The following is a 70,188-nucleotide window of genomic DNA, read 5'->3' on the forward strand; positions in this document are numbered from 1 at the left end:
AACACCCTTGTTTATAGATTCTGGAGTTTGGCCTTTTTTTCAGTGTAGTCCTGTTTCTCTTACTGTGACTGGCTGGATTTGCTCTTTTCAGCCTCTGACATGGGAGCTGGCTCGGAGTTCATCTGCCTGGCTGTGTGTTTCCTGGACCCTTTTACAGTTGCTTTTTGCATCTCTGCTTCTGTCTCCTTGAACCCCAGTCGGCCTCAGCAGATGGCCGCTCACGCTGAGCCTGGTTCTGCTGGAGGTTTCTTCCTCTTAAAAGGAAGTTTTCCACTGTCGCATCAAGCCTGCTTGGTGTGAGGGATTGAATTTGAGTCAATGGGTGTGTTCGATTTCAGAGGCTGCTCAGGGAGACACAGAGGAGAGATGGAGATGTCAGGGGGACATGGGAATGGAAGGAGACATTTTGAAATGTTGTAAGAAATAAAAATGGAGGTGAGGGTTTAGAGGAAAAGAAAGCAATTGTGAGTTTTAAACATAAACATCGACGAGGTTCCTTTAAAGCAGGCAGGACTGTTTGGCTCCTTCCTGGTTCTGTTGATTAGAACCACGTGATCTAAGATCATCAGAACCAGGTTCTGATGATGTTTGGTGGGAAACTTGATGAGAAGATTCTGTTTTCCTCTCAAGCCCCTTTGGCTTCAGTCTGTGGACATGTGTGTTCCGGAAATAACTCCACCAGGAGGAGGAGGGGAGGAGGTCTGGACCTCTTTCTGACGGTCCGAACCGCAGCTGAAAACTTTTCAAAAGTTCAGAGGAAGAGTCCGCCTGTGAAACCTGAGCTGCTGCTCCTCCTGCTGCTGCTGGAGTCTAAGTGGAACCAGATGGTGAAGCCTGTTTTCTCCAGCCTCCAGCCTCCTCATTCTCACACCAAGCGCTCCTGTTTGCGGGATGGAGATGAAGAGGAGCGCGGTGAAGTGAAGCCGCTCCTCATGCGGCGCCTCCTCAGGATGCTGCTCCGGCGGCGCGCGTGCGCGGGTCCGCTGCTGCTGCTGCTCGCGCTGCTCTGCTTCTGCTACCAGACGCTGATGGTGGACCGGAACCAGAACCGGAGCGAGGCGGAGGAGGTTCCGACGGAGACCAGGAGGCTGGTCTCCGCTCTGGAGGCTCTGCAGGAGGAGACGCAGGTGAGGCTCACCTGAAGTGCGCCTGCGCGTTCATGAGCTGCGGGCTGAATCTGAAGGTAACGGTCTGACCCGCAGAGGCGGAGCTAGAAAGTCTTTATAAGGGGGGCCAGGCAATAAGCAATGCGCACTGAGGGGGGGGGCGAGAGTGGAGCCAGAACCTCAGGGTCAAGAATGATCCAACAGGAATATTAACAAGCAAAACATCCAGATTTTCTAAATAAAGACAAATTATACTTTCCTACAGCCTTTGCTAAACAAAGAAACTCATATATTTACACCCGTAATTTCTAAATAAAAGGTATAGTGGATAAAACTTTCATTTTTGGGTTCTGGGGCGTAAATCTGTTCCATTGTCATTACTTACCTACTTTGTATCAATAAAAATTTTGCATAAAATTGATATTTACATGTACTAATATCTACATAAATTTATTTTTTTATAAGTTTTAATTAAAATTGTTATTTATCTATGAATTTACTGGACTCCTAGATTACTTGCAGAGACATATGATTTTCTATTTACCCCATAAAACACTAAATCTAGCTCTGAAAAGAGCATGAATTCTGTATTTATCATCTTTGATGTTAGTTTATTAATGTGCAGAATTCACCACAACAAATTAAAATGTTTTGAATAATCCACTTTAGAGTATTACTGCTGCCACCATCTGTATTAGAGGGAAAACAATCATTGGCCACCCCTGTGGCCAATGATTGTGGCTATGGCCACCCCTGGCCTCCCATCTAGCTCCGCCCCTGCTGATCCGGTCTAGACAAGCTACTTTGGACCCATTGGATCAGTACTTTTTCCTCTTTTCCCTTCAAATGTTTCAGGGAGGTCAGGATTATAAAGAACAGAAATTTTCTGATTTTTATTCGAAATGTTCTTTTTTTAGCATCAATTGCAGATTTCATTGGTTCTGAGTTCTGCTGATGTTCTGACCTTTGACCCTTTCAAACTGGACTTAAATAATCAAAATAATAAGCTAATTATCAAAATAAAGACAACAAAAATCATGATAAAATATAAAAAAAGATGTTTAGCAGCTCTGCTTGTTTCTTTCCTAACAAACAGAACTTTTATCTGATCGGATCTCTGGTTCAGATCCAGAACTCTGAACCATTTAGATCCATTAACGACCCTCATCTGCAGACTTTCTGTTCCAACTTTAATGAGCTAACAGAGAACCTTCTGCTGCTGGCCTGAGGATCACATTCCTGAGAAGACTTCTGTTTGGCTGCAGCTCCAAGGCTCCTCCTGGCTCACGCTGGCAGTATTTTTAGGATCTGAGGGTTGGATTTTCCTGCAGGATGACCGACAGCTGAGCGGACCAACCCGGTCTGGAGGTTCTGTGTTATGGGTATTTTAAGTGTGTCCTCGGATAAAAATATTCCTGAGGATTGAGTTTCTGTCGGATAACAGAGTGTAAAACTGCCACCAGGCCGACTCTCAGAGGTTAAACTCCAGAACGCAACAACAAATACCTGAACCAGGGCCGGATTTACCATTAGGCAATACGAGGCAGTTGCCAAGGGCCCCAAGTTCCTGGGGGCCCCAATAAAACTCTGTTTATATGTATGGTTAATACAACTATTCCTTATTTGTGCACGTTAATTATGTTTTTGATAAAAAATACTATTGCTAAAATGCCATCAGAACGCTTATAATACTAAGTGCGTCTCAGCCCCCCCCTTCAGTGTCCACCATATTGGATCAGTCCATTTGCTGCACATGTTCAGAAAGGTCCAAACAGACAGCAGCAAACCATTTGAAAACAAACGATGCAAACACGGTGTTGCAAACTTAGAGTTTTTGTCGCTATATTTAGCCACTTTTCAGACCCCTCTAGCACTTTTATTACAAAAAAGCTCCTAGCGACTTTTTTCTGCTACTGGAACCTTTGGTGACAACATCTAAAAGCAGCGAACTCTGCTCTCCAGAGCAAGGAGATTGGTAACCCTGCCTCCTGCTGTCTTCTATCTTGTCTGCTGTCATGATTCATGCAGCTAGAACAGATAAGCAGATCTAATGCAACTGTTTTTGGCATTTACTTAATCATTTTTAGGTACTTTAACACAATTGTTTTATGTCCTACCCTGCTAACATGAAACATTTGTGTTAAAGTAACGAAATATGATTAAGTAAATGCTAAAAATTATTCCATTTTGCTTTTTTTTTCAGTGTAGCGTGTCTACAGTGAAAAGAGGGACTGGGTTATTTACTTTTGCCGTTTTGGAAACACAGGAAGGAGCTTAGTGCTTGGAAAAAATCTTTCATTCCTTTAGAGACAGCATGAAGCTGAGTACACAACATAGAGAGGAGAACAACAAGAAGAGAGGGACAAAATGCAGAATAAATTATAGAATAATCTATTCTATTAACATTTCTGGTTTATGTGTTGTCTTCTCAATTCAGAGGCCCCCTACCTGTCTTTGTCTAGGGCCCCAAATATCCTAAATCCGCCCCTGATCTTAACATAGTCCAAGATCTGCTGGAGAAATAAAGACCAGAAGATCTAGTGACTTCAAACTGGTTCCTGTCAGAAGGAACTCTGCTCTAGATTGGAACTTATGGAGCTCATGGTTCAGGATGATAAACCTGCAGATTCTAGTCTAGAGAACCCAGCAGGCAGATTGGAGATCTTTCCATTGTTGTTATAGAACTTAAGTAAATGTTAAAGTTCTGGATATGCTGGTTCTGTTGGCTGCTTCTAAGTCGTTTCTCTAGGGTTCTTTGAGGTGTTTCAATTTGCTTTTGAATATAAAAGATCCTCACAGATATTCTGTGGAGATGTTTCTGCTTTGACTAATTTCTAAGGGTTTTCCAAAGGCTCAGTTGGCTCTTTGAAGATGGTTTTGTTCTTTCCGATGCAAAGGCAACTTGAGTATTCATCCCAGCATCCAGGATCTTCTGTTTTTTTTTGTTTTTTTTACTCTAAACATGCTGGAATCTTTCAGGGGTAATCTCATAGCTGCTGGTGAAGATTCTCAGTCATCCAGGTCATGTAAAAAAAAGTAAAAACATGTAAAACAAGTAAAAAAAAAAACAATCCACTGGAGTTTGTTTTCAAGTTTGAAGAAGTTTTGCTTCCAATCCAGGAAGCTTTTTCAATTCAAAATGTTGGAAATAGAAATAGGCTAAGAAAAAGCCTTGTTTTGGCTTATTGGCTTATTGAACTTTGTATGTTTTCTAAGCCAAAACAAGACTTTGTTTTTGGTCCTCTCTATAAAACCTGAAACTCAACACTATTTCTGACATTTTGAACTGAAAAAGCTTCCTGGATGGGAAGTAAAACGTATTCAAACTAGGAAACAAAGTCCAGTGGATTGTTTTTTTTAAACTTTTTTTGGAATAATCTCATAGCTGTTTTGAATGTTGGAAGTTGTAAACCTTAGTGACTGATACTGATGTTTCAGGATGTCTAAGATCTTTGCAGGTAATTCTAGATCTTTTGGGAGTTTTCTAAAGTTTCATTGTTAATTAATGTTTTTTTAATGTTTATAAAGCTCTGGATCCTTTAATTGTTTCTGTTCTGAAGCTCTCAGCTGCTCCTCTGGTTTCTTCCAGTCTGTCACTGTTTCCTGCTGCGGATCCAAGTGTCTAATTTTAAATCCAGTCTCATCCCTGAGGAACCCTCTGTTTACTCACTGGGGTCACAGCAGACCAGTTTAGTTTACCTCCACAGCAATCCGTCCCATAACACTCCATGTCTGATTAGTGGTTTGTAACCCGTTAAACCAGTAGGAGGGATTTAAAAAAGCCGAACTGGTGTGAGAAAACCAGCTGGTTAGATTTACTACTGCAGCAGCTGAACTGGGTCCAACTGGTGTCAGCTGCAGAACAAACAGAAAAATCAGAACCGAAGCTCAGCACACGGAAACACACTGATCCTGATTGGATTCCTCTTAGTTTAGGAAAAAGAAGAACGTTTTAGTGAAAGAGGGGAAGAAGTAGAGCGTGTGGTCAGCTGCCTCTGTCATGTGACTGACTGGGTTCTGGTCACATGACTCTCACTGGGTTCTGGTCATGTAATTAGTCTGGAATGAGGCCTGTTGCTCTCTGACAGTCCTCATCTTCTTCTGGGTTTTCTCACCTGTGAGCATTTCTGAGCAGAACCACTAAGTGAAACGGATCAAATGTCAAAGGTTTCTGTTTTGGGGTGAGATCAGAACCTTTCTGGCCTCTGACTGAAAGAGGAGCAGCATCTATTCACTGCTGTCAGAGCAGAGCGTCACACGTAACAAAGGTCGGTTCTGACTGACCTCAGATCAGCTGACAGGCTGAAAATGAAGATCTGCTGGAGCGGGTTTAACGAATCAAATCTACATTTTCTAGACGGAGCAGAATTTAGTGGTTCTGCTCAGGATGTGAACCAAACCCAGGCTTCACAGAGGTTTGGGTTCTGAGAGAAAAACAGATTTTTTTTCCAGTAGTGCCTCCATGAAAGTTTGCTGTGTTCTAAACGGGTCAGTAAGCCACAAACCACTCTGTTGTTTCATTTTTGTTTCTGGAAGGATCAAAGTTTCATTATGGAAGAAACAGTAGAAATGTTTGGATTTGCTTAGTTTCTAAAGAGCCCAGAAGACACTGGTTCCACTGGAGTATTTCCATGGGTTGTAAAGGATCTACTGAGTTCTCCTAAAGTATCCGGAGAGTTCTCCTAAACTATTCAGAGAGTTCTCCTAAAGTATCCGGAGAGTTCTCCTAAACTATTCAGAGAGTTCTCCTAAAGTATCCAGGGAGTCCTGCTAAAGTATACACTGAGTTTTCCTAAAGTATTCAAAGAGTTTTCCTTAATTATCCAGTGAGTTTTCCTGAAGTATCCAATGTGTTCTTCTAAAGTATCCAAAGAGTTATCTTGAAGTACCCAGAGAGTTCTCCTAAAGCTCCCAGAGAGTCCTCCTAAAGCTCCCAGAGAGTTCTCCTAAAGTACCCACTGAGTTCTCCTAAAGTACCCACTGAGTTCTCCTAAAGTACCCACTGAGTTCTCGTAAAGTATCTACTGAATTATCCTAAAGTACCCAGAGAGTTCTCCTAAAGTATCTAGAGAGTTCTACTAAAGTATCAACTGAGTTCTCCTAAAGTACCCAGAGAGTTCTCCTAAAGCTCCCAGAGAGTCCTCCTAAAGCTCCCAGAGAGTTCTCCTAAAGTACCCACTGAGTTCTCCTAAAGTACCCACTGAGTTCTCGTAAAGTATCTACTGAATTATCCTAAAGTACCCAGAGAGTTCTCCTAAAGTATCTAGAGAGTTCTACTAAAGTATCAACTGAGTTCTCCTAAAGTACCCAGAGAGTTCTCCTAAAGCTCCCAGAGAGTCCTCCTAAAGCTCCCAGAGAGTTCTCCTAAAGTACCCACTGAGTTCTCCTAAAGTACCCACTGAGTTCTCGTAAAGTATCTACTGAATTATCCTAAAGTACCCAGAGAGTTCTCCTAAAGTATCAACTGAGTTCTCCTAAAGTACCCAGAGAGTTATCATAAAGTATCAACTGAGTTCTCCTAAAGCTCCCAGAAAGTTCTCCTAAAGTATCAACTGAGTTCTCCTAAAGTACCCAAAGAGTTCTCCTAAAGTATCAACTGAGTTCTCCTAAAGTACCCAGAGAGTTCTCCTAAAGCTCCCAGAGAGTCCTCCTAAAGTATCAACTGAGTTCTCCTAAAGTACCCAGAGAGTTCTCCTAAAGTATCAACTGAGTTCTCCTAAAGAATCAACTGAGTTCTCCTAAAGTATCAACTGAGTTCTCCTAAAGTACCCAGAGAGTTCTCCTAAAGTATCAACTGAGTTCTCCTAAAGTACCCAGAGAGTTCTCCTAAAGCTCCCAGAGAGTTCTCCTAAAGTATCAACTGAGTTCTCCTAAAGTACCCAGAGAGTTCTCCTAAAGCTCCCAGAGAGTTCTCCCAAAGTATCAACTGAGTTCTCCTAAAGTACCCAGAGAGTTCTCCTAAAGCTCCCAGAGAGTTCTCCTAAAGTATCAACTGAGTTCTCCTAAAGTACCCAGAGAGTTCTCCTAAAGCTCCCAGAGAGTTCTCCTAAAGTATCAACTGAGTTCTCCTAAAGTACCCAGAGAGTTCTCCTAAAGCTCCCAGAGAGTTCTCCTAAAGTATCAACTGAGTTCTCCTAAAGTACCCAGAGAGTTCTCCTAAAGCTCCCAGAGAGTTCTCCTAAAGTATCAACTGAGTTCTCCTAAAGTACCCAGAGAGTTCTCCTAAAGCTCCCAGAGAGTTCTCCTAAAGTATCAACTGAGTTCTCCTAAAGTACCCAGAGTTTTCTCCTAAAGCTCCCAGAGAGTTCTCCTAAAGTATCAACTGAGTTCTCCTAAAGTACCCAGAGAGTTCTCCTAAAGCTCCCAGAGAGTTCTCCTAAAGTATCAACTGAGTTCTCCTAAAGTACCCAGAGAGTTCTCCTAAAGCTCCCAGAGAGTTCTCCTAAAGTATCAACTGAGTTCTCCTAAAGTACCCAGAGAGTTCTCCTAAAGTATCAACTGAGTTCTCCTAAAGTACCCAGAGAGTTCTCCTAAAGCTCCCAGAGAGTTCTCCTAAAGTATCAACTGAGTTCTCCTAAAGTACCCAGAGTTTTCTCCTAAAGCTCCCAGAGAGTTCTCCTAAAGTATCAACTGAGTTCTCCTAAAGTACCCAGAGAGTTCTCCTAAAGCTCCCAGAGTTCTCCTAAAGTATCAACTGAGTTCTCCTAAAGTCCCCAGAGTGTTCTCCTAAAGCTCCCAGAGAGTTCTCCTAAAGTATCAACTGAGTTCTCCTAGAGTACCCAGAGAGTTCTCCTAAAGCTCCCAGAGAGTTCTCCTAAAGTATCAACTGAGTTCTCCTAAAGTACCCAGAGAGTTCTCCTAAAGCTCCCAGAGAGTTCTCCTAAAGTATCAACTGAGTTCTCCTAAAGTACCCAGAGAGTTCTCCTAAAGTATCAACTGAGTTCTCCTAAAGTACCCAGAGAGTTCTCCTAAAGCTCCCAGAGAGTTCTCCTAAAGTATCAACTGAGTTCTCCTAAAGTACCCAGAGTTTTCTCCTAAAGCTCCCAGAGAGTTCTCCTAAAGTATCAACTGAGTTCTCCTAAAGTACCCAGAGAGTTCTCCTAAAGCTCCCAGAGAGTTCTCCTAAAGTATCAACTGAGTTCTCCTAAAGTACCCAGAGAGTTCTCCTAAAGTATCAACTGAGTTCTCCTAAAGTACCCAGAGAGTTCTCCTAAAGCTCCCAGAGAGTTCTCCTAAAGTATCAACTGAGTTCTCCTAGAGTACCCAGAGAGTTCTCCTAAAGCTCCCAGAGAGTTCTCCTAAAGTATCAACTGAGTTCTCCTAAAGTACCCAGAGAGTTCTCCTAAAATATCAACTGAGTTCTCCTAATGCTCCCAGAGAGTCCTCATAAAGTATCAACTGAGTTCTCCTAAAGTACCCAGAGTGTTCTCCTAAAGTATCAACTGAGTTCTCCTAAAGTACCCAGAGAGTTCTCCTAAAGTATCAACTGAGTTCTCCTAAAGTATCAACTGAGTTCTCCTAAAGTACCCAGAGAGTTCTCCTAAAGTATCAACTGAGTTCTCCTAAAGTACCCGAAGAGTTCTCCTAAAGCTCCCAGAGAGTTCTCCTAAAGTATCAACTGAGTTCTCCTAAAGTACCCAGAGAGTTCTCCTAAAGTATCAACTGAGTTCTCCTAAAGTACCCAGAGAGTTCTCCTAAAGCTCCCAGAGAGTCCTCCTAAAGTATCAACTGAGTTCTCCTAAAGTACACAGAGAGTTCTCCTAAAGTATCAACTGAGTTCTCCTAAAGAATCAACTGAGTTCTCCTAAAGTATCAACTGAGTTCTCCTGAAGTACCCAGAGAGTTCTCCTAAAGTATCAACTGAGTTCTCCTAAAGTACCCAGAGAGTTCTCCTAAAGCTCCAAGAGAGTTCTCCTAAAGTATCAACTGAGTTCTCCTAAAGTACCCAGAGAGTTCTCCTAAAGCTCCCAGAGAGTTCTCCTAAAGTATCAACTGAGTTCTCCTAAAGTACCCAGAGAGTTCTCCTAAAGCTCCCAGAGAGTTCTCCTAAAGTATCAACTGAGTTCTCCTAAAGTACCCAGAGAGTTCTCCTAAAGCTCCCAGAGAGTTCTCCTAAAGTATCAACTGAGTTCTCCTAAAGTACCCAGAGAGTTCTCCTAAAGCTCCCAGAGAGTTCTCCTAAAGTATCAACTGAGTTCTCCTAAAGTACCCAGAGTTTTCTCCTAAAGCTCCCAGAGAGTTCTCCTAAAGTATCAACTGAGTTCTCCTAAAGTACCCAGAGAGTTCTCCTAAAGCCCCCAGAGAGTTCTCCTAAAGTATCAACTGAGTTCTCCTAAAGTACCCAGAGAGTTCTCCTAAAGCTCCCAGAGAGTTCTCCTAAAGTATCACCTGAGTTCTCCTAGAGTACCCAGAGAGTTCTCCTAAAGCTCCCAGAGAGTTCTCCTAAAGTATCAACTGAGTTCTCCTAAAGTACCCAGAGAGTTCTCCTAAAGTATCAACTGAGTTCTCCTAAAGTACCCAGAGAGTTCTCCTAAAGCTCCCAGAGAGTTCTCCTAAAGTATCAACTGAGTTCTCTTAAAGTACCCAGAGAGTTCTCCTAAAGCTCCCAGAGAGTTCTCCTAAAGTATCAACTGAGTTCTCCTAAAGTACCCAGAGAGTTCTCCTAAAGCTCCCAGAGAGTTCTCCTAAAGTATCAACTGAGTTCTCCTAGAGTACCCAGAGAGTTCTCCTAAAGCTCCCAGAGAGTTCTCCTAAAGTATCAACTGAGTTCTCCTAAAGTACCCAGAGAGTTCTCCTAAAGTATCAACCGAGTTCTCCTAAAGTACCCAGAGAGTTCTCCTAAAGCTCCCAGAGAGTTCTCCTAAAGTATCAACTGAGTTCTCCTAAAGTACCCAGAGTTTTCTCCTAAAGCTCCCAGAGAGTTCTCCTAAAGTATCAACTGAGTTCTCCTAAAGTACCCAGAGAGTTCTCCTAAAGCTCCCAGAGAGTTCTCCTAAAGTATCAACTGAGTTCTCCTAAAGTACCCAGAGAGTTCTCCTAAAGCTCCCAGAGAGTTCTCCTAAAGTATCAACTGAGTTCTCCTAGAGTACCCAGAGAGTTCTCCTAAAGCTCCCAGAGAGTTCTCCTAAAGTATCAACTGAGTTCTCCTAAAGTACCCAGAGAGTTCTCCTAAAGCTCCCAGAGAGTTCTCCTAAAGTATCAACTGAGTTCTCCTAAAGTACCCAGAGAGTTCTCCTAAAGCTCCCAGAGAGTTCTCCTAAAGTATCAACTGAGTTCTCCTAAAGTACCCAGAGAGTTCTCCTAAAGCTCCCAGAGAGTTCTCCTAAAGTATCAACTGAGTTCTCCTAAAGTACCCAGAGAGTTCTCCTAAAGTATCAACTGAGTTCTCCTAAAGAATCAACTGAGTTCTCCTAAAGTATCAACTGAGTTCTCCTAAAGTACCCAGAGAGTTCTCCTAAAGTATCAACTGAGTTCTCCTAAAGTACCCAGAGAGTTCTCCTAAAGTATCAACTGAGTTCTCCTAAAGCTCCCAGAGAGTCCTCCTAAAGTATCAACTGAGTTCTCCTAAAGTACCCAGAGAGTTCTCCTAAAGTATCAACTGAGTTCTCCTAAAGAATCAACTGAGTTCTCCTAAAGTATCAACTGAGTTCTCCTAAAGTACCCAGAGAGTTCTCCTAAAGTATCAACTGAGTTCTCCTAAAGTACCCAGAGAGTTCTCCTAAAGCTCCCAGAGAGTTCTCCTAAAGTATCAACTGAGTTCTCCTAAAGTACCCAGAGAGTTCTCCTAAAGCTCCCAGAGAGTTCTCCTAAAGTATCAACTGAGTTCTCCTAGAGTACCCAGAGAGTTCTCCTAAAGCTCCCAGAGAGTTCTCCTAAAGTATCAACTGAGTTCTCCTAAAGTACCCAGAGAGTTCTCCTAAAGTATCAACTGAGTTCTCCTAAAGTACCCAGAGAGTTCTCCTAAAGCTCCCAGAGAGTTCTCCTAAAGTATCAACTGAGTTCTCCTAAAGTACCCAGAGTTTTCTCCTAAAGCTCCCAGAGAGTTCTCCTAAAGTATCAACTGAGTTCTCCTAAAGTACCCAGAGAGTTCTCCTAAAGCTCCCAGAGAGTTCTCCTAAAGTATCAACTGAGTTCTCCTAAAGTACCCGGAGAGTTCTCCTAAAGCTCCCAGAGAGTTCTCCTAAAGTATCAACTGAGTTCTCCTAAAGTACCCAGAGAGTTCTCCTAAAGCTCCCAGAGAGTTCTCCTAAAGTATCAACTGAGTTCTCCTAGAGTACCCAGAGAGTTCTCCTAAAGCTCCCAGAGAGTTCTCCTAAAGTATCAACTGAGTTCTCCTAAAGTACCCAGAGAGTTCTCCTAAAATATCAACTGAGTTCTCCTAAAGCTCCCAGAGAGTTCTCCTAAAGTATCAACTGAGTTTTCCTAAAGTACCCAGAGAGTTCTCCTAAAGTATCAACTGAGTTCTCCTAAAGTACACAGAGAGTTCTCCTAAAATATCAACTGAGTTCTCCTAAAGCTCCCAGAGAGTCCTCATAAAGTATCAACTGAGTTCTCCTAAAGTACCCAGAGAGTTCTCCTAAAGTATCAACTGAGTTCTCCTAAAGTACCCAGAGAGTTCTCCTAAAGTATCAACTGAGTTCTCCTAAAGTACCCAGAGAGTTCTCCTAAAGTATCAACTGAGTTCTCCTAAAGTACCCAGAGAGTTCTCCTAAAGTATCAACTGAGTTCTCCTAAAGTAACCAGAGAGTTCTCCTAAAGTATCAACTGAGTTCCCGTAAAGTGTCTACTGAATTATCCTAAAGTATCCTCTGAGTTATCCTAAAGTATTTACTGAACTATCCTTAGGTGTCCAGTGACTTCTCTTAAAGTATCCATAGAGTTCTTCTAAAGTATTTACTGAAATATCCTAAAGTATTCTCTGAGTTCTCCTAAAGTATATATTTAATTATCCTAAAGTATCCTCTGAGTTCTGCTAAAGCGGAGGTCTTCAACAGGGGGTTCGTGACCCCTAGGGGGTCCACGGAGGTACTGCATGGGGGTCACGGAAGTTTTGGTTGATTAAACTTTTTTTTTATATTCCCCCCTGCAATTTTTCCACTAATTGAAATGTCTTTACATCCACATAACATGAATTCAAAACACTGTAGTAAACAGATAAATGGAGGCAGAAGATGTCTTTCAGTCATCAATGCACACATTCAACGACACACAGGAGCTCTTTCAAGCTGGACACCGTTTCATTTACAACACCTGTCCCATCAACCAGGAATCAGAAATACTTTAATAATCCCAGGGAGACATTACTTCAGTTACATTATGTAATAGAGTGACTATAGGAACAGTTTGATATAACCCCATTTCAGTCAATATATATAATTAGGGGGTCCCGCTCCATCTCATCATCAGTTTGGGGGTCCTTGGCCTGGAAAACGTTGAAGACCCCTGTCCTAAAGTATTTATTAAATTATCCTAAAGTATCCTCTGAGTTCTCCTAAAGTATTTATTAAATTATCCTAAAGTATCCTCTGAGTTCTCCTAAAGTAAAATATTCATAAATATCCTGGAGTTTGACAGAAAGAACCTAGAAGTTTTTATAAATCATAAAACAGTTTTTTTTCTCCTCTCTTCTGAGAAGTAAATATCAAATGTCTTTGATCTTGGAGAGTAAATGCAGATATTATTCAATAAATAAAACTGGTGCAGTTTTGGGCCAAAACGATGACATTAAAAGACCTGCGGCGTCCAAAGAGACTCAGTGAAAGATAAATGGCTGTTTTTATAACAAATTTTACTGCTGCTGGAGAAGATGAAGTGGATCAGCAGAACATCAGTTCAAATTGACTCCAGAGAATCATGAAGTTGGATTTTCTTTCTGAGCTGATCCCAGTACATGTCTCCTCAGGCCTGGTTCCACTCTCAGAGACGCCTGCACCGCCAGCACCAGGCTGTGGTTCTGACGGGTCGACATCAGCTCTCTGATACAGAGGTGGTTCTGCACCAGCGGGTCTTACAGGAGTTGGGATATGAAGTCCATGTGTCCCGGTTTGCAGAGACCAGCAGCTTCCTGAGGGCGCAGCAGGGTAAACACACACAACCCGCAGCGTTTCCTGTCATGTGACCTGGGTGGAGACTTCCTGTCCACAGCTGGAAACAATCAAGCAGGTTTATGCTGCATGTTTATGCTAACATGTGGACCTGCAGTCGTTGGTTCTGCACTGAAAACACTCTGAGCTCAGATCTGTTCCTGGAGTTCAGTTCGTCTAATTCTGTAGTGGCTCCTCCAGGATCCGAGGTTTAGAGGTGCTGAGCACCCAGAGAGCTGTCTGGCCACACAAGGTTCATTTCACTATTTTTGAAACGTGTTCAGTGCGTTTTGCTAATGACTGACTCCAACATTCACTAATGCGGCGTATCTGAGACGTGTGCCAAAAACCTAACAAGCAAAGCAAAAAGCAGCACATTTAGAAGAATATTCCAACCAATTAAAGCTTTTAAAGTCATAGGGAAATCATATTTAAATTTCAAATCATTCTGGCTTAAACATGTACATAAATGTACTCTTTATCAGACGATAGTGTCCCAAAATTTAGAAAATTTCTGTTTTGCGAAAACTGATGTCTTAACATGTGTTTATTTTTCATTATCTTATGCCGGCCAGTTAGTTATACGTCAGCCTGAACACCTAAATTCGGCCAATCATATATTAAAAGGTCATCTGTCAATCAAATGTTTTAGGTCATAGCATCTTGATTCATATGTCGCAGCTAATATACGCAACGGTTGAAATCAGAATCCTTTCCTTTCCCATTGAGTTCCGTCCCAGTGTTCACGGGGATGGACGTCTGTGTCTTCGGCAGGCGTAGAGCTAACAGAACTGGCAGCGTTGAGAGGCAAGGGCTCAAACATGTACGGCTGGAAGCCTTCTACACCAAACCAAGCTTCTGCCGCCCCGGCGTCCTCTTCCACATTTTCATTACCGCTTTCCTCCTCTAAATAAAAAATGGATGACGGAGGAGACTCATCCACGACCTCCGACACTAAACTCTCCTCCTCTTGCATGTTTCCTCTGTCCACAGCGTTCCTTGACAGTGTCGTTTCTAAGTCACCAATTTAGTGCTACTTGGTCCCAATGGAATTTCTCATTGGGAACCTACTAGCACTAAGTTGCTAACTGGTTAGCAAGATGGTTCCGACAAACCGGCCACAACCAAACTTGCTTGCAAACCTTAAACGACCAATCACATTCACTTTATTCACTAGTAAATTCGGACACCACTCGGGAGAATTCGGAAATGCAACGGATGGAACAGCCGCTTCCCTACGACTTGAAATCAGCTCATTTCATGGAAACCATTGAATCAGTTTTGATTAAATGAGTTCTCTTTTGTGCCAAAATTACTTCCATTATATATCATCTACTGAACAAAATGTTTTTCTTTGCCAGTTTACCTGGTTTTCCCTGAGCTTTTATTTTACAAACACCTTGCTCCTCTGCTCCTCCTTGTACACATCTCCCTCTTTAGACTGGCAATCATAAAATGGATTATAAATTCAAATAACTAGAAACTGAAAAAAAATGATAACGATTTACTAATGATGCCTTAAATTTAAATATTGATATTAAGTTGTGGTTTTAAAGAGAATCAAACAAACCACTCAGACACATTAGAGCACCTCGCTGGTGATCATTTCACCAACACACCATCAATAGGTGCAGAAATCTGACCCCTGAATGCAGAGTTTTCCTCAAAGCATTGGTCGATATTTTAGTTAAGGAGCTCCTTCAGGCTTGTTTACTTGTTTTTATTTTTGGTTTCTTTATCATTATTATTATTTCTGATGAACCAGAACATAATTGAAGGGGTTAAATACCCAAATACTTTATAGTTTTTACAGTGCCACATTGTCTGGCAATTTCGCATTAAAAGTAATTGTCTTGATGCCAAAAAAAGAGTCCAGCAGATTTTATTTTCACGAGTGGAGCAGTACGGCTATTGCCATAGTGTTGCCCTTGATTTATGCATATAAATTGCTTTCATGCAGGGAATAATTCAGATTATATGGACACTGTAATGTAATTAAAACAGGAAAGGAAATACAAATAAAGGAGAAAAGATGAAAGTAAGAGGAGATAAAAGGGAGATAACGATAAAACATTTTCTTCATCACCTATAAGACAGATGTAAAAAGAACAACCAACAGATATAGTATAACAGATACAATAAAGTAGCACCTTGATACCATCGCTTAAGTATATGTAGTATTATTTAATCTGACATGTATAATGTGGTAGATGAAGATAAAAATTAATTAATTAATAGGGAGCCCCATCAGGCTTTTTTAGTAGTTTTTATTTATTTGCTTATTACTATTTATGATGAACCGGAATAAAATTGAAGGGGTTAAATAACCAAATACTGTATAGTTTTTAAAATGTTAATTTGTTTTGTGTGTTTTGTTTGTTTTTTTATAGTAAAAAGCTGTGTAGTTAGGGAGCTGAGACATTTCTTGCAAGAAAAAAGGTTCAAATTTATTTAACGTCCTCAGATGGAGAGATAGGGCTCTGACTGAGGCAACCTCAGCACATCCTTCTTTACCTTACACACTCCCTCTTGGGGAACCAACCCACCCCCTGCATAAAGAACTTTCTCACACTTGATTATTTAGAGGGAAACTAGTTGAGTTCATCAAGGCCGTTCCCTGTTAGGTTAATATATTTTTCACTGGCCGGATGGATCTTCCGAAAACAGCAGTCCTCCCCTTCACGCCATGAAGGAGGCTGTGTGACTCATTCTTATCCCTCATGACCTTCATTTGAAGCCTGTGAGGCTACAAACATTTTCTCAACATTTTTTACTCCTCAATTAAAAAAATTCAATTTAGGGTTGCTTCAGCACCCCCAAAAATACGGTAGGCTAAAAATCCCTTTGAGTCAGTCCCTTCTGAAAACCAACCTCCTCATCTTCTCATGTCTCTGTTGAACATTTTTACTGTTTTTTTCATGGTTAAAACAAAAACTGCAGTGTTTGTCCCTGCTTTCCAACTCCTCTGACGTAAAAGTGCTCAGAACCTCCTAAACTGACCAGTGCCGGTGGTCTGATGACAGGTTCAGAGTCAGGAAGGAAATAAAATCTAACAAGCCAATCATTGACACCAACTAAACCATCTCGGAAAGGACAAAAGAAAGTGAAAGTAACACAAATCAGTTAAGCCACAAACTGACTAGTTCCAGGATTAAAACATTTTTACTGAGGAGAAGAGCTCGATCCAAATACAACAGATTGTAGCTCTTAGCTTCTGTTCCTTGACCTTATACAGGGTCCACAGTAGAACTCTATCCAGGGTGCTAAAAGAACTCCGCATGGCATTCTGTTATACAAAAGCTCATGGATGAAGCCTCCTGGTTAAGGACCAAAGCAAAAAGTCCAAATGTTCTGAGTGGCTGAAGCTCTCCATCATAAAACCCAAAACATTTGAAGGTGCAAACATTAGCATGCGTCACCCAGAGGACAAGGGAAAAAAATAATGTGTTTAAATAGCGTTGCACCGATACCAATACCAGTATCGGACGGGGCCCCGATACTGCCCTAAAATGGTGGTATCGGTATCGGCAAATACCAACAAATAGGGCACCGATACCATTTTGAGAGCCATAAGTTTATTCAACTATTGTCACCCATTCCAGGTAGGCAATACAAAGTTCTACTGGATTCACTTTGTATTAGATTTTTTCCTGCTTCAAAAAGGTAGGCATTAGCTTGACAAAGCCATGATGGCAATTATTTTACATTATTATGGTATCTGTATCGGCCGATACTGCACAGCCAGGTATCGGTATCGGGGCCAAAAAATGGCATCGGCGCAACACTAGTTTAAACTCTGTGGAGGCTTTGCCTATCGCTCCATCAGGCTAATTGATGAGGAAAGCGGAAGTGTTTATGATCAGTGCTGTCTGAATAGTGCTGGCAGTTAGGTAGGAGGTAGGGAGAGGAAGCAGGATGCGTGCTGGTGAAGATTCTCAGACATCTAGGTCATACTGTAGTCATTCCAAGAAAGTTAAAAAGCAAAATTGTTTTTTGAATGGATGTTGATTCGTTTGGGTTCTTTGTCAGCCTGCAATGCCCACATTGGACCAAAACATCTCACCTGGGCAGCCAGGCCAACAATTGTCCCTAACGACTCCCCCCTTTCAGAGGCACAGACCAGTATCTGGTATTGCAGGCTAACAAAGAACCCAAACGACTCCCCATTCCTAAGGGGCAAACCTATTCCTCTGGTTCAATTTGCATATTTTCTAAGCTGTGGTAAGTTTTTTGGGCTATAAAGCTTTGAACTCAACGCTAATTCTGACATTTTGAATTGAAAAAGCCTCCTGGATGGGAAACTTGGAAACAAAGCCCAGTGGATTGCTTTTTAAATTTTTTGGAAAGACGCAGGATACTTCTATCTCTTGACGTTCCTAACTGGTGCTATACAGGAGCTATACAGACTCCCACAATACATGTCAAATGGGAAAACAGGCTATACAAAAACAACAAAAGCTACATAAATGAACTGTACGGGCTAACAAACATATGAAGGTATGAGCATTAGCATATGTCACCCAGAAAACACCTGAAGAAATAATGTTCTTAACTCCATAAGGTGGGCTGGGCTTGTAGGGTCTGTCACCCTCTTGATTGTGGGGCATCCCTCCTAGTGGTGGCTGGGGGGGTCAGGAGGTCCCTATGTTAACTGCATTGGTTCTAAGAATCATCCTGCTTCCTCGTTCCTCCATAATTGTGAGCACTATGTAGACAGCGCTAATAATGGCGACCATGGACTCACTGTTACTTTGCTTTAAAGGTATAGAGGACTATCTTTTATATCCGGGTGGATCCTCTAACTAAGTGCTCCTCCTAAATGTCATTCACTCTGATGATATGTTTACGTAAGGCCGTCCTATGCGCTCGTTCCGTTAGCTATTGTTAGTATATCTGTAGGGAGCTACCTTTTCAGTCATTGAAACCGTAGGACAGTCATTGCAGCTCACCTTTCTCACTTAGGTTCTTTGAAAATGGCTGAGGGTCGTAGGAGAAAAAGTGTCTTAGAAGAGTTTGAGAAGAAAAGAAAGGCCTCGGAAGAGGCAGATATATCCCAGAATGCTTTGCTCTGAGAGCTCTCCTCCCAAAGCATTATGGGATTTGCTGTTACAATTCGGATTCAGCGACTCCGTCCACTGAAGGTCAGATTCTTCGGCCGATTACATCATAGTACGGTGCTGAGGTCTCTTCTGAAGACTCCTCCTTATGCGGACGACAAATACATCCTTCTTTTTACCCGTTTTGCTGTATCCTCCGTAGCCTTGGGTATCCCAGGATGCATTGCTCATCCAAGCAAGCCGGCTGCTCTTAGCCTCGTGAGACCATCCTGATCTTCAAGGTTTCACTCGCAAATCAGTCTGGAGACTCTGTTAAAGAAAATTTGGAGCCGTTCACCAAACAAACGTCCAATCAGCGTTGGCTTTGAGGCGGGTTGAGGTGTGACGCAACGAGAAGCGCGACAGTTCACACTAAAGAACATGGCAGCTTCAGCCGATGAAACTAGCGTTAGCGTGCCTATCGAGCAAGTTTGATCGGAATTACAGAGTATTTCTTCACTGAAAGAAGAGCAAAGCACTGCTCTGGAGGCTTTTCTCAGAGGAAAAGATGTTTTTGCTCTTCTCCCGACTGGATTCGGCAAGAGTAGCCTGGCTTTTGGTTGTGTTTTCGTTGTCGCTCTGTTAGTACGTCATGTGCTTCGTTGATCTGATTGGTTTATTTGGCTCGTCTATCACCATCATAGGCCAATCAGCTAACCAGTATTTTCGCCCCTTCCCAAAATTACTTCAACGGAAGGTTTCCAGATGGATATGCGGAGCAAATCCATCTGGCGGAGTCAGGTTAGGCTGCTCTATGCTCAGAGGAAAACGGGAAATGGTGCTGAACAGTTGTGAATAGTGGAAGTGCAGTTGAATATTATGCAAGTGTGAGAATAGTTCCGTCTGAAATTAATGAAAATATTTTTTTAATGGTTATTGAGTCAGATATGTTGCGATTGATGTTTTGTTTATTGAAAGGTATTATTTGTCCCTGTGCAAATGCAGTGTGGGGACTATAAATTTAATTTGATATTCGTGATGACCGTACTGCTGCTGAAACTCCTCAAAAATCTAATTAGCACCCAGAACAGTAGTGAGAAGTTCGGCATCCATTCTTTGAGTTCCAGACAGCATTCTTTGCCGGGTGTTGTCTCCTCCCCTTTCTTCCTGATTCCAGGTGCGGGTGGGTGGAGCCTCCTGCTGTGCCTCAGTACTTCAGAGCGGAGCTGTTTGAGGAGAATCAGCTTCTCACACCTGCAGCAGCATCAGATGGTGAGACTCACATGGAAAGTTTGATGACATCAGTGTTCACCTGGGTTTGTCGTTGTGTGTGTGCTCCAACAGTTTTTCCAAACATAGCACATTGTGAGGACGCACTGCTAACGAGCCGTGCTATTGGGATAGGGATTTTAAAATCACGGCCTTAGAAATGAATCGAAGTCCTTGGAGCAATAGAATAAGCTAACATGTTGCTAACATGTGCATCCAGGTAAACCTGCTTCCTGAGCTGATGGAGGCATTTTCAGACGTAGGTGGAGGTCTTTGTCACTTTTACCAACAGCTGGCAGGTATGCTCACTTCAGGGAGCCACCAGAACAGGTGTCCTTAGGGTCAATGTTTGACCTTCTCACCTCTTTCTGCAGAACCTGTCCTTGGCATGAAGCCTCACTCCTGTGGATCATCCAATCAGAAGCCTGACTTTCCTCAGGACAGGTGTGACCAGTTCGCACCAGAGAGTAGCCTTTGTTCCTGTCTCTCTGATCTGGTTGGAGACTGAGGTCCAACTAGATGTCAATATGAGGCTGTTTTTTTTCTGTTTCTCTGACAGTCGCTCTCCTGACCGAACCCAGTCTCCTGCTCTGGTTGCCATGGTAAATGTCTTTGTCTTGGTGACCTCTGTGACCCCTCTGACTGCCTTTATGCATGACATCAGCGTAGTGTGGGCCAATCAGAGTGCTCCTGGACAACAGATGAAGGTTAAACACCTGCAGATGGACCTGTTCCTGGAGGAGTCGGTGACAACATGAGTTCCTGAGCATTTGTTCTCCGTCTATCAGATCAGAACTTTCCTGCTGCAGCAGCTGGGAGCTTCCACCTCACAGCTGGCCTGGGTTCAGATCCAAAGGGTGGTCGGCTCGGTGCTGCAGGCGGCATCGACCAATCAGGAGCAGCAACCAGGTGGCAGGTGAGCTGTACTCTGGTTTTCTCCCTCTTCCTCTCTCTCTCTGAAACTCATCATGTTCTTGCCTGTGTTCCTTGTTCTAGATGCTTGTTGTGTTTCCAGTTGCTCACCTTTATGCTGATGTTCAGTGGTTCCATCACACCTGTTGTGGTCCAGGTAGGAGTTCTGCAGCTCTGGGTTCAGTTTAGGGCCCAACATGTAGCTACTGCCCCCTACTGGTCAGACAGTGAAAGCAGTCTGGTCCTGTTTGGCTTCAGTGATCCGACTGTCTGATCCAGTTTATTTTAACTCATATTTTAGTTTTTTATATAGTACAATGTTTAACCTCAAGGCACTTTACAGAAAAAATCCAATCAGATCGTCTGGTGCGATTAAAAGAACAAGGATAACCAGCTGATTTACTCCTCCTGGATGAGCTGGAAGAAGAAAAAACCTCCAGCAGAACCAGAACCAGGCTCAGAGTGAGCGGCCATCTGCTGAGGAAGACCGGGGTTCTAGCAGGCAGAAAAGCGACATAGAGGCACTAATCTATAAATACTTTCTATGTTAGAAAAACTTAGAGTGAATTAGCTCCACAGTTGGCTCTGTCTGGGAAAGGAACAGTTAAACAAACGAGCTCTGATCCAGTTTTTATGTCAAACGATAAAAGAGAGCATCCAGTTAGTCAATTTAGTTTATTTCTACAGCTACATTTCACCACACATGTCATCTCAAGGTATTTTACAGAAACAATTCAACCAGATCATCCAGTCAGATTGGTTCAAAGTTTTATGTCTGAGGAAAACCAGCAGATGGCACTGACTCAATAGAAATCCCTCACACCAAGCATGCTTGTTGGACAGTGGAGAGGAAAACTCCCTTTTAACAGGAAGGAACTCCAGCAGAACCAGAACCAGGCTCAGAATGTGGGGCCATCTGCCGAGGTTGACTGGGGCTGAGGGAGACAGAAGTAGACATAGGAAAAGAAACATAGATACAAAAGGTAACTGTCAACCAGCTCCACAAGCGGAGCCGTCCAGGAAACACAGAGCCAGGCAGATGAGCTCCGAGCCAGCTCCCAGAGTCAGAGGATGAAGAGAGCACATCAAGTTAGTCACAGTCAGAGAAACAGGACTACACTGAAATACAGGCCAATCTCCAACATCTATTAACGAAGGTGATGATGGCAGCAGCACAGCTGATATTTCTCTCCAGGATGGAGTCACAGCCAAAGAGGAACAGACCAGATGAAGCTACTATGAGAAAAAGCAGAGAGCAGAGCAGAGAGAGCAGAGGGAGAGATAGAATGAAGCAGAATGATGAAAAAAGGTTCCCTATGTCCTCCATAAGTCTAAGCCTATAGCAGCATAACAATAGAGATAGCTCAGGATAGCCTGAGTCCCTCTTACCATAAGCTTAATCTACAAGGAAATGTATTTAGTGCTTTATATGTTAGAAGGAGGATTTTAAATTCTATTCTGGATTCAACAGAAGGCCTGTGAAGAGAATCTAGGATAAGGGAAATGGTCTTTTTGTCGATGGACCTGCTGATAGCAGTATTCAAGGTGAGACAATCAGTAGGATCCAGGCTCCCAGGAATCCTCAGAGCATGAAGGCAGGTTCAGAGTCAGACGGGTCCAGAAGCGTGCCCAGACAGACACGCACAGATGCAGAAAGGCAGAATCCAGCAGGAGTCCAAGAATGGTTCAGACGAACAGATCAGACGGGGACAGAGAGGGTGAGAGGGAATGGAATCAGGAAATCAGAATCATTAGGAAACGCTGAAATGCTCTCACCACTGGCTAGGGAATAAACTTGCCTGGAGACAAGGGCTGAAGAATAATCTCCAACTGAAACGGGGACATAAACCTTGGAAATAACTAAAACCAACAAACTGACAGACAGGACAGAAATCAAACAGGGAATAAACAATGATCTGGCCTCGATAGCTGGTCTGAGCCGAATATAAAGGAACAGACACAGGTGGATGAGATGAGTGATAATTAGAGACCGGGCAGAGTTAGGCAGGTGAGTAAAATGAACAATTAAGGCCAAATATCAGGGCAGACCATGACAGCCAGTTTGATTAAAATTCCCTAAAATCATCAACTGCAGCTGTTTGGTCCTCCTCAGGTACTGTACATGTAACTGTCCAGCAGAGGTCACTGTTCCTCTGTTTGTCCTCAGGTGGACACAAAGGTGACATCTCTTAGTGAAGACATGTTCAGCAGACAGATCACCACAGACCTGGTCCTGGAAGACAGCCTGCAGTTCCTGCTGCCTCTGCCCACTCGCCTGTCCCCAGAGACTCACCTGTCCCCAGAGACTCGCCTGTCCCCAGAAACTCACCTGTCCCCAGAGACTCGCCTGTCCCCAGAGACTCACCTGTCCCCAGAGACTCACCTTTCCCCAGAGACTCACCTGTCTTTAGAAGCCCTGAGGCAGCAGGTGAGTTTGAACCTGAAGTTTTGAGGGGTTTATATCCTGGAGGCTGAGAGCTAGAAGTTCAATGGAATGGAAATGATAAGAATAAATCAGGCAGGAAACGTTTAAACTGTCCGTGTCCTTAGTACGGTGGCTGCAGAGGGACAAACGGAGCCTGTTTATCCCAGGATGAGCTTCTCCTTCTGCTCCGGTTCCACCAGCAGCTGAAGATGCCCTCAGCCTTTCATCTGGTATGTTCTCTAGTGGTTCTTGGACCATGAATCAAGCAGCTACCAGATGTTTGGACCTTCTCAGCTTCCAGTAAATAAATGATTGAAGGTAATCTGAGGCCAGTTTGCTTCTCTTTATGCAGCTTCACCCCAACTCCTCCTCCTCCTCAGCTTCGCGGCTTCTCTCTGACCTCCTCAGGATCAGCCGTCACCACCAGCTGCAGAAGAGCAGGTGAGGAACTGAAAGTGTCAGCCAATCATAGGATTCCTAAGGAGTCACATGACAATTTTAGCTTTTCTCCACAGGGAGATGAACAAACCGACCAATCAGCTGTCAGCAACGCCGGAGCACGAAGGTGAGACAGTTTCTGGTAAACATGTTGGTTCTGAAGACCAGCGGCACCTTCTGGCTGCTGAGTTCCAGACAGCAAAGAACAGGAGACCTCAAACAGAAAGCAATGGTTCCTGGACAGGAACCAGGTCAGAACTGGACCCGCACCAAGTCAGAAAGTAGGTCAGAAAGGGACCCGCACTGCGTCAGAAAGCAGGTCAGAACTGGACCAGAGGCGGGTCAGAAAGGTCAGAAATGGACCAGTACTGGGTCAGAATGCAGGTCATAACTGGACCAGAACTGGGTCAGAAAGCAGGTCAGAACTGGACCTGTATCGGGTCAGAAGTAGGTCAGAAATGGACCCGCACCAGGTCAGAACTGGGTCAGAAAGCAGGTCAGAACTTGACCAGCTCTGGGTCAGAAAGCAGGTCAGAACTGGACCAGAATTGGGTCAGAAAGCAGGTCAGAACTGGACCTGTATCGGGTCAGAAGTAGGTCAGAAATGGACCCGCACCTGGTCAGAACTGGACCAGAACTGGGTCAGAAAGCAGGTCAGAACTGGACCTGTACCGGGTCAGAAATTAGGTCAGAAATTGACCCGCACGGGGTCAGTAAATAGGTCAGAACTGGACCCGTACCGGGTCAGTAAATAGGTCAGAACTGGACCCGTACCGGGTCAGAAAGTAGGTCAGAAAGGGACCCGCACTGCGTCAGAAAGCAGGTCAGAACTGGACCTGTACCGGGTCAGAAATTAGGTCAGAAATTGACCCGCACGGGGTCAGTAAATAGGTCAGAACTGGACCCGTACCGGGTCAGTAAATAGGTCAGAACTGGACCCGTACCGGGTCAGAAAGTAGGTCAGAACTGGACCCGCACCGGGTCAGAAGCAGGTCAGAACAGAACCAGAATCGGGTCAGAAAGATGGTCAGAAATGGACCCGTGCTGGTTCAGAAAGCAGGTCAGAACTGGACCCGCACCGGGTCAGAATGCAGGTCAGAACTGAACCAGAACCGGGTTTGACATCAGTCCTAATCTTTACCAGACCTGGTTTTTAAGCCCTAGGATCTGTGCTCTGATTGGCCGATTCCTGTCACCCCCAGGTTCCTGCTCTGACCCCCACCTCAGACAGATCTACACCGACCCCCCACTCATTCTGACTCCGCTCTTCAGCCCCACCCTGAAAGAATACCGAGCCGAGGTACCATTCGACACAGTGACAGTGCGGATCCGACCAGAACTGGTCAGTGCCGGCTGTGTGATTCACTTGGACAACCATCGAGGTCCCAGGTGAGTGTTGTACCCACCCCCCCTCATTTCTGACCTCTAACCTCTCAGTTCATGTGGTTCCTTATGTTGCCCCTTAGGATGGCAAACTTCCCGGTCGGTCTTGGTGCCAGCCGGATCAGCATCCTGGTAACCGATGCGTCAGAGCCTCACCCCGTCGTCATGACGATCTACACGGTGCATGTGTACCGCGACAGCCGGCCCAGTCTGCCCATGTTCGGGGATCATGTGTTGTGCAGCTTCCTGCAGGTGGGTCAGAGCAGGTTAAAGAGCAGAAACCATCCAGAACCAGCTGGTTGCTTTGGATCACCGCTGATCCGGACCTGGAAGTGTGTTTGGACCCGCTGCAAACAACAGAACAGTTCTGTGTGAATTCTGAATCATCCCTGAGCAGCTGTCAGTGGTTCTGATGGGCTCATCTAGCAGCAACATGTGGTCAGAAAACAGACATCTTTTCGTGCTCTGTGGTGTCAGCGCTGGAATCATTTTCTGGATCAGATCTGAGATGGTTCCTCTTTTCATATTCTGGTCACAGCCGTTTCATATTCTGGTTTTGGCGGGTCAGAACAGAACGTGAGTTTGCATTTAGAGTGAGCGCGTTTGCAGGAACCCAATCAGAGAATGTTCCTCTGGAGGAACATGTGTTCTGCTCGGGTTCTGTTGCTCTGAGCAAAAACCAAACTGATCGGAGAACTGAAGGAAAACTAAGCCCAGTTTGGTTCTCAGAGGAGGGTTTAATGATTCTTTAATGCTCGGATGTGGGAGTTTGTCCTTCAACCGGGAGGTTCTTGGTTTAAGTCCAGCCTCCCGGTTGTTTCTTATCTTCCTCAAGGTTCCTTCTCCTCTGCCTCTTGGCTCCTCCACCTCTTTTTCTTCATGGTTCCTCCTCTTTTTCATGGTCCCTATCCCTTCCTCCTGGATCCTTCCCCTCTTCCTTTTGTTTTATGTCCTCATTTTCACTCCAGGTCCCTCCTCTTCCTTCTGGTTATTCTTCATCCTCTTTTTCCTCCTTCTTCCACCCCCTCTTCCTCCTGTTTTTCCCCCGCCTTTTCCACCTGGCTCCTCCTCTTCCTCTTGCCCCCTCTTCCTCCTTCTCCTCCTGGTTCCTCATTTTCCTCTTCCTCCTCTTGGCCCTTCTTTCTCCTCCTCTTCCTCCTCCAGCTGCGGATGTTCAAGCTGTTCAGAGTTCCTCCAGGAGGGGGCTGCAGACCCAGAGGAGCCGATAAAGCTTCAGAGTAGAGCTGGTCTCCTTCATGGCCACATCATAATCACCTGTGGAACCAACAGGACAGGATCTCCTGATTTTCTCGTCATCATCAGAACCGTCAATCACCAGATGCGGTTCTGTAGAACCTCAATCTGAGACGTCCTCCATCCTGCTGATTTAGATGTTTTACCTTCAGCCTGACTCCAGCTGAGCTGCAGCAGAACTTCTGCTCCTGTTTGTGGATTTAGCTGTACAGGTTCTGGCCCGGCCCATTTGACACCCATCCCAGCACCAGAGTCCAAACTTGTTCAGGTTTGGGCCTTTAGTTTAAATCTATTGAAGCAGATGAAGCTGATCCTTTTTTTATTTAGGAACCAATTTTGTCCAGATCTTCATTTCATGGACCCACCTCACATGAAACCGAACCAGAATTATCAGAGTGGGTCCAAACCGAGCTTTAAACCCTCAGTCTGCTGTTCAGGTTCTGGGGTTCTGGTTTGTTCAGATTATTTATTTCTTATTAAATTAAATTAAAACAGAAAAAAACAAAACAGAACCAGAACATTTTCCAAACTTGTTGTTTTGAGCTTTAAACTCGGTTCTGATCTTGTGTTGTTGAACGGAACCTTATCTGACCCGGTTCTGATGAAAAATCCTTTTCTCAGCAGCTCTACACCAGGAGGTTCTGAAAAACTGGACCTTTCGTTCTTCTCATCCTAATCAAGCCTCAAAATCTCAGTTTATTTAATGTTCCTCAAACATGCAATATGGATCAGAACCAGGAAGCCTTCAGCTCCTTCAGGTCTGGACTCTGATCTGAAGGTTCCGCTGCTCCGTCTTCCAACATCTGAGGTGATTTAATTTGTCCTGTGCAGATCAGAACTTTCCTCGCTGCACGGACTCTCAGGTTCAGGACCAAGGTCAGATCCAGATCCCCCTGGGAACATTCATACCTTAACCAAGGCAGGGAGGAGGGGTTTGGTTCTGATCCACCAAATGTCAGAAACCTTCCATCCGGATGTGTTCTTCAGGAAATATCATCTTCCAGAACTTCTCTGTTTCAGCTGTAGACAGTGAGTGCTCCAGCACGAGCCCGGCCCATGTGGTACTGGAGCCAAACGGTCAGAACATCCGAGCCTGAACAAGAGAAACAAATCTAGTTTAAACGAGCAGTTAATGTCCTCCAGCTGAGATGTGTTCAGGGGATCAGCAGATTCTTGGACTTTGGCCCGGACGTCTTGGACATAAAAATCCCCTCACGATGTGACGAGCCGGACACACGGACCTGGTTCTGTTTTGGAGGGGTACAGTAGGAGATCAGGGTCAGTGGTTCAGGTTCAGAACCAGGTGAGTTCTATAGCAGACATTTATTTCAGCCCGATCGCGTGCAGAACCTTTTCACCTTCTCTTCCTTCAGATCACGTTGGGTTTGGCAGCGTTTGCCAGAACCACTTGTGTTAAACAGAACCATCTGAGGCCTTGTCTTTAAACATGAGCAGGAATTTTTCAGAACTTTTCAGGCCAGATGTGTTGCAACGGAGGCGAAGCAGAACAAATGTTGGCGCTCCCCCTGGCCTTGTTGTGCTCCAGAACTCTGGCCGATGTGTAGAAAGCATGAAGAACATCCATCTCAGCTTTTGGACGTGACGACAGCGGATCGGATCGGAGCCTCGGGGTTCTGGTCTCCGCCGAGCTGTAAATTCCTCCCCCTCTGAGCCCCCTCTACTTATTCCCACAAAAACACAGCAATGATCTGATGAGGGCTGATCCGGATTATCCGCGGGCCCGAGCGGATCTGGGTTCGGCTCTTTGATCACGTCAAAGGATCATGAGTGTTTCTGTGGGGCCGGGACGGATTTGGGCCGACAGTTTGACTCTGTCGGTTTCACCTAAAGGAAAACTTCCAGAATTTTCCCCAGAAACTCAAAGAATTTAGTAAAACCAGAACCAGAGCTGGGGATAAACCAGACCTTCCAGCTCCAAAGATTGTCCTGTTCCTGCTTCTTTTCTAGGTTCCTCTGGGAAACCGTCTGGTTCGCTGACAACCCATTCCCATGATCACAAAGCCAATCTATACAGAATGATTTCAGGTTCTAACAGGAAGGTTCTCTGAACAGAAAGTTTGATTCTATAAAATGACTTCCCTTTCCTCTGAAAAAAAGGTTCTGATCCTGGAGTTCTGCTCTGTTTTGGTCCCTAGAACCTCAATGTCCCCATGGGGGTCAGAGCATTTTTAGTTTTGATTTTTCTGATCCATATTTCAGGATCAGTTTTCCCAGAAACGGTTCTCTAAAGTTGGTTCTAACAAATATGACAGAACTTTGAAACCAGCTGAAAGACGATGGGTTCCAGGCCGCACCGGATTAAAAAAAAAAAAGTCAGATTCAAACCAAATTATTACAAAATGTTTCCTCTTTTTTAAACATTTAATGTATTCAATTCAAAAAAGTAAAAACAAACAAAAGTGGCTTTTTATTTTATTTTATTTTTTTTACTTTTTTTGAATGACAATGTCCTGGATAACTGAGAATCTGTCCCTAACCCAGCCGTCCTGCGCCAACAGATAAACATCTGGGTGTCCAAAAATAATGTAATTATGGTTAAATTACTTATTTCTATCCTTAACTGAATAAAGAATGCTAATACATATCTTTAAAAATTGTTTTATGAATTTTGTGAGACAATTTTGATGCTTTTTACATTTTCTTTGTTAAACTGCTTCTCTGACGTCATCAGGCGACATGCTCAGAGCAGTCCAGCAAAATATGATTAAACAATGTTTATCTACATTTTAGTTGTTTCTTTCTTCAGATTATGCACTATATACCATGAAAACATAAAACTCAAAAAGATGAGATGAGAAAAAGTTTGCCACTGGAAGTAGCGGTGCAGATGATTCTAAGGCCTTTATTTTCTCAGGAAATAAATGATTAACCTTTAACAGGTAATATTTTAGTACGCGTACTATTTTTGGAGAGGGAAAATGTCCCTTAGGTCTTTTTAACAAAATAAAATCAAGGGCGACCCGGATGTATATCTGGATGTGCAAATAAGCTGATGGTGCACGACGGACGTGCTTCCGGGACGGATTGGGTAGTGACAGAATCTTCACTAGCTTAAAGGTGTGATAGAATGATTCTATAGGGTATTTGGTCTTTAAGGTCTCTGAATAGGGTGTGTAACATTGGTTGGGCTGAAAATGGCATATCTGCTGTTCTATGAGCCATAATACAGCCTGATTAAAAGCCTCAGAATGAAACGACGATGATGAGCTGTGCTCTGATTGGTTGGTTTACAACGAGCCAAGCTGCTGAGCAAAGACGCATCATAGCAACAAGCACTCACTCGACCAGACGTCCTCTTTTTCCCGGACATGTCCTACTTTTCATACCTAAAAAAATGTCTGGGGGGAATTTCAAAATCGTCCGGGATTTTGGTCGACTACAGTACAGCAGGACCGAACCATCAGCTCCAGGGCTGGTCCAGGAAATCCAGCGGACGGGGGCAGGGAACCAGCGGGGGTGGGCGGAGTGACCGAACCCGACCCGATGACAGTAGCCTGGACATTGGCGGCCCCGTGCTTCCCCCCCCCGCCTGCCTCACCGGCCCACAGCCCCATTCCTCCGGCTAAGGAAGGGCGGCTCATGTCTCTCTGCCGAGGTCCGGTCCAGTCAGCGGCCCAGCAGTCAACACTTCATACCCGCCCCCCTCTCCTGGGCCAGTGAACCAGTGGGCTGGTCTGCATGTCAACTTCGGGGCATGACAAAAGAACAGGCCAGAACCAAATAAGGCAACATCCCCGAGTTTGCGTCAGTTCAGTTCTTGGATTGCATTCGCCGGTTTTATGGTAAGATTTGCAGAGAAAGGAGGTGTTGATGGGGTTTGAACTTCTCTTTACGTCCATTTCACCCACTGAACTATCGTTATTCATTTATGCCAATGGAAACTCGGTTTTGCATTCTATAACCCCTTTAATGTATTCAAATTCTCGTAAAATCAAAACCCCCAAAGAAACATCCTCTCAATGGTTCCACCTTCAGGCGGTTACATCTAGAGAACATGAATCCTGGTTCCTGGACCAGATCCTGATTCACTATCGGATGGCTTCACAACAGATTTATATTTTAAAAGAGGAAAAAGATATTCAAGTCCACAAATAAGGAATAAATTTGGTCCCAAAGGAAAAGCAGCTGGTTCCAGATTGAAAGGAATAAAATCCATATCAGAGTTTGAATTTTCCTGAAGAACAGATTCTGAAGGCTTAAATGTTCCCCAATGTTCTTGTTCCCTCACCAGGTTTATAAATCATGTTCTCAGTCTCCCAGTGTGTCACAAACCAAAGAGCCATACATGGAAAAAGGTTCTGGCATCTGAAGCTGAGGTTTGGATCAGACAGAATGAAGACAGAAAAATGTTTCCACGGTAAAAGTTTAGGTTCCTGCTGGACCTGTCTGGCTGATGCAGGGGTGGGTTTTCCTTTTATGCAATACTAGGTAGTTGCCTAGGGACCCAAGTTCCTGGGGGCCCCATAAACACTGTTTACATGTATGGTTAATACAGCTATTACTTATTTGTGCACATTAATTAGGTTTTTGATAAAAATCCTTTCCTTAAAATGCCATCAGAAGGCAGCTTAAAAATGATTTGAAATGATAAACAGTCCAGAATCTTTTAACTGAGAAGGAACTTCCTGTTTATTTACTGCAGGCTGGTTTCTAAGAACTACAGGAACTAAAAGGTTTTATTTAACTTTAATCAACAGGTGTTGTTTTGTTTTCCACCTTTTAGATCAAAGCTTTTGTTGGCGTTTCAAACAGGAAGGATGCAGATTAAAAACCAGGCCTCTTATCTTCTGCTCAGTTTGAACATCTCACCTGCTCAGATACCTCTGCAGCTTATCGACCCCCATGAGTGAAAATTGGGAAATGTTTGCTCGCGATTCTGGGCCGACGTGGGTTCTGGGCCTGAAACAATCCCTTGTTGTGGGATGAAAGCCTGGGCGGCCTGTTTGGTGCTGCGGCGGATCTTGGAGCAGCCTCGGGCACGGTTTGAGCGTTTACTCTGAGCTCAGGTACGAACAAGAAAATCCCTGTTAAGTTTTCTTGTTGCACTGTGTTGCGAGCTGCGACACCGCCGTGCGGAATGTGGCGCCGCCACGAAGAACCCTGCAGCAGCGGAGGAAGAAGAAGGAGAGAGAGTATCTGTGAGGGTGGCGGTGGCTGTGAAGTCAGGGGCCAGACGCCGAGGCTCCCACGGGGCCCCTGATCTGAGCTGGGTGGGTTTATCTGACCACTGACCTTTGGGCTGAGGAAGATGATGGAAGGATGCTGGGATGAAAGAAACACCAACTTTGATTTTTTTAAGATGAAGAGGATCCAACAGTCTGCCTGACACCCTCAGAGCTACAAAAACAAACCCAATGCATTCTGGGAGATGTATGCAGCGGAGCAGAGTCTCTCTGACGCTGTCCTCCTTCTGTCTCTGTTTCAGGACTGTGGTCTGCAGGTCCAGCCAAGACTCTCCTGCGGTCTCCGACCTCATGTCTCTTCTCAGAGTCCGGTCCAGCCCTGCAGCTCAGGACATGTCCCAGGTGGGATGTCTCATCTATTTGTCCCCTTTGTCTAAGACAGAGTCCACTCAGGTGGTCAAAGTTGTCCCTTAAATTCAAGACAGCAGAGATGCCTTAAAATTAGCCCAGGATAGCAGCTTCCTCACTCCAGGTCCTCCAGATCCTGAATCATCCAGGCCGGGCCACCGGGAGCTGACCCCCATCCTCCCGATGGCCAGTCCATGCCTGCCAGAAGACAGCTTTAAATTTTAAGTTTATTTCTATAGCGCCAATTCACCACACATGTCATCTCAAGACACTTTACAGTTCACCAGATCATCCAGTCAGATTGATTCAAAGTTTTCTATCTAAGGAAAACCAGTTGATTGCATCGACTCATTAGCTCTTCACCAATCCCTCATACTAAGCATGCTTGTAGCGACAGTGGAGAGGAAAAACTCCCTTTTAACAGGAAGAAACCTCCAGCAGAACCAGGCTCAGTGTCAGCGGCCATCTGCTGAGGCCGACTGGGGTTCAAGGAGACAGAAGCAGAGATACATATAGTTAGTCACATTCAGAGAAACAGGACTACACTGAAAAACAGACCGATCTCCAACATCTATTAACAAAGGTGTTGATGGCAGCAGCACATCTAATATTTCTTTCCAGGATGGAGTCACAGCCAAACAGGAACAGACCAGATGAAACTACTTTTAGAGAAACTAGAATGGTAGTTCTCTGTCAACAAACTGTTGGACCATTAAGAGCGTGGTGTTCTCTAAAACTCTGTGTTGTAGAACTACAGCAAAAAGGGAGGGGGGTTCTCCATATCAACCATCAGATGACATGTCTGAGTCAGGAAAAGGGTCACCCATCATCATCATGTAAAGTGTAGCGGCTCTGACTCAGGAACAGTCCAGGTGGGTCTGATATCTGGTTCTTATCCGTCCTTCAGGTCGGTGGGTTGTTCCGTGTCTCAGCTGCTCCGACAACAGAACATGTGATTGGAGAGAGGTTACCTGGCAACCGGACGGCTGTTATCACCCGCTGGTGGAGCGCCCCCTGCTGCAGGACTGCATGATGGACAGGAAGGTGAAGTCATGTGACCAAACCTCATGTCGCCTTCACGACTTTAAGCTGATTGGCTCACAGGAATCGTCTCTTCCTCAGCTGCTGTTCGTCGGGGACTCCACCAATCGAGGCATGATGTACTTCCTGATGGAGCGGGTCAACTCCAGCCTAGATGACTGGGGAAAAGCTCACGATACGCTCCTCTATCAGAACCTCAACCAAGGGCGGACTCAGGTCAGCTACTCCTATTATCCTCAGTTCTGGCTGGAGAAGAACCTGAGGCCAACTTTCAGGGAGGCGTTGGTGCAGCTCCTGAACAGGTGAGCTTCATCTCCTCCGTTAGACTTTGTTAGAGAATCAAACTGAAACAATGAACTATTAACACCCTGTAAAGGTCCCGACCATTAGAAAACTCCAACCAGACAGTGCTTGTGCTGGGAGGAGTCCAGTGGCTCAACACCAACCACCTGAAGATGGTCCAGGAGGTGCTTGACAGGTAGGAACAAACCCTAGAAGCACAAGAAGCAGGTGTTTCCATCCAACTAGAATCAAACAGAAGAGCTCCTAAGTCATCCCTGAGGAACTCCTCTTGGAGTTTTTTTTAGATCTTTTACTCTTTTTCTCTGTTCTCTTTGTCCCTCTGATCACCAGGGAGTCTCTCAGTGAGATCCTGGTGGTGGTGAAGTCGTTGGGGATGGGCTTCCACCTTCCTGTGGACGGCATCAGGTCCCTGAGTCTGGTAGGTCTGTGTTTCCTCCAGTAAGCAAACATCTCCTTAAAATTCCCTGATGGGCTTCCATGGTTCCAGGCGGAGATACAAAACCTGTTCAATGAGAACCGAGACATCATCTCCACAGCAAAACATCTAGGATACGAGGTGATCGACACCTTCAGCATCACCATGGGGCGATACAAAGAGTTCCTTCAGGGACGCTGCGCCTGCCACTTCCACGAGGTAAACCAAGTTCTCCTACTGTTCCACAAGGTTCTTCTTCTGGGTGGTTATGAAGGGGTTCCTCTCCAAAAAGCTTTAGAACCCTGAGGGAAGATTAAGTCTCCCAGATCATTGTTCTAGATCTAGAACAAGCTAGAAAGTCAAGTTCTCATAAGAAAGAAACTTTTTATATTTAGTTCAAAAAATTTTTTTTTAGTCCAAGAAAATTATTCAGAAGTTTGTATGAATTCCCTTTTTAAAAGGAACCTTCAGGGTCCACAACTTGATGCGTTCCCAGAGATTCCTCTGTTAAACCCAAAGAACAGTTTCTAAAAGAGGAAATCTGTTCACTGGCTAAAGGTCCAAGTTCTCAAACCAGAACGTTCCCAACAAATCTACAACTTCCAACCTTTTTCTGACTTCCTGCTTTTTAAAAGAACATTTAAAGCTCCCAGCTTGAAGCTCTGGCTTAAATAAAAGGAGAGATTTTCTGTTCTTTGAAGAAGAACCAGAACTTTTCCAGATCCCAGTTCATTATCTCCACCTGATTCACTTCCTCAAACCTTTTCTTCCCTCAGGTTGAGAAGATCCAGTCCTCCAAACCCAGAGACAACTTGGAATCCACCAGAAAAATGACCAGAACCATCCGAGCTGGACCTGAACCCGACAGCCAATCAGCTGTGCTGGACGTGGAGCAGGAAGTGGGATCAACCTATCACGTTAGGGGAGAAATAAACCAGGTGTATTCCGAGATCCTGCTGAGCCGCCTGTGTCCCAGATCCAAAGAGACTCAGCCTTCTCCTCTGGGTCCGTAGAGTTCTGCCAAGTCATTGTTCAGTTCTCTGACCTTCCCAGGAAGAGACATGGAAGAGATGACAATCTGGAAAAGGCTTTGGTTTGATTGGGAAGATCTGATCCTAGAAACTGATTTTTATAAAAATCTGAGCAAATCCAAATATTCCAAGATCCTCAGAAGATCTAAAACTGACTTATGGGAAGTTTCATATTCCCAAAAGTTTCCCTTATTTCCTAAATGGCTTAACGTTTCCTATCAGGACTTTCCCCAAGAAAGTTCTTGGAGATTCCAGCATGAACATTCCTGTTTTCCAATGAGAAACTTTTATTGTTCCTTAAAGGTTTTCTTCTGTCAAAGTTTTCTCCAAAAAGCTGCTCCAGTTTTCAGACACCTGCAGAAAATTCCTAAACCTTCTCACTGTTCCCATCAACCCCAAGATGTTTTCCTTCAAAAGCAAAATTCACACAAAAGCGATATTTGTTGTTCCAGCATCGGAACCAATCGGAAAGGTTCTTTATTCCCTAAATGTTCGCAGTAAGCATTTCAAGATCCTTTTTTCTCCGCCTCCACATCCAAGTTTAGATTCCCTGTTTCCTGGAGACAGTTTTTCCATCCAGCAGAAATCTGTGTGATGGTTCTGCCACCGGTCCCATGCCAACTGAGAGGAACATCTCAGACGGCCGGGTTCAAACATTTAATTCACAACAGAACCGGGAGGAAAGATCTCCGGGTTTGGATCAAATCGGTTTCAGAATCTGTTAATATAATCACTTTGGTATTGTGAGGTTGTAATCCAGACAGGGAAGATCATAAACTCCAGTTTACAGAGATCCAGAACCGAACGGATTTCCAGAATTCAGAGATTTTTTACATACATTTATATCTGAAAAAAATTCCTGCCTATCTTTGATTTCTGTTGTCCATTTAAATCCGTCCAGAACTCGACCAGAACCTCACTGCTTACTGAGAACCAGCTACTGTTTACTGGGTCTAACTACTTTCCAACAGAACTCAGTGATGACGGTTTTGATGGCCTGGTTCTGCATCAGAACTCCCTCTGGTTCAGTCCACCTCTGGTTTCCAGCCCCCATCATGCTCTCTGATTTCATGAGGCGCCATCAGAGATTTCAAAGACTGGAACCGGTGGTCCAATTCCAGCCAGCTCCTGAGGATTCCTGAAGTGACAATTTTCATGGTTTCATATTTAACCAGGGAGGTCTGGATGGATCAGATGTATGATGGTTTTGATATTTGGTTGTCTGATGGTTCTGATTGTGAATGGGTCGGTTGTCTGGTGGTCCTGATTGAGGATGGGTCGGTTGTCTGGTGGTTCTGATTGTGAATGGGTCGGTTGTCTGGTGGTTCTGATTGTGGATGGGTCGGTTGTCTGGTGGTTCTGATTGTGAATGGGTCGGTTGCTTAGTGGTTCTGATTGTGGATGGGTCGGTTGTGTGATGGTTCTGATTGTGAATGTGTCGGTTGTCTGGTGGTTCTGATTGTGAATGGGTCGATTGTCTAGTGGTTCTGATTGTGGATGGGTCGGTTGTCTGGTGGTTCTGATTGTGGATGGGTCGGTTGTGTGGTGGTTGTGATTTTGAATGGGTCAGTTGTGTGATGGTTTTGATTGTGAATGGGTCGGTTGTGTGATGGTTCTGATTGTGAATGGGTCAGTTGTGTGATGGTTCTGATTGTGAATGGGTCGGTTGTGTGGTGGTTGTGACTGTGAATGGGTCAGTTGTGTGATGGTTCTGATTGTGAATGGGTCGGTTGTGTGGTGGTTGTGATTGTGAATGGGTCGGTTGTGTGATGGTTTTGATTGTGAATGGGTCGGTTATGTGATGGTTGTGATTGTGAATGGGTCGGTTGTGTGGTGGTTGTGATTTTGAATGGGTCGGTTGTGTGATGGTTTTGATTGTGAATGGGTTGGTTGTGTGATGGTTTCTGATTGTGAATGGGTCGGGTGTGTGATGGTTCTGATTGTGAATGGGTCAGTTGTGTGATGGTTCTGATTGTGAATGGGTCGGTTGTGTGATGGTTGTGATTGTGAATGGGTCGGTTGTGTGATGGTTGTATTTGCGAATGGGTCGGTTGTGTGATGGTTGTGATTGTGAATGGGTCGGTTGTGTGATGGTTGTATTTGCGAATGGGTCGGTTGTGTGATGGTTCTGATTGCGAATGGGTCGGTTATGTTATGGTTGTGATTGCGAATGGGTCGGTTGTGTGGTGGTTCTGATTGTGAATGGGTCGGTTGTCTGGTGGTTCTGATTGTGAATGGGTCGGTTGTGTGATGGTTGTGATTGTGAATGGGTCGGTTGTGTGGTGGTTCTGATTGTGAATGGGTCGGTTGTCTGGTGGTTCTGATTGTGGATGGGTCGGTTGTGTGGTGGTTGTGATTTTGAATGGGTCAGTTGTGTGATGGTTTTGATTGTGAATGGGTCGGTTGTGTGATGGTTCTGATTGTGAATGGGTCAGTTGTGTGATGGTTCTGATTGTGAATGGGTCGGTTGTGTGGTGGTTGTGACTGTGAATGGGTCGGTTGTGTGGTGGTTGTGACTGTGAATGGGTCAGTTGTGTGATGGTTCTGATTGTGAATGGGTCGGTTGTGTGGTGGTTGTGATTGTGAATGGGTCGGTTGTGTGATGGTTGTGATTGTGAATGGGTCGGTTGTGTGGTGGTTGTGATTTTGAATGGGTCGGTTGTGTGATGGTTTTGATTGTGAACGGGTCGGTTATGTGATGGTTGTGATTGTGAATGGGTCGGTTATGTGATGGTTGTGATTGTGAATGGGTCGGTTGTGTGATGGTTTCTGACTGTGAATGGGTCGGGTGTGTGATGGTTCTGATTGTGAATGGGTCGGTTGTCTGGTGGTTCTGATTGTGGATGGGTCGGTTGTGTGGTGGTTGTGATTTTGAATGGGTCGGTTGTGTGATGGTTTTGATTGTGAATGGGTCGGTTGTGTGATGGTTTCTGATTGTGAATGGGTCGGGTGTGTGATGGTTCTGATTGTGAATGGGTCAGTTGTGTGATGGTTCTGATTGTGAATGGGTCGGTTGTGTGATGGTTGTGATTGTGAATGGGTCGGTTGTGTGATGGTTGTGATTGCGAATGGGTCGGTTGTGTGATGGTTCTGATTGTGAATGAGTCGGTTGTGTGGTGGTTGTGATTTTGAATGGGTCGGTTGTGTGATGGTTTTGATTGTGAATGGGTCGGTTATGTGATGGTTGTGATTGTGAATGGGTCGGTTGTGTGGTGGTTGTGATTTTGAATGGGTCGGTTGTGTGATGGTTTTGATTGTGAATGGGTTGGTTGTGTGATGGTTTCTGATTGTGAATGGGTCGGGTGTGTGATGGTTCTGATTGTGAATGGGTCAGTTGTGTGATGGTTCTGATTGTGAATGGGTCGGTTGTGTGATGGTTGTGATTGTGAATGGGTCGGTTGTGTGATGGTTGTGATTGTGAATGGGTCGGTTGTGTGATGGTTGTATTTGCGAATGGGTCGGTTGTGTGATGGTTCTGATTGCGAATGGGTCGGTTATGTGATGGTTGTGATTGCGAATGGGTCGGTTGTGTGGTGGTTCTGATTGTGAATGGGTCGGTTGTCTGGTGGTTCTGATTGTGAATGGGTCGGTTGTGTGATGGTTGTGATTGTGAATGGGTCGGTTGTGTGGTGGTTCTGATTGTGAATGGGTCGGTTGTCTGGTGGTTCTGATTGTGGATGGGTCGGTTGTGTGGTGGTTGTGATTTTGAATGGGTCAGTTGTGTGATGGTTTTGATTGTGAATGGGTCGGTTGTGTGGTGGTTCTGATTGTGAATGGGTCAGTTGTGTGATGGTTCTGATTGTGAATGGGTCGGTTGTGTGGTGGTTGTGACTGTGAATGGGTCGGTTGTGTGGTGGTTGTGACTGTGAATGGGTCAGTTGTGTGATGGTTCTGATTGTGAATGGGTCGGTTGTGTGGTGGTTGTGATTGTGAATGGGTCGGTTGTGTGATGGTTCTGATTGTGAATGGGTCGGTTGTGTGGTGGTTGTGATTTTGAATGGGTCGGTTGTGTGATGGTTTTGATTGTGAATGGGTCGGTTATGTGATGGTTGTGATTGTGAATGGGTCGGTTGTGTGGTGGTTGTGATTTTGAATGGGTCGGTTGTGTGATGGTTTTGATTGTGAATGGGTCGGTTGTGTGATGGTTTCTGATTGTGAATGGGTCGGGTGTGTGATGGTTCTGATTGTGAATGGGTCAGTCGTGTGATGGTTCTGATTGTGAATGGGTCGGTTGTGTGATGGTTGTGATTGTGAATGGGTCGTTGTGTGATGGTTGTGATTGCGAATGGGTCGGTTGTGTGATGGTTCTGATTGTGAATGGGTCGGTTGTGTGGTGGTTGTGATTTTGAATGGGTCGGTTGTGTGATGGTTTTGATTGTGAATGGGTCGGTTATGTGATGGTTGTGATTGTGAATGGGTCGGTTGTGTGGTGGTTGTGATTTTGAATGGGTCGGTTGTGTGATGGTTTTGATTGTGAATGGGTTGGTTGTGTGATGGTTCTGATTGTGAATGGGTCGGGTGTGGGATGGTTCTGATTGTGAATGGGTCAGTTGTGTGATGGTTCTGATTGTGAATGGGTCGGTTGTGTGATGGTTGTGATTGTGAATGGGTCGGTTGTGTGATGGTTGTGATTGTGAATGGGTCGGTTGTGTGATGGTTGTATTTGCGAATGGGTCGGTTGTGTGATGGTTCTGATTGCGAATGGGTCGGTTATGTGATGGTTGTGATTGCGAATGGGTCGGTTGTGTGGTGGTTCTGATTGTGAATGGGTCGGTTGTCTGGTGGTTCTGATTGTGAATGGGTCGGTTGTGTGATGGTTGTGATTGTGAATGGGTCGGTTGTGTGGTGGTTCTGATTGTGAATGGGTCGGTTGTCTGGTGGTTCTGATTGTGTATGGGTCGGTTGTGTGGTGGTTATGATTTTGAATGGGTCAGTTGTGTGATGGTTTTGATTGTGAATGGGTCGGTTGTGTGATGGTTCTGATTGTGAATGGGTCAGTTGTGTGATGGTTCTGATTGTGAATGGGTCGGTTGTGTGGTGGTTGTGACTGTGAATGGGTCGGTTGTGTGGTGGTTGTGACTGTGAATGGGTCAGTTGTGTGATGGTTCTGATTGTGAATGGGTCGGTTGTGTGGTGGTTGTGATTGTGAATGGGTCGGTTGTGTGATGGTTCTGATTGTGAATGGGTCGGTTGTGTGGTGGTTGTGATTGTGAATGGGTCGGTTGTGTGATGGTTTTGATTGTGAATGGGTCGGTTATGTGATGGTTGTGATTGTGAATGGGTCGGTTGTGTGGTGGTTGTGATTTTGAATGGGTCGGTTGTGTGATGGTTTTGATTGTGAATGGGTCGGTTGTGTGATGGTTTCTGATTGTGAATGGGTCGGTTGTGTGATGGTTCTGATTGTGAATGGGTCAGGTTGTGTGATGGTTCTGATTGTGAATGGGTCGGTTGTGTGATGGTTGTGATTGTGAATGGGTCGGTTGTGTGATGGTTGTGATTGCGAATGGGTCAGTTGTGTGATGGTTCTGATTGCGAATGGGTTGGTTATGTGATGGTTGTGATTGCGAATGGGTCGGTTGTGTGGTGGTTCTGATTGTGAATGGGTCGGTTGTCTGGTGGTTCTGATTGTGAATGGGTCGGTTGTGTGATGGTTGTGATTGTGAATGGGTCGGTTGTGTGGTGGTTCTGATTGTGAATGGGTCGGTTGTCTGGTGGTTCTGATTGTGAATGGGTCGGTTGTGTGATGGTTCTGATTGTGAATGGGTCGGTTGTGTGATGGTTCTGATTGTGAATGGGTCGGTTGTCTGGTGTTCTGATGTGATGGTCGTTGTGTTGGTTCTGATTGTGAATGGGTCTGTTGTCTAGGTGTTCTGATTGTGAATGGGTCGGTTGTGTGATGGTTTTGATTGTGAATGGGTCGGTTGTCTGGTGGTTCTGATTGTGAATGGGTCGGTTGTGTGATGGTTGTGATTGTGAATGGGTCGGTTGTGTGATGGTTTTGATTGCGAATGGGTCGGTTGTGTGATGGTTCTGATTGCGAATGGGTCGGTTATGTGATGGTTGTGATTGTGAATGGGTCGGTTGTGTGATGGTTGTGATTGTGAATGGGTAGGTTGTGTGATGGTTCTGATTGTGAATGGGTCGGTTGTGTGGTGGTTCTGATTGTGAATGGGTCGGTTGTCTGGTGGTTCTGATTGTGAATGGGTCGGTTGTGTGATGGTTGTGATTGTGAATGGGTCGGTTGTCTGATGGTTCTGATTGTGAATGGGTCGGTTGTGTGATGGTTGTGATTGTGAATGGGTCGGTTGTGTGATGGTTGTGATTGTGAATGGGTCGGTTGTCTGATGGTTGTGATTGTGAATGGGTCGGTTGTGTGATGGTTGTGATTGTGAATGGGTCGGTTGTCTGATGGTTGTGATTGTGAATGGGTCGGTTGTGTGATGGTTGTGATTGTGAATGGGTCGGTTGTGTGATGGTTGTGATTGTGAATGGGTCGGTTGTCTGATGGTTGTGATTGTGAATGGGTCGGTTGTGTGATGGTTGTGATTGTGAATGGGTCGGTTGTGTGATGGTTGTGATTGTGAATGGGTCGGTTGTCTGATGGTTCTGATTGTGAATGGGTCGGTTGTCTGGTTGTTCTGATTGTATATAATTGTCTATTTTTCTACAGAATTTCTCAGATTGGTTCTGAGCTCCTGTTTTAAATAAAGTTTTATTCAGATTTCCGGAGTCCTTTTCTTCCTGATTCCAGTGTATCACTTGGTTCTGATCCACCACAGTTGTCTAAAGACAAATAGGTCCAGTTCATTTCGGGGGTTAGAGTTCTGTTCCAATCAGGTTCTGTTTGTTAAATGTAGTTTAAATAGTTTCCATCTAAGGAAACCGGGCTGATTGGATCAGGTTCTGGGGAGACATGTAGTTACAGCAGAGAGGAAACCCTCCAACAGAACCAGAAGGCAGAAACACAGCAGCACTTCTGTGTGCTTTGGCCCTAGACGCTATTTCCAGGTTAGAACCTCCTGGTTTGTCTCGTTTTTAGGGTTCATTCTTCAGAACTATCTGGATCCTGGATAGATCAGACCCGGTTCTTCTGGCTTTGGGTCGGTGTGATGAACAGAACCTCCGTTCTCACTGGCGCGCGCGCACTGTTTGCTCAGCAGCGCATCACGATCAGCCTCTGACGTCACCTCGGTGAGCTGGGCCAATCAGGATCGGCCGGACTGGGACTGGGTCCGGTTCGCCGCAGCTGGACCTGCAGAGGGGAGCGACTTGTGGAGCATCGGGATCTTTGCGGACCGGGACCGGATTTCCTGCAGCTTCCAGGATGATCCGCGGATCCCAGGAGTTCTGATGGAGCCCCGGAGTTCTGGAGTCCGACCCATGTGCGCCCTGACGCTGCTGCTGGTGTCGGTCTGCCCGCTGTGCTGCAGGGCCAACTGGATGTGAGTACCGGTACCGGTCCGGCAAAGCCCATTTTGACATCAGGAACCAAACGCAGAACTGTGGAACCTCCAACTTGTCTCTTCAGAACCGAATTCTGCTGAGGTCCGGATTGATCCGACCTGCTGGGAAATCAGATCATAAAGGTTCTGATCCCACCTGTTCAGGTAGGATCCGGAACGCATCAGAACTCCGATCGGTTCCGTTTAAACGGAACCATCCTGCAGCCACTTTATCAGCTCTAAGTGATCCAGAATGTGGAATTTATTTACAGTCTGGATCCAAAATAGAGTTTAATCACCGAACAGTTCAGAACCTTTAAACCAGATTAAGCAGATTAATGTGATGTTCTCTGATGGTTCTGACCCAAATAATCCGAACCTGCAATTTCATTGGAAGTATTCACCTTTTCCGGAACCGGTTCTAATTAGTTCCTGGATTTAATCAGAAGGATCCATTAAATAATTTGGGTCTTTTATTGGTGGGACTGTTTAGAAACTCTTGAGAAATTCGGTTCATCAGCTGTGGTTCTGGTTTCAGTTCATGTCCCGGCTCTGCTGGTTCCTCCGGGATGTGTGCGCTAACTGCAGCCGCTGCCTTCCACAGGTGGCTGGGTGTGACCCCTCCGGATGACCCGGAGCAGCTGTCCTGCGGTGACCCGGTGCTGAGCGCCCGGCAGCGGGAGCTGTGCCGCAGGAAGCCCTTCCTGCTGCCCAGCGTCCGGGACGGAGCCCAGCTGGCGGTATCAGAGTGTCAGAACCAGTTCCGCCGGGAGCGCTGGAACTGCTCCACGACCCGGGAGCCCACGGCCGTGTTCGGCTACGAACTGACGAGCGGTGAGTTATTCAACAGTGACCCACGCACCTTCTAAACTCATTCTGCTCATTTAAGATGTGCAGATTTTAGTCTGGATTGAAAGGTTCTGATGGAAGGTCCAATTTATGTGACACACAGGGCCGGATCTACCATCAGGCAATACTAGGCAGTTGCCTAGGGCCCCTGGGGGGCACATAAAACTCTGTTTACATGTAGGCCTATGGTTAATACAACTATTCCTTATTTGTGCACATTAATTATATTTTTGATAAAAATCCTTTCGCTAAAATGGCATCAGAACCAGTAGCTGCTTGTTGAGTTTTCTCCAGGGGGGGGCTATAAGATTCAAATTAGACTATACCAAAAATAAATCAAATAAGTTTTAAAACCAGTATATTTATAGTAATGCCAACAAAAAAATAATTAAAAGCACTTTATAAAAATAAACCACAAATTCATGAACAGTATTATTTATTTTTGTAAATAAATCTTGCCCTCCTGAGGCTTTGTGAAGGGAGATCTGTGTTTTGCATGCTCCAATATTGTGTCACAAGCCTTAAAAAAAATTATGTACCAGTTTCATAAGGGAGAAGCTTTCATATTTTTTTAAACATTTTTTTAACCCAAGGGTTGTTTTTGTTTTAAAAACATGGAAACAAGGTTTCACTGTATAAAGCCTCGAACTCAATGCTATTCCTGACATTTTGAATTGAAAAAACATCCTGGATGGGGGAAGCGAGATGTCTTCAAACTTGGAAACAAAGTCCGGTGGATTGTTTTTAATTTCTTTGGAATAAAAAAATTATATATACAGGTGCTGGTCATAAAATTAGAATATCATGAAAAAGTAGATTGATTTCAGTAATTCCATTTAAAAAGTGAAACTTGTATATTATATTCATACATTACATACAAACTCATATATTTCAGATGTTTATTTTGTTTAATTTTGATGATTACAAATGACAACAAATGAAAATCTCAAATTCATCATATCAGAAAATTAGAATATTGTGAAAAGGTTCAAAATTGATGGCCCCTGGTGCCACACTCTAATCAGCTAATTAACTCAAACCACCTGCAAAAGCCTTTAAATGGTCTTTCAGTCTAGTTCTATAGGCTACACAATCATGGGGAAGACTGCTGACTTGACAGTTGTCCAAAAGACGACCATCGACACCTTGCACAAGGAGGGCAAGACACAAAAGGTCATCGCTAAAGAGGCTGGCTGTTCACAGAGCTCAGTGTCCAAGCACATTAATAGAGAGGCGAAGGGAAGGAAAAGATGTGGTCGAAAAAAGTGTACAAGCAAGAGAGATAACCGCACCCTGGAGAGGATTGTGAAACAAAACCCATTCAAAAATGTGGGGGAGATTCACAAAGAGTGGACTGCAGCTGGAGTGAGTGCTTCAAGAACCACCACACACAGACGTATGAAAGACATGGGTTTCTGCTGTCGCATTCCTTGTGTCAAGCCACTCTTGAACCACAGACAGCGTCAGAAGCGTCTTGCCTGGGCTAAAGAGAAACAGGACTGGACTGCTGGTGAGTGGTCCAAAGTCATGTTCTCTGATGAAAGTAAATTTTGCATTTCCTTTGGAAATCAAGGTCCCAGAGTCTGGAGGAAAAGAAGAGAGGCACTTCATCCACGTTGCTTGAAGTCCAGTGTAAAGTTTCCACAGTCAGTGATGGTTTGGGGTGCCATGTCATCTGCTGGTGTTGGTCCATTGTGTTTTCTGAGGTCCAGGGTCAACGCAGCCACATACCAGGAAGTTTTAGAGCACTTCATGCTTCCTGCAGCTGACCAACTTTTTGGAGATGCAGATTTCATTTTCCAACAGGACTTGGCACCTGCACACAGTGCCAAAGCTACCAGTACCTGGTTGAAGGACCATGGTATCCCTGTTCTTAATTGGCCAGCAAACTCTCCTGACCTTAACCCCATAGAAAATCTATGGGGTATTGTGAAGAAGAAGATGCAATACACCAGACCCAACAATTCAGAAGAGCTAAAAGCCACTATTAGAGCAACCTGGGCTATCATAACATCTGAGCAGTGCCACAGACTGATCGACTCCATGCCACGCCGCATTGCTGCAGTAATACAGGCCAAAGGAGGCCCAACTAAATACTGAGTGCTGTACATGCTCATACTTTTCATGTTCATACTTTTCAGTTGGCCAACATTTCTATAAATCCTTTGTTTTTATTGGTCTTCAGTAATATTCTAATTTTCTGATATGATGAATTTGAGATTTTCATTTGTTGTCATTTGTAATCATCAAAATTAAACAAAATAAACATCTGAAATATATGAGTTTGTATGTAATGTATGAATATAATATACAAGTTTCACTTTTTAAATGGAATTACTGAAATCAATCTACTTTTTCATGATATTCTAATTTTATGACCAGCACCTGTATATATATATATATATATATATATATATATATATATATATATATATATATATATATATATATATATATATATATATAACTATGTGTATATATTCTTCTTTGCCTTTTCTAAAAAGTGCTTTTAATTAGTCCTACCTGTATTTATACATGCTAGGTCAGATCCTGAAGTTTGAAAAGGAGGCAGGGGCTTCAGCTGACCCAATACTATACAGCGACACAATAGAGCACACAAAAAACAAAAACAAAAGTGAGCGCCATTGCATGCAAGCAAAATAATTTTGGAGCAATTATTTATTTTAAAAAAGCATGGGCACAGATAATTAATGCAAGCATGTGAAAAAATTATTAACAGCACTTATTTATTATGCTAAATTGTCATAAATAAATTGTACAATCAGATGTTATTTTCTGCATCATTAAATATCTACCTGAACCAAACTGAATTGAAATGGCCCACTTGTGAACTTAACTGTACATCTCTAATCTACTACTGATAAAGGAACTATTTATCTTTGATAAATATCTGTCAGCAAACTTGAACTGGAAAACTGAAAACTTGAAATATGCAACTGTAAAAGAAAAAACAAAAAAACATTCATGCATGTCTGTGTTTATCATTTGTGTTTGGGCCCATCCTATGATGGTGTGATGGTGATGATCCTATGAGGTGTATATCATGGCCAGAAAGATGGCAGAGCTGTAAGTTCATTTTTTTACTGGTAAACGGTAGCGTCTCGGCCAGTGGCAGCAGGTGGAGTTTTCTTCAGGAGGGGCTATAAATTTAAAATAGACGTATAGTAAAAACCAATCAAATGTTTACTTAGTTATCACACCAGTATATTTATAGGAATGCCAGAGCGGCCCATGTAGTTCATACCAGACCAGGATCTCCTCCAGTGATCTGATGACAAACGACAATACGACAAAAAAAATATTCTGCAGCATTCTAGGATCAGAGGTTTAGGGCGTGCTGAGCCGCCCGGAAAAAGATACATTTCACTGTTTTCTACTTACATTTTTTACATTTTTGAAATGTGCTCAGTGCTTTTTGCCAATAACTGACTCTATCATTCACCAACACATCGTATCTGGGACTTTTGTGCTTTGTCTTCCTATATTTTTGTCTTCTTGGACGGGCTGTAGCGAAACTTACCTGGCTTTTCCTCGCCTTACACCTTGCTCCTCTCCTTATCCTTGTATCCTAAAATGGATTATATTTAACAAGATAAATATATACAATTGTGCTTAAAGATTAGACACAGTCCCTATAAAGAAAAGGATAAAGTCACAATTCTAATAACAAGAAACTGAAAAAAATAAAAAATAAATAAAAAAAATATATATATATATATATGTATATATATATATATATAAATAAAAACATACAAAATTATGATTTGATAGATTTAAATATTGATTTTGAATTGTGATTTAAAAAATAATAATGATTTAAAAAAACAGTCCAAGACACAATAGAGCCCCTTGATCCTGAACATTTCACCAAGAAACAAGAGGCAGAAATCTGACTGAATATTTAAGAAAACATCTGATTGCAGTGATTCCCTCAAAGTGTTGCTCAGAATCTTTGTTTAGGAGCTCCATCGTGCTGGTTTACCTGCTTTTTTGTTTGTTTGTTTATTATTATTATTATTATTTGTATTGAACCCTCATTGAAAATTAATGGCACAATTTTAATTTAATAAAAAAAAAAAAAAAAAAAAAAAAAATATATATATATACATATATATATATATATATATATATATATATATATATATATATATATATATATATATATATATATATATTTTTTTTTTATCCAAGTACTTTATTGTTTTTAGACTGTTCTAAATCAAGTATGTTTTTGTTTTACTTTTTTCAATTTAAAAAGCTTATACAATATAAAAAAACAAACAAACTATATTTTAGAGGTGCTCTGATTCGATTTAAGAGTCAGCACCCCCAAATATGGTCTAAAAACGCCTATGCTGACTGGTGACCAGCACAGAACCAAACCCAACATCACACCTGGCCGAGCACGGTGGTGGAGGAATGGGGATCTGGGCAGCCGCTAAGTGGAGCCCCAGCTCCTCTTTAGGACAGCATGTTTAGGGCTGAAATGTGAGTCCATCTGCAGCTTGGTCCAAACTTTGTCCCAAAAACACAGAACCGTATCTAGAGAGGCTGAAAAAAGAGAAGAATCTAGGTGATGAAAAGGTGTTTCTACATCTGCTGGTTAATGGATGCATTTACTTTTCCTCTGACTGGATGTGTGGGTTTGCTTCCAGAGCCGTAAGTTTGGTACCAGAACTTATGACACTGCAAACAATGTGGACCTTTAGGATACTTAGTTCTAGATTGAATGTTGAAGACAAAGTTTAATTTGAATCTGAATTCAGATTAAAGTTTGTTTTAATTTTAGATTCTTGTTTAATTTGTGTCTCATTTAAAGTTGAAATTTGATTTAAATCTTACTTTGAATTGAAATAAAATTTTGCTGACTTCAGATTAGTCAAATTTGAATCAGATTTTAGATTAAAGTCTAATTTTATTCTAACTATAAAGTTTAGATTAAAGTTCAGATTTAAGTTTAATTTCAATATGACTTCAGGTTAAAGTTTATTTGAATCTGACTTCAGATTAAAATTAGCCTAATATCCCATTGTAATCCAGTCATGTGATGCTAATCTGCGACCCATCAGTTAAAGCTTCTCCAAACTAACTTGCAGTCCTGAAATAACAGATTTTGTGTTTTCAGGAAAGAGTGCAGGGTCAGATTCGTATCTCCGACTGTGGTTCCGCTGCTCTATGTTCTATGGTAGTTTGGTTGATTTTTCAGATGGGTTGGTGTGCAGAGAGCCAGGCGTTTGGGCCTGGAGAGGTTGAAGGATTCAGAGCCAAGATTGTTTGTTTGGGTCCCTGAGAAAGACTCTGACTCCCAGAATACCACCTTATTTCGGGGGGGGGGGGTCCGCTGATTCTTATGTATTCACTCGATTGCTGATTGCCCCCAAAGAAATGACATATTGGAAAATGGTAAATGGCATGTACTTATATAGCGCCTTTATCCAAGTCAGGAGACTTGACCAAAGCGCTTTACACTACATTAATTCACCCATTCACTCACACACTCACACACTGATGATGGCAAGCTACATTGTAGCCACAGCTGCCCTGGGGCTCACTGACAGAAGCAGGGCTGCCGTACACTGGCGCCACCAGGCCCTCTGACCACCATCAGTAGACAATGCAGGTGAAGTGTCTTGCCCAAGGACACAACGACAATGAAAGTCGGAGTCTGGGCTTGAACAGTCAACCCTTCGATTTCAGGGCAAACTCCTACATCCAACGCCACTGTTGGTACTCCCCGCTAAATGGCCTACCTGTGTAGCATTTGGCTGCAGAAACAAGCAGTTAGTCGGCTGTGGGAAGATGTTTCACAGGTAATTTCACAGTCAGTGGATGAACTAACCAAGAAAATCCACATATACACCGATGTATCTATAGTATAGTGTGTAGCGTAACATTAGTCTGGCTATCTCTGACTGACTGGAAGATATTGACTGAGTTAGCCATCGACATTATGTCCAACGTTAGAAAATAGAGAGTAAATAGAAAGTAATTCACTGTAAAATGTCAATGTAGTAATTCTTTATTAAGTGGATAATGCTGTTATTTTTGTAGTGTTTGTTGTATTTCTCATTTGAAAAAGTAATGTGCTGAAATATATTTAATCTAATACTGACGAAAAAAAAGCAACTCAAATATTTGACCCCTATATATATATATATATATATATATATATATATATATATATATATATATATATATATATATATATATATATATATATATATATATATATATATTTCTAGACTTCATTGACTTCATCCTGACTATGCAATGTGAAGTTAAAGTAATCTACTGATGCTATCAAACAGCCAGTGTGTCAAAGTGATGAATTTATCTTCATTTTAAAAGTCTTAAGTCCCCCTGAAAATGAGAACACCATCGTTGTTCGATGCTGTAGCGCACGTAATGTTTAGATTGCCGGTGGCGTCACTCCACCCCGTTCTACCAATGGGCTATCAGCATTCCATTGAATAAATAGCGATCATTGGTTAGGTCAGGTTTCAGAGGATCTGCTCTGACAAAGGGACAAAATTTAATATCAAGGCCACTGCTGAAGGATGAGTGGCTGAAAACTGATCCAAGTCTGCCCCCAAGTGGCCAAACAAAATAACTGCATGTTGTTAAAGGTTCAACTGTAAGGGTTGGATGGACCCTAACCCTCCCTCCAAGTCCATGTCAGCAGCTAATAATGCAAAGGAAGTGTTTTCACTGCAGGTTTCTCTCTGCACCCAACAGGAACCAAAGAGACGGCGTTCATCTACGCCGTGATGGCGGCAGGCCTGGTTCACTCCATCACCCGCTCCTGCAGCCAGGGCAACATGACGGTGTGCGGCTGTGACGCTCACCTGCGAGGCAGCGGTGGGGGCGAGACGGCAGCCGAAGCGTGGCAGTGGGGGGGCTGCTCGGACAACATCCAGTTTGGAACCTGGTTCAGCCGCAAGTTCATGGAGCACTCTGTTAAGAACCTGTCGAGCCTGACCAGTTACACGCTGAGCACCATGAACCAGCACAACAGTGAAGCCGGCCGACAGGTGAGGACATCATAGACCTGACCCAAGTAGACTCGACAGGTCGGTTCCCTCTCTGCTGGGAACACTGGTCAAAGTGAGGAGGGTGCGGCAAGGTTCTGTTCCACCACAGTGGGTCAAGATCTTAACGACTTGAGAATTCAAATCCCACATTTTCTAAATTTTACACTGTTTTCAAATGTTAAAGTTTACTTAAAGTGACCAAAATCTTCAGGATAAGAAGTCGACCTCTGAGTAGATGTTGGTAGAACTCCTTCCAGACCCTCTAAACCAGTTTGGGTTTGGTTCTGACAGCTCGCTGTATGTTGCCCCACCTGGATCCATCTCTCAGCTCAGTCATTGTTTTTCCCTGCAGGCCATCGAGAGGACCATGTCCACAGAGTGTCGCTGTCACGGCATTTCTGGTTCCTGCGGCGTGAAGACCTGTTGGAGGTCAATGGCGCCGTTCAGACGCGTCGGCTCTTACCTGAAGGAGCGATACGAGCAGAGCATCCAGATGTCGAACCGCTCCAGGAAGAAGATAAGGAAAAAGGACCAACGCCGTCCGCTCAACAAACACCAACTCATCTACCTGAACAAGTCTCCGAACTACTGCCTGGAGGACAAACGGCGGGGCATCGCTGGCACCAGGGGGCGCCGCTGCAACAGGGCGTCCTCCGGGCCGGACGGCTGTAACCTGCTCTGCTGCGGCAGAGGCTACAACACTCACGTGGTGAGGAACATTGAACGCTGCGAGTGCAAGTTTGTTTGGTGCTGCTTCGTCCGCTGCAGGCGGTGCGAGAGCATGAACGACATGCACACCTGTAAATAGGTCCAGGCCCGTTAAGGACGTCACACCTTCGGCATCTGGGAGTAAAGCAGAGACGATCCCATATGGACGGAGACTTCCCGCCAGGTCAGGGTGAATATCCAGGTCCAACAGCTGCTGGTCATTTAAAGGCTGCATGACTGGAAGCAGCCTTAAGGCTGGACTCGGACCTCCTCCAGGTCTTCTCTGTGCCGCCTGTGCAGACCAAACAAGGACTTTGAGTAGAACCAGTGATCTACCAATAACATTTGGTTTAGAGTACCAGTAAAAGTATCTTCAGCTGTGTACTTGTCGATAACAAGTGCTTAGGATACTAATACACAGTCCAGTTTATGTTGGCATAGTAGAACCTGTGATTTAATGACGTAGAGCTGACAGAACCACACCGGTGAAAACTCTGGGAGACCCTCTTAAACCACCAGCTGGGGCTGAGGGGGCTTTGGATCCAGCATCGGACCCAGTTTCTCCATGTTTAGCCTCATCCCAACCTCACGCATCTTTCACGTACATGATGGCCGGGCTAGTGCGACCCGATTCTGCATGCATGGAGACCAATATGCTATTTAAGATTCATCCAGGTCATAGTCATTCCAAAAAAAGTAAAAAAAAAACAATCCACTGGACTTTGTTTCTAAGTTTGAAGACATTTAGCTTCCCATCCAGGAAGCTTTTTCAGTTCAAAATGTCAGAAATAGTGTTGAGTTCAAGGTTTTATACAGTAGTACATCAAGGTACAATGCCTGGATGGGTTCCAGCTCATCAAGTTCTCCATGTGAGCTGCAGCTCTGAACCAACTCGTTTCTAATCACTGGTTTTTCTCTGAACAAGCAAATAAATATTTGTTTTTGTCAATAAACTTTATTTATGTCCAGAACTTGCTGTCGGGTTGTTTGTCCCGGTTGGTTTAGCCTGGATCACGGTCAGGGTAAGTCTCCAGGACCTTAGTGCCTTAGAGCTGCAGTCTGTGGTAGAGCAGAAGGATGAAGATCTGGATTTACCTCAACTCCTGTAGTCCTGACATATGGATCGGACCTGGAAGAACCAGATACTGAATACAGCAGCGTCCTCTGTAGAGTGGCTGGATCGCTCCAGCAGAACCGTTCCTGCCTCCCAGGACCTGCTGCAGATGTTCCTGTGGGAAGATTCCTCAGAGATCTCCTCTGCTGCTGGTCCCAAAAGAGGTCACTGGGCTGGGTCAGGACCGCCCAAACCTTCAGCATTTGGTCAGCATCCATCGGAATCATAAGCTCCAGTAGCTCCAGCTGCTGCAGAGGTAAAGGCCGGTTGTGATGGAAAAGGGAAAGAACGTCACAGTGTGTTCTAAGATGTTCTGCGATTATCTGAAGGTTCAGTCCACCTTTTCTGCCTGCAGGCGGAGCTGCTCTCCATCCATCTCAATGCCCTCTATTTATGCACTGGATTGCTGATTGCCAGAAAAAAATGAAGCCACCGGCTTCCATATTGGTACTCCCCACACCTGCCCTCAGTTGCGCTGTAAAAATGCCTACCTGTGTAGCATTTGGCTGCAGAAACAAGCAGTTTGTCGGCTGTGGGAAGATGTTTCCTAGGTAATTTCACAGTCAGTGGGTGAACTAACCAAGAAAATCCACATATATGCCGGTGTAACATTAGTCTGGCTATCTCAGACTGACTCAAACATATTGACTGAGTTAGCCACTGACTTTGTGTATAATGTTAGAAAATAGAAAGTAATCCACTGTGAAATGTCAATGTAGTAGTTCTTCTTTAAATGGATGACGCTGTAGTTTTTGTAGTGTTTGTTGTATTTCTCATTTGGAGAAGTCATGAGCTGAAGTATATTGCATGATATTTTGGGTGGGAAAAAAACAACTCAAACATTTTTAAAGACTGATGCACAGACACAGCATTAAAGCATATGGCATCAAACATGCACAATTGTGAAATAAATATGAAAACACTCTAGCATTAACAGACAAATACTTGAAATTCAGTCTTGATATGAAATCCTGAAATTATATGTAATATGTAATTACCATAACAATTTTATATATACATGTATTACATATACATCATCAATTTGGCACTTTTGGCACATCAATTCAGTTTATTTCTATAGCGCCAACACACGTCATCTCAAGACACTTTACAGTTCAACAGATCATGCAATTAGATTAATTCAAAGTTTTCTGGCTAAGGAAAACCAGTTGATTGCATTAACTCGAAGGCAATGGCTCACACTAAGCATGCTTGGAGCGACAGTGGAGAGAAAAAGTGGAGAGTTAAAAGCTTTTAACAGGAGAAACCTCCAGCAGAACCAGGCTCAGTGTGAGCGGCCATCTGCGGGTTCAAGGAGACAGAAGCAGAGATACAAAAAGCAACTGTAAAAGGCAGCCCCATCCAGGAAACACACAGCCAGGCAGATGAGCTCCGAGCTAGCTCCCATGTCAGAGGATGAAGAGAGCACATCCAGTTAGTCACAGTCAGAGAAACAGGTCTACACTTAAAAACAGGCTTATCTCCTACATCTGTATTATTATGCGCCATTAACACATTCATTTTGTTGTAATGGATTTTTATAATATGTCATATTACATGATTTATAGACTTCATTGACTTCATAATGAATATGCAATGTGATGTGCCTATTTTTAAAAAAAATCTTAGGTTAAATGAATCTACTGATGCTATGAAACAGCCAGTGTGTCACAAAGTGATGAATTTAGCTTTATTTTAAGAGTTTTAATTCCCCCTGAAAATGAGAACATCATCGTTGTTTGATGCTGTAGTGCACGTATTGTTTACATTGAGACGGGTCTAACTAGGGAGTACCAATATGGCGGGCGTTGGCTTCACCTCAACCCCATACTACCAACAGGCAATCAGTAATCCAGTGAATAAATAGAGATCAGTGGTCCATCTAGTCTGAGGAAACGATGCTGTTGGTTGTTAAAGGTGTGGAGAACCCCGGAAAGGTCCAGCTCTGAGCCTGGCAGAGAACACCCCCAGAACCAAAGTAACACCAGTTGTTTTTGGATCAATGTTCTGAATGAAGATGAGTTTTTGCTCCTCCTTTGGTTCCTTTTCCCTGCTGCATCCTTACTCTGGGACAGATGCTGTGTTCTAGTTTCCTGAGTCAGCACTCTGACAGTCAGTGTTATCAGCCCAGTTTGATGAGGAAGCACAAAGTTTGGCGGAAAACAAAGCTCAGGTTCCTATTTACTCTCCAGGATTTCCTGCTATTCTAAAACCCAACTGGACCGGGTCTATCGAGTGCCATGTAGGGACTGAGGCCTGACCTAAGGCTCCTGGCTGCACTACATTCCATTCTATTCATTTAGGGTCAAAGTTCACCAATCCACACACAACAGCAGACATGTTGAAACCAGAACAGAGACCATCAAAGCATCAGACCTCATTTTGGACCGCCGGCATCCAGGGAAGAAACCTACAGCAGATCCCAGAAATTCTGGTTTCTGTCTGCAGGGAAGTTTGGAGCTTTAATTGTCCAATGACAGACAGGGGCTGTCCTGGTATCAAAGGTCCGACTGAGGCCGGTTCTGTGGGATGCCGGTATGGCACCGGTTCACTCAGCTTCTAGAGTCCATTCCTCCTGACTAAAACGAAGCAGCCAGAGTCCAGAGAGACGTCCATGCAGCTGCTGATCCATAACCTCACAGGAAGGCCTGTTCTATCAGATGAGCATACCTGGTCAGACCAGCATACCCATAGTCAATACCCATTTATCCCTTTAGTTTTGTAAAAAAAACTATTTAATTACATACTTTTTTTATTTTATTTGTTTTTAGGCGTATGGCAATCTGATCTTAAATCTTTGGAGCATATGCCGACCTAAATGATTGGAAACTATCAAATAAAAAAAAAAATACCCACAAACTTTCTCCATCTAATGATCCAAGCCGGATTTTCTGCACGCCTGAATAAGGTTCTGCCTGCATCCAGACCTGATCAGGCTCAGCAGATATGGAGGAATTTCATCCCATTATTACAAGCACAAACACATTTTGTAAATGAAAAAAAGGCAATCCAAATAGGAGTTTGAAAAAAGCTTTAATCAGAAAAAGATTAAAGTAACTTTGCTGTTCTCTCATTTTCCCTTCAAGGCCCTTCACAGCTTGGCTCCATCTTACATCTCAGATCTCCTTCACGTTAAAACTCCCACCCGCTCCCTAAGATCCTCCCACTCCTTCCAGCTCTCCGTTCCCTCGGCCCGTCTGGTCACAATGGGGAACCAGGCATTTAGTCGCTCTGCTCCCCACCTCTGGAACTCCCTCCCTCCGGATCTCCGTACTCTGGACTCCTTCCCTCTTTTCAAATCCAGACTCAAAACTTTCCTGTTCAGACAGTCCTATCCCATCTAGTTCCTACGCATCACTTCAATATTGTTCTCTTCCTTTTCTTCCTTTGGTTTTATTTTACTTTCTGCTGTTTTGTTTTCTGTGGCATCTTATGCTTGTACTTTTTAGCTCCCTGTTTTTAATGTTTTTATCTGCCTGTACAGTGTCCTTGGGTGTTGTGATAAGGCGCTTTCAAATAAAATGTATTATTATTATTATTATTATTTTTTATCGTAGGTTCTTTTTTTTAAATAATTTATTTTTTATTTTATTGGTTTCACTTTTTTTTATTTCATGTTTTTCAATTTTTCCAACATAAACTTTTCCGATTGAGTTTTATGAAGTTCATTCTTTTTAAATCATGTTTTCACAGATCACCTCTGTTATTCAAGCTTGATTTAAATCTAATGTGTTTTTGATCTGGAAAATGCAGTAAGAACGCAATTCATTTAACAATAATAAAAAAAATTATATATATATATATATATATATATATATATACATATATATATATATATATATATATATATATATATATATATATATATATATATATATATATATATATACATATATACATATATATATATATATACATATATACATATATACATATATATATATATGTATATATATATATATATATATATATATATATATATATATATATATATATACATATATACATATATATATATATATATATATGTATATATGTATATATGTATAAAATCTGTAAAATATCTAATATTTTCTAAATACCTTGGAAAGATCTACATTTAAACATATTTAATCAGTAAAAAGCATTTGAAAAGATAAAAATTGAAAAAAGAAAATATGACAAAATAATAAAACAAAAAATACAATCTAAGGAATCTAAACTTTTAAACTTTTCCTTACATTCTAAGTTTAAAAGTTTAATTGCTGGATAAAAATTTTTTATAAATCCTGTTCTTTCTTTGCAACAATAAGAACAATATTTACTCCATAAGCAGATAGAGCGTAAGGTCAGAACCACCTGAGGTGAACAGGAGGTGTAACTCTGACATAAATCTGGTTTCGCTGTTTACATCCATCCATCTTCTTCCACGTATCCAGGGAAGAAGATGAATATTACAATTTTGGCAGTTTAGTTTAGTTCAAGTTAAAATAAAATACAAACAAAAAAAGGCAACAGATTGCCCTTACACAATATTGGTTCCAATGCGACTGATCACATTTCGTACTTAACTTCTTATACTGAGAATTAAATTTGACAGTATATGTCCTCAAATAAATAGTCTTTTGGAACTGCAGTTCACATGTTCTTCAATCACTTGCACCGTCTTCTGAGATATTCGAATTCTGGACATAATTAATGAAGGAATTCCAGATAGACTCAAACAGGTCCTGTTTGCTCTTTAATATATACATCATCTTCTCCAGAGGGAGGACAGATAACATCTGCTGCCATTGGTTTATGGTCGGTCTGTGAGTCTTTTTCTAAAACACTGATACACATCTATGCCCATTAAGCAAACTTCAGTTTATAAACACTTATTTTTTGTGTAAATATGTTTTCCAGGGTATAATCCAAACACAAACACCCTTGGCTCAAAAACTATTTCTTTGGAAATAATTTTTTCTATGACATCCTTTACGCCTTTCCAAACCGTATAATTTCCCTGCAATGCCACATCCAGTGAACCAGAGTCCCTCTTTCCTCTGTGCATTTTGAACATACGTCCCCCGTTATACCTATTAAGGTCTACTGGTGTTATGTAAATCCGCATTAGCCATTTATATTGAATCGTTTAAAGAGATGTATTAATAGAGCTGGTGTGGGCCAATTTACATGCTGCCTGCTAATCTTCCTGTTAACTCTATCCATAAGTCTTCTTTCCAAACCTTAAGTCTATCATGAGATCCTTCTGAAACATCGAGTTATAAAATTCCGCCACTATACCTTTCTTCAAACTGTCCTTTGTTAACATTCTTTCTAAAGTTGAGATGGCAGGCTTCGTCAACTCATTATTTTGATTCGTTCTGAGTTGAAGATATTTAAAGAAATGTTTCTTATCCATGCTGCAGATCTTGAAAGTTCATTAGTATGTCTTAGTCTGGTTCATAAAGAAACAATTTGTTTCATTTAAAATTCTATTTCCATGTCTCCATACTCTTACCATATTGTCAAGAAACAGATTTTTAGTATATTTAAGAAGCTTTAATGTTGGATTTAAATACAAATATGAAAGGAGAGTTACATTTAAATCCTGAGTCTCCATATCAATCCAATGTAAAGAAGGATTACTGTAATGAAACATCATTGACCTCAACTGCACAGCATAGTAATATAAGGGAAAATTCTGGCACTTCAGGCTTCCTCGGTCAAAAGGCTGGACTTCCTGTTGTTCCATAGGATACGTAACATCTTTTTCTTAATTTGTGAGAAGAATTCAGGAGGAGCTGGAAAAGCATCATTCTGAAAGTACCTTTGGTAATATATTCACTTTTATTATATTTATTCTTCCAATCATAGATACTGGTAATGGCATCTATCTTTAAAATGAACTATCTACTTCGTTCAATATATGTTCATAATTGGTCGCAACAACCTGATCAAGATCTTAAACAATGTTTACCCCTAAATATTTAAAATCGTTAACTATTTTAACTGAAAGACATTTGAAGATGGGTTGGTTCTTTCATTTGCGTTCATTAAAAGACTAGAAGACTTTTTTTTTTTGTTTATTTTGTATCCAGAAATCTCTTAAATTATTTAATTATTTCCATGATAATTTGTATTGATTGATTTAATTATATATGAAAAAATAACATCATCTGCGAACGAGGAGATCCTATGCTGTATAGGTCCAACAGTAATTCCAGTGAGGTGAGGGTGTGAGCGAATCACAGTAGCAAAAGGCTCTATTGCCAAAGTGAATAGTAAAGGTGACAATGGGCAGCCCTGTCTGCAGCCTTTATTAATCTTTATTGGCTTAGATATGTTTATGTTAGTTAAGATTTCAGCTGAAATTGTTTCCACAATTAAAATTTTCCATAACTTGAAAAAGATATTCCCAGTGAACCCTATCAAACGCCTTTTCAGCATCTAATGATAAAAGAGCTGAGTCTGAAGTTCCTTTATTATAATGAATTATATTTAATACTCGCCTCACATTATGAAAGCCTTTGCTCAACAAAATAAAAGCATTTTGATCTCTGTCAATTGATTTTGGTAAAACCCTTCGTAATCGCCGTGCTAGAACCTTGGAGATTATCTTTAAATCTGAATTCAATAAACTAATCAGCCTAAAATTCTCACATTTATTTGGAGCTTACCTGGCTTCGGTAATAGGATGGATTATCATGGCGGCATTTATTGAGGGGGAAAATTTCTTTAAACATGTCTAATAATGTGGAAAAAAGCTTGTGTTTTTGAAGTTCTTCTATAAATCTCAATGGCTTGTCCTATTTCTTCTGTTGTAATTTCTTGATTCTAGTTGTGCTTGTCTTCCTTATAGAATTTAGATATATTTAGGTTTCCTAAAAACTGATTTATGTTTTCTAATTTTATGTTTATTTGTGTTTTACACAATTATTCATAGTAGTTCTTAAAGGCTACATTAATTTATTGGGGATCCTGTAAGATTAAATCATTTGATATAATAGATGTGATTATTTCTTTTGTTTCCAACTGTTTTATTTGCCATGCCAGTAGTTTGCCCGCTTTGTTACCCTGTTCAGAAAATGTTTGAGTCGCAAAAGACTTGCTGCTGCAATGGAACCTGAATACTTGTCATATTCTGCTCTCAAAACCAATAATTCCTTTTCTAGGTCTGGATGATCCAGCAGGAGTCTGGCTTCACTGATAAACCCACAGAGAGAAAATGCAGAGTCCTGCTGTTATCCCAGGTTTAACAGAAACACTCCCACACTGGCCTTATATGGACATATGGGATGGGACCCGGGTAAAGACAGAAATATTGCAGATAGGGTGAGATTATGGAACAGGTTAATATGCCAGATTAGAGATTAACAAAATACATTTTCTGTAGGGATTTTCCAACAGATTTCTTTAGACTTGCAAGAGTTTTATGGCACATCCTAATCTATAGGTCTGGTTCTTTGCCTTAAGCAACAGAAACTGGACCTTTTTTACTCAAAATGTTCCTAATGTGATTTCAATGAAATTCACTTAGATTTATTTTCCTTTATATATATGATTCTCAGAAATTAATTGTTTGATAAAGTTCTTCATGTTTCAAAAGCCTGAAATCTTCAACTAAATAAACTTAATGTTTGAAGGGTGTTCATGTTTTTCTTTGTCTGCATCTTTGATTTTGTTTGTGTGTCTCCTGAGCCCATAGGGGCTGGGAACCTTTTACGATGTAGAAATAAATCCTGGATCCTTGTTCTGCTCTGTCCGGGGCGCCCTGACAGTAAAGGCCACCTTCGCTCCTAAATGTTGCACCTGGAAACAGTTTGAGTCTAGAAATGATGGGTTTGATGTCCCGTTTGTTTCTTGTGTAACTTTCAAACATGCAGAATGATCCATCTTCCTGTGGGTGTTTGTGTATAAAGCTGCAGCTCAGCGGTTTTCCCTCAGGACCGGTTTTCAGGAAACGGGAGGGAGGGGTGGAGGAAGCCCTAAAAAGAGTCGCTCCGGGCGAGTTGGACACCAGTAGAGATGGAGGTCCGACTGCATTTACAGCTGCTGCTGGCTTCTATGATGGTGGCGTCAGCCGCCTCACAGCAGGTAAGAACCAAAAACCAGGTTCTCCTGAACACAATTCTGCAGGATCTGGAAGATTCTACAGATGATGATAATGATGATGATTATTCTGTTTTCTCTGATTAACATTTTTTCTTTCTCAATCATCTGTGAAATAAAAGTTCATTTATTTTCTCGTCAAGAAGCAGAAACATCTCAGCTTCACTGCATTTTAAAATGTAAAGTAGGTTCTTCAGAACCAGGAATTATTCCTGCTGGGAACGGTTCTGTTTTCATGCCAAGCACTGAAGAATTCCAGGAGGTATCCTGCACCGGTCTCACCAAACACATGTTCTCTGTGTCTGAGGAGGACAAGGCCGCACAGCAGCTGTACCCTCCTCCTTCTCATCCAGAACCTTGATGAAAATCTCTGGATGTTCCTGGAGAAGATGTGACCTTAAAGGTAGCAGATGTTCCTTAAAGTATCTGAATCTGCGCTGCTTTGAAAGAAGAGGAGATCCAAGCCGCCTGCCACCACCGTGCTTTACTGAACCGCCTCTGGTCCACCTGCCTGTCCAATAATCCTGAGATCTCAGGGTGTGGTGTCCAAGGAGCTTCTTGGTATTAAGGTTGGAGGAATCCTGTAGAACCTCCTCAAGATTCTGGGGGAGGTTCCAGAGCAGGGTTTTCACACTACAGGGTTCTAGAGCAGGTTCTACAGCCTGTTGGAGGATGCTCTAGAAGCTGCTGATAGATGTTCTACAGTGCTCTAAAGCAGGGTTCTAGACAATGTTCTAGATGAGTTTCCACAGGCTGCTGTATGCAGTGGTACTAGATCTTAGAGATGAGAGGGACTGCAGGTCCGGTTCTTCTCCTATGTTCCTGTCGATGTTGTCGGACTCTAAAGGTACCGGTGAGTCTCAGGTTCTGGGCGGGTCAGGTGGTAGGTAAGTAGCAGGTTAGGCTCTTAGAACCACTTGATGAGTTGTAAGACAAAGCAGAAGATGGAGGATGTTTAGAACCACCTTGGTTCTCCAAACCTCCAGGGAAGATAGCAGATCCAAAACAAGAGATTTAAGGAGAAATCTTTGAAATGGGTTCTTGTCTTCATTCCAAAGAGGTTCTGCTCAAACACAACACTGCTGAAGACCCAGATGGCCTGTCATTCCTGCAGCATCTCCAAGTTGTTTTCCTGTCCATCAGGATTCAGAAGGACTCCAGGACTCCTGATCCTCGGCTGCAAGTGGGTCACAGCGACACTGAGATGTTCTGGTTTAGAACAGAGAACCAGCTGGTTTGGTCCAACTGATCCTCTGAATTATCCTGTCCTGCAGGTACCACATGAAGACCAGCAGCGGTACGGATTTGACAATCAGCGGCTGCTCCTTCGAATGCGAAAAGGAGGTGCAGGTCAAGAGGTGTTGCCCGGGTTTCTGGGGTCCGGACTGTATGGGTCAGTACCTTTGGGGTTTAGAATGTTTCACTCCTCGTGGTACAGCTTTAGCTGCTGATGTTTCTGGAGAACAACAGTTCAAGTCAGATTTTGATAAATCATTGATGTCAACAAGCCTGATCTAATCTGAAAAAATGGACCAGAATCAACAGCGAAGGCCTTGCTGATACTGCAGAGCTTCACACTGACAGTGAACAGCAGCCTGACCCGTCTGCCTCATTTCCAGGTAACAGAGATTCAATCCTGCAGGAGGCAGACCATCCTCCAGGAATCAGGACTTCCTTCCTCTCTGCAGACTGTCAGCAAGACAGAAATCTGCTGATTCATTCTTTGAGTCACTCAAAAACTAAATCTGGACTCAGACCAGCCAGTTTCTAAGGTTGAACACGATCTGCTGAGAGACACATTCAGACGGGAGCCGTTTCCTTTGGGTCATAGACCCGAGGAGACTCTGAGTCTCTTAGTCCGGGTTCTACCATCTCCACAGGGAAAATCCTCCTGGTTCTGTTCCATGTTCACAACACTGGAGAGGTGATGACATGAAGATAAAAGGGAGCAGAGGACAAGGACCAGATTAGATTAACAGGAAGGGGGGGGTTGGTAGTGATCCGCAAACTGGTGTTGTCAGCTTCCTGTGTTTTTGTTTCAGAGTGTCCTGATCGGGCTGACAGACCCTGCAGCAGCAGAGGGGTCTGCTCCGATGGGTTAGGAGGGAACGGCACCTGCAGCTGCCAGGTGAGACACACACAGATCTGAGTTCTGCTATGTTTGCGAGGACTTTCTATTGACGCCCATCTATTTCATCTATTTCACCAACACATTTTACCAACACATACCTAACCCTCAACCCAAAAAGGTAAAGTTTACATTAGTTGACTGGCCCCCATGAGGACCTGTAAGGCCTGAGAATATCCTCATATTTCTGGGAAATTTATCATACAGGTTCCCACAAGGCCCCACCACTGACCCATGAGGAGCCAATCTGGTACCAGCAACCTTAAAGGAAAAGTCCAGTCAGTAAGGAATAATCGATGGATCATTATTTATACCTAAAACTAATACGGGATTTAATGAGTTTAGAATTAATCAGTAAGAAATTTTTAAAAATGGTTTCCGTTGCAATCACTGAGCTGGGTTTGGCCATTTTTGCCCAAATATAGTAACCCCTCCCTCCTGCCATCTTCCAGCAGTGACGTCACGGTGCGGTAAGCCTAGCGCCATTCTCCCCGCTTTACAAGCAAAATCAATGGGAACTACTAGACACATCTGCAATCAACAACAATTATTGAAGATTTCCAGAGGACTTCACCATTGAAATTCACCAGAGCTATAGTGAAACTGACAATGCCCATGTGCATTGTCCCACGTGCACATTCCTGAGCCTCTACGGAAGGGTTTTTTGTTGGATTGCCAACTAGAAGAGGGAGGATTTGCCATCGAACTTCTGGCTATAAAAAAACCCGTAATATGTAGCCAACATTTGGAAGAAGAATGTTTTCAAGTTGACTTGGATAATAGCAGGTTGTGACAAACACCAGATACAGCACTGGGACTTGATCAACAGCCGATACCGCACCGTGACGTCACAAACCACTAGGTGGCAGTAGTGTTCTTTGACAAACATGGATGCTTCCAGTAAAGCACATTCAAATGAAAATTACTCTTAATTAAAAACACTCTTTCACTTATTGAACAGTTTGTAATATTTTCATATTTAAAGTACTTTCAGAAGTTTGAATTCTGAATATGACCGGACTTTTCCTTTAATGTTCAATTTGGGCTTTAGAAAGGCATAATTCCCAGAACCCTGAAGATCCTAAGGACATGCTCAAGAGCTGCTTTAGCCATCTGATACAGACAAACCTAAAACATGCCGGGGACTGCAATGTAGTCTCAGTTTTCCTAGGTTTCTAGATTCCTTTGTAAACAAACCTACAAACCTCCAGGATTAATAAATTATTTCCAGGACCTTCAGAACCTGAGAACCCTTTAGAACCCTTAAAATAAGCTCCAACAACTTGCAGAGTCATTAGCTGGTTAGAAGGTGCCCAGATTGTTGAGAACCGATAATCTGTGTGGTCCACTTGATCGTTCTAGTGTATCTGGTTACAACATTTAAACCAGTTCCAATACCATATATCACTTCTATAAAGTCAATGCCCCAAGACTTTTCGGAATCTTCTAAATAAAACCAATAACTAAGCACACAACCTTCTGCAGTCGCTATAGAACCGTCTTCTGGTGCTCATGATGTATCTGTGTGGTTCAGGTTGGTTTTGCAGGGACTGCCTGTGAGGACTGTGAACCTGGACGTTACGGACCCACCTGCAGCTCAGGTACCACACTGGAAAAAATATCAAGAAATAAGTGAAACATTTCTTATATTAAGAGTATTTACCCTCAATTTGAGTAGTTAAATGGGATAGTTTGCCAATGGGACTATTTCCAAAAGATAATTGGATACTATGGACTTGAAATAAGACAATGGAATTGTATTTTCTTATTTTAAATGTAAATTGTCTTGTTCCATTGGCAAAATGTCTAATTTTCCTCCTCAATTCAAGAAAAAATGCACTTGTTTTAAGAAAAAAGATATGCATTTTTTGCAATGCATTGGATCCTAATGTCCTGACATCAGTCAGTCCTGTCAGAGATCGTCACATGATGTTTTTTGTGATTTTGGTCTCAGAATGCAAATGTGTCCATGGCCTCTGTTCTTCTGGACTGAAAGGTGACGGCCGCTGCACCTGCTTCTCTGGGTACAAAGGTCCCAGTTGTGACCAGGGTGAGTTCCTCTGCTGTAGCCACACATGGACCCATGTATCATTAGAACGCTGTAGTTACTGGTTCCTCCCATCCGACCCCATCCCCGTCTTGTCTTTCAGAGTTACCAGAATGTGCAGCCCTTGGCTGCCAGCAGAACTCTCGCTGTATGGAGGAAGCTCTGTCAGGGAAGCTAGTGTGTCAATGTTTGCCCGGCTATGAAAAATCTGGAGCTCAGTGTTTATGTGAGTTCCAACATCTGAGAATTAAACCACATCCTGGTCTTCAGACCCAGAAAACTGTCAGCTTGATCTTCTTAGCAGGTTTCTAAAATTAAGATTCTGTGTTAACTCAGAAAGCCTGCAGCCATGATTAGTTTTTAGAACCCTAGAGGGTTCATTTACCTGGAGAACCATCTCATGCTGAGGAGGGTGCTACTAGGAAGAGGATGAGCTTCTAGGAAAAGAACAGACTGGAACTATACAGGAAAACCAAGGAGCATAGCTACGTTCACTGAGTAGTGTTCCATCTGATCGGCTTCCAGTCGTCCTGCATCTTGAAAGGCTCCATGTGAGAGCTTACTTCTTTGAAAGAGTGGACCTCCCCATATTTGCTCCAAAACACCAACATGGAACAGGGATCCACACTTTCTTCAGGAGACATTTCTTTGTACCATCCAGGACCAGCTTTGTGATGATATGTTGAATTTCCAGCATGAACGAGCTTTGGATCAGAACATGTCCAAATTGGGCCTGTGGTCGGTTCTCAAACAGAGACGGACAAAACAGGAGCCAACAAACAGGGATCTTCTCCAGGAAGTGATCTTAGTCGGCCAAAACTCTGTCTGGAAGCTATCTAATGGAGCAGAGAGAACTCCATAATCCTAAAAGAACAAGGAGAACAAGCAAACTTTGTTTCATAACCAGAACCAGGAGCTTTGCTTAAAGGATCTGCTCATGGTCTTCACTTCTTCTCCACCAACAATGTTATTTCTCTCCTCCACAGCCAAAAACCCATGCCTCCAGCGGGTCTGCCATGCTCAGGCTTCCTGCCTCCACACTGGACCGAACCAGCACCTGTGTGCCTGCAACAAAGGCTACACCGGTGATGGACGGATCTGCATGCCAGTCAACCCGTGTCAGACCAAAAACGGAGGATGCTCCCCAGAGTCTGCCAACTGTGTCTATGATGGACCGGGACAGGTAAAAAGAACCCAGGCCCATCCAAATTAGGGACAGAATCATACTCACTACTGCAGATCAGGTGGGTTGAACGGGTCAGGGTCAGAATCAGGAGACCAGGGTCAGAACTGAAGAGGGAGGAAGAACCTTAGCATTGGGATCAAACTCAAGATGAAGGATCTTTAACTGGTTTAAGTGATGTAGTGGAGGTTACAGCCTGCAAGGGGCAGCGTTAATCCGTTTTGCTTTCTTTCAGTCTCACTGTGAGTGTCTACCAGGCTTTAAGAAGCTGTCAGATGGCAGCTGCAACCTGAAGGACATCTGCAAACCCAACTCCTGCCACCAGAACGCCAACTGCACCACAGTGGGACCGGATCAAGTCGAGTCAGTCCCTCCTACCTGCTTCCACCTCAGTGTCACCTGCTTTCACACCTTCAGATCCACCTGAATGTCCTGTCGCTCTGTGTCTCAGGTGCACTTGTCTCCAAGGATACATTGGGAATGGTAAGGTGTGTTTTGGGAACATCATGGAGCGTCTGAGGGAGCTGAACACGCAGCCTGGGGAGGAGTTGAGCGGGCAGCTCAGCAATGCCATCTCTCTGTTTGGTAATTGTCTTTATGTTTTGCAGTATTTAATATTATTTATAAAATGTGAAAAAAGTGTAGCTCTTGATCCAGAAGCTGTGACGTTCACAGGTTCTGGTTCCAACCAAAACATTCACTGTTAAATGAGTCAGTCTCAATCCTGTGTAAATTTGAACCACAGGTCTGGTTGATATAGTACCATTTCCTGCTGGTTTAGCCAGATGATTGGCACTGAAGCAGACATACAGTCTAGATGCTGTTGATATCAGAACCTGATATTGTTTGATTTCAGATTCTTTCTCGTGGCCTCTGCAGAATTTGGGCCCTTTCACAGTATTTGTTCCCATCAATACAGGCTTCAGGGGGGTTAACGTGAGTTTGAAATCCATTAACTAAACCGAATTTTGGGAAACAATTTTTCATTTTTTTCTAATGTCTTGTTTTCCTGTTTTCTCCAGATAAGGTATCTGACTACAGACTCATCTAGAGTCAATTACCTGATTAAAATGCACCTGATTGCTGGTTTAATGCCGTCCTCCACTATGAAGAAAACCCATGTCTTCTACACGCTGTCAGGAAAATCAGGAGAGACACAGACATCGCCTATGGTGAGGATGGGAATGACAATGCAGGAAATTCTAAAAGTAATCATTCAAAACATCATATAGAAGTTTGTTGAGTTTAAAAACACCAAATCTGTTCTTTTTACTTGTGTTAGTGGCTGTTTACAGTCCATTATCCAATAAGTACCATATTACCAGTTTTAGTCCGTGAGGCAGACACCCTGTCTACTTTTAAGGCTAGGCTTAAAACTTTCCTTTTTGATAAAGCTTATAGTTAGAGTGGCTCAGGTTATCCTGAGCTATCTCTATAGTTATGCTGCTATAGGCTTAGACTGCTGGAGGACATAGGGACCCCCATTTCATCATTCTGCTTCATTCTATCTCTATTCTCCTACTCTGCAGAATCTGTTAGTTCAATCTCTAACGTTCTGCTCTCTGCTTTTTCTCATAGTAGCTTCATCTGGTCTGTTGTTGTTTGGCAGTGACTCCATCCTGGAGAGAAATATCAGCTGCGCTGCTTCCATCAACACCTTTGTTTATAGATATTGGAGATCGGCCTGTTTTTTAGTGTAGTCCTGTTTCTCTGACTGTGACTAACTGGATGTGCTCTCTTCGTCCTCTGACATGAGAGCTGGCTCGGAGCTCTTCTGCCTGTCTGTGTGTTTCCTGGACAGTGCCGCCTTTTACAGTTGCCTTTTGATCTCTGCTTCCTTCTGTATATTTTCTTCTGTCTCCTTGAACCCCAGTCGGCCTCGGCAGATGCCCGCTCACACTGAGCCTGGTTCCGCTGGAGGTTTCTTCCTGTTAAAAGGGAGTTTTTCCTCTCTACTGTCTCTTAGTGTGAGGGATTACCTTCGAGTCAGTGAGTCGATGCAATCAACTGGTTTTCCTTAGACAGAAAACTTTGAATTAATCTGACTGTATGATATGGAAGTGCGTTGAGATGACATGTGTTGCGAATTGGCGCTACAAAAACAAACTGAATTGAACTATATAGCTTTAAATATTACAAAAAAATAAATAAAGATCAGATGTGTGGATGAAGCTGTATTTCTACATCTATGGATCAGGTCTAAATGAACCAGGACTTCTATAGAAATATTTCAGGAGTCCTCTATGAACCATTTAAAGGGTTTGAATAGATAAGGTTTGAATTCATCAGCACAAATGCGATCCAATATGTTTTAAAGTGCTCAACCAGCTAATAAGGAGGAACAGTGGGGGGGAAATGAAGGGACCTCAACATTGATATTTGAGGCATCCTTTTAAGAATGAAGCTGAGTGAAAACAGATTATTTTGTAAACCAGACTCTGTGGAATATTCTGTGTTAGACCCTGACCAAGATTCCCCTCTGGCAGAAAATTGATCCCTCCCTGAGATGTATGTGATGAGGACTGAGGTGCAGCTTTAGGTAGCCAATAGGGGGTTGGGTGTTCGTAAGTGGAGGCCAGCGGTTAGATGAACACTAATAACCTGTTTTTACTAACCAGAAGAATCATTCCTGTTTCATTCCAGGATGGTGATCTGAGGATCCGAATCTACGGCAGCAGAAGAAGAAGTATTCTCCTCCACTCTGACCTCGCTGCCTCCAATGGAATCATCCATATCATAAGTAAACTGATGGACAGCGTCCCACCCACCGTGCAGAGCAAACCAGACGTGAGACCTTCTAACATTGCAGAACTCTGGTCTCTCTGTTGGACTTTGACATGTGGACTGCACTGTGACATCATGATGTTCTTCTACAGGAGAATCTCAAGAAGATCATCTCTGACTATGGAAAATTTGAGACCTTCAAATCCCTCCTGGAGGTGCAGTATTCAGAGTACTTTTTTTCCGCACACATGGTAATGCCTCGTCACATTCGGTCACTCCTTGTTTTAGATTTAAACGGAATTTCTGAGACAAGTAGCTATCGGAGGCTCTTTCGAGACAGTTCTGCTGTGACCCATCCCCCTTTGTGGAGACCCTGAATTGTGTCCACTGGATTCTGAGGGAATTTGTCTCAGCTGTTGACCAAGTTTACCACAGTTTCAACAGGTGTCACCTTTCCCAGCTTTTTCAGAGCTCAGTCCAATGAACTCCTGATTCTGTTCGCTGGTGGTGTTGGTTCTCTTTTTCACCCAGAGCATGATGATTCTGAAAGATAGTAGAAGGAATTGGTCTTTTCTTTCTTAAAAACGTTTTGTCCGAAATCCAGAATTCAAATGTCCTCATGAAAGAACAGATGTTCAGCTGCTGCCTTCTGAATGGACTCTCTGTAGGATCAAATGTATCTACTGCAGTTGACAGGAAATCTTTCATATCTTTGCAGAAGACCGACCTGGCGTCTGTGATGGACCTTCCTGGACCCATCACAGTCTTCTCTCCCACCACTTCAGCATTTGAGGCAATGAAGGAGGGATACCTGCAGTTCCTCCGCAGTCCAGAAGTTAGTAACAACCAAACCTTGGTACTGTGGAGGAGCGGGGATTTATTTATATCTTTAACTGTTTGGAATCAATCTGAACCCTCAGGGTCACATCAAGCTGAAGGAGTTCCTCAGGAACCACATCGTCCCATCCGCCTCGGTGAGAACCAGCTAGCTGTCACAGTTGTAACTGACTCTGTAGCTTCCCCTAAACATCGTCCTGTCTTCTCTCCTAAAGCTGGAGGTCTATAACATCGTGTCAAGCCCCACATTTGTGACGATGGCCAATCAGGTCCTAGTCGTCAACGTAACAGAAAATGTAAGTTTGTGTGTTTAGAAACCTGCAGCAGCTGATCCGCTTACTGATGTCTGACATGACCTCAGCTCAGTTTCTTCACACTGCTTGACATATTTCCACACTCCTCCCTGCATTGCACACATTGGTCATTATTTTGAACACTGAATATGTTGACCTGTAATGTTCCTGCTACCGGCTGATTCAGGGACAGATTCTGGTGAATGGAGCGGCCGTTGTGGAGGCGGCCGTGGAAGCTAGAAATGGACGGCTGTATGTGATGGACAGGGTTCTGACTCCACCCTCCATCGAACCTTTGCTGCCCCACAGGTGTGACATTACAGAGAACAACACTGTCAAGGTAAGGTGTTTTAGTGTCCTGCAATCCTCTGACCTTTCTGCATTAATAAGATCCATCCCTGGTTCTGCCCGGGGTGTTATAGTCCATAAGATCAGAGGATCTGCAGGTCAGAACATTCAGTAACTGACCATCATCACTGATGACGGCAGCTCCAGAAAAGCATCAATCACTCAAAGCAACCTGTACGTACAGTGTATTTCAGCCCTGGGAGGGGTCAAAGGTCATCTACAAACTACCTGAAGTCCATCATCCTGTAAAGAAGAGCGGGATGTCCTAAAACTTCCAGGCCAGGAAGGTTAAAGGTCATGACCCTTAACCTGTCTGGAGAGGTTGAAGGACTTAAGCCTGGTTTATGCTCAGAAACCAGGCCGTCTGTGTGTGTGTCGCAGTTAATGCAAATATGCCCCCCCTTCCGCAGACACTCTAATGCACCTTCCAAGACTTGTATTTGACCGCAGACAGTGTCACTGACAGGAGGCCTCTGATTGGTCAAATCTACATCCGCTCTACACTCTGCGTATTTCCTGTTTGGTACCTAATAGCAGAAACTCTGGCTGTAGTGCAGTCCACAATGCCTGGCTAACTAACCCAGACACTTTACAGGACGCTAATTTGTAGCTCAGCGCGACGGTCTGTTGGTTTCCACCTGAAGCCAAAACATGCAGCGCTGTGGCCAGTCTTTCGGGAACACTCACGGGTGAACCTAGTATTGTCCGGCGTTGGATGAGGGGTTGTAACCTACACACGGACACCCCCAATCCTAGCTAGTTCGTGATTGTCCCGCTTGCTTTGTGGCGTGGTATAACATAGGGCAGACCACGCTACAAAATTAGGCATACATCAAAAATATCTGCGTCATACCTGTGACAAGCTAACTGCGACATACTGCTGCGGGAGTATACACAACCCTTTAGGTTAGCAAAGCTGGATCCCGATGAAGAACAAGACTTCTGGAACAAAGTAAAGGCCGTGAAATAAGTGGGTCGGTTCTCCAGCTAGATAACCCGGGGCCCTCTAAAAAACAGAGTACTCTAAAGGTCCAATCTGGGTCCCATCAACAGAACAATGAATCCAAGCACAGGAGCAGATCCTGTCACAATGGCTTGGAGGTTTTTGAGGGCCCAAATCTAGAGAACAGGAGGTAGAGGTG

The 70,188-nt window shown here is 43.3% G+C and overlaps 3 protein-coding genes across 5 annotated transcripts in view; all 3 read left to right on the forward strand.

Annotated features, from left to right (window-relative positions):
• Positions 1 to 569: 569 nt before the first annotated feature.
• On the forward strand, positions 570 to 36,262 carry cped1 (cadherin-like and PC-esterase domain containing 1). 3 transcript variants are annotated; one of them, XM_038301513.1, is made up of 22 exons: positions 570 to 1,127; positions 13,009 to 13,186; positions 19,403 to 19,497; positions 19,715 to 19,793; positions 19,869 to 19,938; positions 20,054 to 20,201; positions 20,283 to 20,410; positions 20,491 to 20,563; positions 22,574 to 22,720; positions 22,793 to 22,834; positions 22,957 to 23,061; positions 23,184 to 23,272; positions 23,347 to 23,396; positions 24,472 to 24,658; positions 24,736 to 24,904; positions 31,353 to 31,452; positions 32,366 to 32,502; positions 32,581 to 32,801; positions 32,876 to 32,977; positions 33,133 to 33,220; positions 33,290 to 33,436; positions 33,994 to 36,262. In XM_038301513.1, exons 1-22 carry the CDS (start codon positions 582 to 584, stop codon positions 34,228 to 34,230), a joined length of 3,138 nt encoding a protein of 1,045 aa, XP_038157441.1. In that variant the 5' UTR covers positions 570 to 581; the 3' UTR covers positions 34,231 to 36,262. The 3 variants fall into 3 exon arrangements, with proteins under 3 accessions (XP_038157441.1, XP_038157440.1, XP_038157439.1); XM_038301512.1 differs by having other exon boundaries at positions 22,574 to 22,698; positions 22,753 to 22,834; XM_038301511.1 differs by having other exon boundaries at positions 22,574 to 22,834.
• A 3,829-nt stretch (positions 36,263 to 40,091) lies between these two features.
• wnt16 (wingless-type MMTV integration site family, member 16) lies at positions 40,092 to 51,620 on the forward strand. Its single transcript, XM_038301514.1, has 4 exons — positions 40,092 to 41,690; positions 42,295 to 42,524; positions 49,296 to 49,591; positions 49,944 to 51,620. The coding sequence occupies exons 1-4, from the start codon at positions 41,599 to 41,601 to the stop codon at positions 50,397 to 50,399; spliced, it is 1,074 nt and encodes a 357-aa protein (XP_038157442.1). The 5' UTR covers positions 40,092 to 41,598; the 3' UTR covers positions 50,400 to 51,620.
• stab2 (stabilin 2) overlaps positions 51,418 to 70,188 on the forward strand; it is a 51,420-nt gene continuing 32,649 nt past the window's right edge. Inside the window, 20 exon segments of the mRNA XM_038301517.1 lie at positions 51,418 to 51,590; positions 59,322 to 59,389; positions 59,392 to 59,471; positions 60,545 to 60,669; positions 60,761 to 60,879; positions 61,529 to 61,614; positions 63,149 to 63,215; positions 63,569 to 63,664; positions 63,765 to 63,887; positions 64,648 to 64,844; positions 65,080 to 65,207; positions 65,296 to 65,429; positions 65,701 to 65,780; positions 65,867 to 66,016; positions 67,488 to 67,631; positions 67,721 to 67,783; positions 68,287 to 68,403; positions 68,489 to 68,542; positions 68,621 to 68,701; positions 68,886 to 69,038. Coding sequence (XP_038157445.1) covers positions 51,418 to 51,590; positions 59,322 to 59,389; positions 59,392 to 59,471; positions 60,545 to 60,669; positions 60,761 to 60,879; positions 61,529 to 61,614; positions 63,149 to 63,215; positions 63,569 to 63,664; positions 63,765 to 63,887; positions 64,648 to 64,844; positions 65,080 to 65,207; positions 65,296 to 65,429; positions 65,701 to 65,780; positions 65,867 to 66,016; positions 67,488 to 67,631; positions 67,721 to 67,783; positions 68,287 to 68,403; positions 68,489 to 68,542; positions 68,621 to 68,701; positions 68,886 to 69,038 — 2,238 coding nt within the window.

This window comes from Cyprinodon tularosa, unplaced genomic scaffold (genome assembly GCF_016077235.1).
Source record: "Cyprinodon tularosa strain WSP-4 unplaced genomic scaffold, ASM1607723v1 ctg469, whole genome shotgun sequence".
Lineage (NCBI taxonomy): Eukaryota > Metazoa > Chordata > Actinopteri > Cyprinodontiformes > Cyprinodontidae > Cyprinodon > Cyprinodon tularosa.

What these genes read in the sequence shown, in the direction of transcription:
- wnt16 (XM_038301514.1), top strand. Translation starts at nt 41,599, where the DNA reads ATGGAGCCCCGGAGTTCTGGAGTCCGACCCATGTGCGCCCTGACGCTG. An exon ending in TGCTGCAGGGCCAACTGGAT is followed by an intron (nt 41,691 to 42,294) that starts GTGAGTACCGGT and finishes TGCCTTCCACAG; the next exon opens with GTGGCTGGGTGTGACCCCTC. An exon ending in ACAGTGAAGCCGGCCGACAG is followed by an intron (nt 49,592 to 49,943) that starts GTGAGGACATCA and finishes TTTTCCCTGCAG; the next exon opens with GCCATCGAGAGGACCATGTC.
- cped1 (XM_038301511.1), top strand. Translation starts at nt 582, where the DNA reads ATGATGTTTGGTGGGAAACTTGATGAGAAGATTCTGTTTTCCTCTCAA. An exon ending in GTCCAGGAGGTGCTTGACAG is followed by an intron (nt 32,978 to 33,132) that starts GTAGGAACAAAC and finishes TCTGATCACCAG; the next exon opens with GGAGTCTCTCAGTGAGATCC. An exon ending in GCGCCTGCCACTTCCACGAG is followed by an intron (nt 33,437 to 33,993) that starts GTAAACCAAGTT and finishes TTCTTCCCTCAG; the next exon opens with GTTGAGAAGATCCAGTCCTC.